At 37.3% G+C, this 72089-nt stretch overlaps 5 protein-coding genes across 6 annotated transcripts; 3 read left to right on the top strand and 2 right to left on the bottom strand.

The window, feature by feature from the left end:
- The first annotated feature begins 11355 nt into the window (after positions 1–11355).
- LOC103940700 (homeobox protein knotted-1-like 1) lies at positions 11356–15181 on the top strand. The gene is made up of 5 exons (XM_009350861.3): positions 11356–11932; positions 12135–12257; positions 12474–12624; positions 14310–14563; positions 14784–15181. Exons 1-5 carry the CDS (start codon positions 11465–11467, stop codon positions 14985–14987), a joined length of 1200 nt encoding a protein of 399 aa, XP_009349136.2. The 5' UTR covers positions 11356–11464; the 3' UTR covers positions 14988–15181.
- A 9940-nt stretch (positions 15182–25121) lies between these two features.
- On the bottom strand, positions 25122–27090 carry LOC103929635 (homeobox-leucine zipper protein HAT22-like). Its single transcript, XM_009338857.3, has 3 exons — positions 26262–27090; positions 26019–26098; positions 25122–25801 (listed from the first exon to the last, which is right to left on the bottom strand). The coding sequence occupies exons 1-3, from the start codon at positions 26769–26771 to the stop codon at positions 25480–25482; spliced, it is 912 nt and encodes a 303-aa protein (XP_009337132.1). The 5' UTR covers positions 26772–27090; the 3' UTR covers positions 25122–25479.
- A 7746-nt stretch (positions 27091–34836) lies between these two features.
- LOC103929663 lies at positions 34837–35892 on the bottom strand. Its single transcript, XM_048588605.1, has 2 exons — positions 35868–35892; positions 34837–35765 (listed from the first exon to the last, which is right to left on the bottom strand). The coding sequence occupies exons 1-2, from the start codon at positions 35890–35892 to the stop codon at positions 34837–34839; spliced, it is 954 nt and encodes a 317-aa protein (XP_048444562.1).
- Positions 35893–51426: 15534 nt separating this feature from the next.
- Positions 51427–58660, top strand: LOC103929662 (branched-chain-amino-acid aminotransferase 2, chloroplastic-like). Its single transcript, XM_018643099.2, is given in 8 exon segments — positions 51427–51549; positions 51675–51769; positions 51771–51834; positions 51960–52091; positions 52178–52276; positions 52372–52584; positions 52667–52779; positions 58102–58660. Coding segments are annotated over 8 exon segments (972 nt in total). The 5' UTR covers positions 51427–51441; the 3' UTR covers positions 58250–58660.
- Positions 58661–60406: 1746 nt separating this feature from the next.
- On the top strand, positions 60407–67033 carry LOC103929661. 2 transcript variants are annotated; one of them, XM_048588280.1, is made up of 6 exons: positions 60407–60587; positions 60671–60910; positions 61080–61289; positions 61621–64006; positions 64534–66696; positions 66824–67033. In XM_048588280.1, exons 4-5 carry the CDS (start codon positions 63996–63998, stop codon positions 66359–66361), a joined length of 1839 nt encoding a protein of 612 aa, XP_048444237.1. In that variant the 5' UTR covers positions 60407–60587; positions 60671–60910; positions 61080–61289; positions 61621–63995; the 3' UTR covers positions 66362–66696; positions 66824–67033. The 2 variants fall into 2 exon arrangements, with proteins under 2 accessions (XP_048444237.1, XP_048444236.1); XM_048588279.1 differs by having other exon boundaries at positions 66821–67033.
- Positions 67034–72089: the final 5056 nt, after the last annotated feature.

Genomic DNA, 72089 nt, shown 5'->3' with positions numbered 1-72089 from the left:
ATGGTTAATGAGACAAAGACCGAGGGAACTGTATAAGATATGTTGTCCATCACTCTCCCTTTTTGGCGCTTGTTGGACTTGAGAATGATTAATGACTGTAAGTGCAGGTTAATTATAATGGGGGTATGAATGAGACTTTAAGACAGAGTAATCTTCGGAAGATCAAATTTTTAAACTAAATTTATAAACTAAATGATATAATTGTAGATGATTAAATTATTAATTATAATGGGGGTATGAATGAGGCTTTAAGAAAGAGTAATCTTCGGAAGATCAAATTTTTTAAACTAAATGATGTAATTGTATATGATTAAATTATTAATTAAACATCTATTAACGCACTTATTTCTTATTGGTGATATTTCATTTGATTTGTAATTTGATTTAAAAAATTTGATATTCCCAGTATTACTCTTTAAGAAATATTGCATTCATTCCAAATGAAGTTGAATTTTGTCTATTTTTTCTATCGGTAGAGCACTTACCCTTTGTTCGGCCACTCAACTTTCACCTCATCTCACTAAATAAGAAAACTCATCTTCAGAAATGATTTAAAAAGAAGAAGAAGGAGAAGAAGAAATGATTGTTAGAGGTTTAAGTATCCAAAGTAAAACCATTGGTAAAGTGCGAATAGGCCTCGGTTACTATATTTTAAAACATTGTAAGGTAATATAAGTTACATTGGGAATGTCGGATATACTCGTAACAAGTTATAATACGCTTATAAAATAAAAAGGATGTCATCTCATTAGGAGTAGCATTCTCTTTTTCTTTTCAATTTTTCCTTTCTTTCAGTTTTTTCTATTCGAAAGGTCACGATTAAAATACGTCAACATTTAGGATTGACTTTGTGGATACAAATTTCTTTCTTATTGTTCTTGGACAAAAATGCACCTGCAAAAATAATTAACACCTTAGGTTAAGGCCAAAAGTTTCACGCACCCACGATGTATGGGGGGAGGGGGCTTTGGCTGAAGAACCCTTGATGCCAAAATTAGAATTTTGAGAGAAAAGTGTATGGAGAATTTAGAGAATTTTGCAAGAGGATTCAACTTAGGTGTTTTGAGAAATGAACTGGTATTTATAGGGGTGTGCCTGGCCACATTTGGTGGTTTTTTAGGTGTAATTGTAAGATATTATGTCACCATAATATCTTGCAATCAATTTGGAAATCAATTAATTAATTTAGATAATTAATCCTATTTTGAATGAATATTTGAAGGTTACCTTGTGGGGAGGATATGATGAAGATAGATGAAATGAGTTTTGAATAAATACCTATTTTGATCACTTTTGACCTTGATTGAGTTGTGATTTTCCGCTGCTTGCACGTAGGAGTTCCGGTGTGCCTTAAGGGTAATTTTGTATTTTTCACCCAAGAATCCACATGTTGCCTCCATATTTTTCTCGATTATTTTTGGCTCCACAAATGCCCCCACACCTATTGGGCTGCTCGCAGAAAATGGTAGTAGGTATAGAGATCATCTTGCTTTAGGAAATATACGATTGCTTCCTATTTTGATGTAGATTCCCTTTTTAATTAGAAATTAGGTCATTCTAGGAAAATGAAATAAATTTCTCCCAAAGTCTATTTAAGTCTACCTTAAGTAGATTATTAAATCAACTTTAGAGAGCAATTTATTCTACCCTACAAGAGAGAGAAAACTAGAGGATATTTGTTCCCCCTCCCTTAGCAATCTTCTACACTTGCTCGTGCAAAGGACCGTATTTCATTGCTTTCTTAGTCTTTTCTGCGCCGCACAGAGCTAAGAAAAAATTAATTTTCCTTGTCTTCTTCTTGGAAAGTGTTGCCGCGAGGCAGCTGTCGAGTGGTGTGGCATGTCGGTTTGCAGGGGCCAAGAGTTAGCTTGGCAAAAGCCGAGGAGGTGTTGTGGTAGGGACCACTGCTTGGGCTACTCGGCTTGGCTAAAGCCAAGGGCAGCTGTGTAGCTGAGGTACAGTGCTAGGTGAGTCGCATTGCTCATGTCTTTTGGGCTTTTGGACTTGACGTGGGACAGGTCGGCAATTGAAAGCAATAAGAAAGTCGCGGGCCTCATAAGCTGCTGGAATGTTGGGCATACATGCTTCCTACCTGTTGGTTTGAGAGAAAAAATGAGGGAAAAACCATCATGGGTTGAGCTCCTATACCGAGTATCGTGGATGGCGTTGGCTGCTTACTCCTCTTTGCCAAGAGAAATGTAGGCTGCTAAAAAAAAGCTGAAGATTTCCTTCGCTGCTCGTGAGGGTCCGCCTGCTGCTGATAAGCTTGTGATTGACTTGACTTCTTCCAATGGGAAGAAAAATGAGGCTGCTAGATCTGAGTCAATGATGGTTGCAATGCCAAAAATGGCTAGTATGATTGCTAAAAGGATTGCTCAGTGTAGAGGTTCTATGGTGCCCCCTAATGCCGAAATTAGTGCCAAGACATCTGTTAGGAGCTAAGTTTGATTCACCTTTAAAGAGGCTTCCTACTATGAAAAGTGATAAAGTAGACTCTGTTGCTAAAGTGGTGACAAGGCCTAGGCCTGGTTTGGTACTGAGGTGATTCTGAAAAAAGTTGGGAGCTATTTTTGTGTTTGGTAAATATTCAGCTTCAGTTTTTTTTCACAGTTTTTGGTGAAAAAAAGGCCAAAAACAAGAAACTGCAAAACCCAGCTTTGAAAAACCAGTTTTTTTTTCACATCTGTTTTACATAAAATTTTAATAAACACTATAATACAACTTTTTTTTTTTTTTTTCAAAAGCACTTTTATAAAAAAGTTTACCAAACACTCTACTGTTTTATTTCACAGTTGCTTATTCTCACAGTACAGCAGAATCAGCTTTTTTTCAAAGCACAGCAATACCAAACCAGCCCTTACTCCTCTTGCCTCTAAGACTGATTTGCCCGCTGAGAAGAATGAGGCTGCTCACTTGGGCAGTTGTGAGAAATCCACCATGCTCGTTTCTGGGGAAGCTGCTGAGATCTGTGCATTTTTGAAACCATATATGCTTGAAGACATAGACACTTATGCCAAGTTTGTCAATGACATTAGATGGGTTGTTTGACCAAAGCATACAACCGAGTAGAAGAAGACTGCTCTGCTTTTTATGATGCAGATGACGGCTATTCTGGTAGCCAAGTCTATGCTTCATGACCAAGAGGATACCAAAGTTGCCAAGGAGATGGCAAATGCTATGGCAGCCGAAGCTTATTTCTCTGTCGAGAATATCAAGAGGTTAGAGTTTAAGCTTGTCACTTTGAAGGGGTTTAATATCTTCGCCCCCACTTCTCTACAGTTTAAGGCCGCTTGTCAAGAGATCGTTGACTTGAAGACTAGGCTTGACACAATCCAAGTTAAGTATGAAAGTGCAGGGAAGGAGATCGGATGTTACATACCTCATATTCAAGATCTTAAGAATGCTGTTTCTGAGCTTCGTTCCGCTACTTACGCAAATGATGAAGAGTTGATTGCTGCTTATAACCAAGTGATTTACTTCAAGAAGGTTGTTAATAGACTTGAACCCCAAATGTTGGAACTCCAAGATGCGCTGAAGATTAACGAAAGTTTGAAGAAAAAAATGGATGAGCTGCAACGCATCCATGTTAGTCTGCTTGAGGAGAACGAGCAGCTGAAATATGAAAAGGCTAGGCTTGAGGTTTCGCTTGTTCAGAGTCAAGCTGATTTCTACAAGTTAGGTTATGTAGATCATTTATTTGGTAGGCCGTCTGACTTCGAGTTTGCTGGGAAAGACTTCAAAATTTTGTCTATTTATCCATAAGCCTTGCTTACCTTCACTTTTGAGGCCCTCATTGCTGAAGTAATTGGAGAGGTTGATGCTTAAGCTGGAGCAGACGGGGGTAAAGCGCCGGATGACGTCGTTGCTAAGAGTGTTGCGGCTGCTGAAGGTGTAGCGGTCGGGTAGTTGTGGGATGTCCAAGCTGCTGAAGGTTAGTCTTCTAGATAACCTTTAGAATTTTCTTTGTTCTCCTTGTTGCATTTGTTTTTCTTGTACTCCTTAGCCTTTGCTATTTGTTTATCAATTTTGCTAGAAAATTTAATAAACTTGCTTCTTTCACTTTTCTCTATCTTCATTTCTTTTGTTTATGCCCTAACCTTTAGGCTTTATAAACCAGTGGTAGACATGCTACTTTTCTACAAGCAGACATGCCTGCGTAGCCTACATCGTCGTAGATGTTAGTGTAGAACTTTGCAAAGTTGTTAGCCATAGGGTCGACACCCGAACGCCTTATTTACAGAAGCACACGAGTCCGCGTGACCTACTTGATTGTTAACTTTGGCTTTCTCCAATTCCGTAGGTTGCGTAGAAAGTATCACATCACTTTAGGATTTGGTGTAGTTTGTTTCGCATTTTGGCAAAAATGAAGCCCATCGACTATGTAGCATATCGGCAACGGATTAAGTTTCGTATGCACGCGCTAACTTGTTTAACCTTTTCACATAAACATGCAGTTGTATAAGTTAGTGCATCTTTACTGCTCGAATGGCAAGTCGTAGGCAGTCTTTCGAAAATCGTAGGCTACTTTAGTGCACTCGGTAGCAGCTTTAGGGTTCCAGGGCAGCCGTCCATAGCGCGTACTGCATTATGTGCCCCTCCGTCTCTAGGGCCCTGGTTTTCCACAGATTGAGCCAAGAGACCCAAAATCCTTCAGTTAGCTAAGCCTTGAAAAAGACTATTGTGGCTACTTCTAGGAATCCCAACGCAAACCATCGTGTACCCAGTTATACTAGGGCAACCCGACTCATCCACGTATGGATATTCGAAGTGTAAAGTTTATCATCACGCATTGGACAACAAACTTATGTGGGTGTCAAGGAATTGGTTTACCTTATCGCACTGGAGAGCCAGGTTGGTCCTCGGGGGACGCAATTTATACGATGAGTCTCTAAGAATGGTGTAGCCTTCTTTTGGAGTGCATGAGTGATCAGTTGTTGTAAGCATGCAACCGAGCCAAGTTGTAGATTACTTATAAATTCATCATTGAAAAATAAGTGAAATGAACGATAACTTAGCTGTAAGGTAGGAACTGCATAACAGCTGGACAGTCATCGACTTACGAAGTGGTGTCTATCAAGCTGCTTAAGTCTTCGGGCTTTGAACGAGAACTTAGTTGTAATTACCCTTGCTGTCTACTCTGCTGATCTTATACGGTTATTCTTAGATGGGATCCATCTTTTTGGAGCATTATCTGCAGGCAGTAATGAAGCTTTTCTTAGGACTAGATCTCAAGGTTGGAACTGCCGGATCTTGGCCCTTTTGTTGTAACTGGAAATGAGTTGCTACTGGTAAGTTGCGGTGTGGGTGATGGTTTGCTCGTGCTTCTCCTCTGCAAGATCTAAGCTTATGACCATCTCCTTACTGTTCTACTCAATTCTTGGCAGTAGAGTGTTGATACTTGGCATGAGGACATTGGGATGAATAATTGCTTCTGAACCAAATGCCAAAGAGAAAAAAGTTACACCGGTTGCCCATCTTTGGTGGTGCGATATGCCCATAGATATCTGGGGAGTTCGTTTGGCCATTTTCCCTTCTTGTCGGTGATGGATTTCTTGTGGTAGTCGAGGATCGTCTTGTTAGATGCTTAAGCCTGCCCATTGCCTTGAGGATATTTCGGCATTGGCATGTGATGCCTAATGCCATACTTTTGGAAGAGTTTCGCCAAATCTTTGCCCTTGAATTGCGTTGTGACAATGGATTGAGGGATGCCAAATTGGCAAATGATGTTCCTCCGTATGAAGTGCTCTATATCTGTCTAAGTCGTGGTTATCATGGGCTCTACTTCTAATTATTTGGTGAAGTAATCGGTTGCCACGATCATCATGCCCTTGCTTCCATTAGCGGGCGGCATTGGCCCTAACAGGTTGATTGCCCACTGCATGAATAGCTAAGGACTCGTCTTCGATGTAGTTCGCTGGCAGGCAGTGCTAGTACCGGCTTGTAGTGTTGGCAGCGGTCGCACTTTTAAACTAACTCATTAGTATCTTGGTGCATGGTAGGCTAGTAGTAGCCCACATTAAAAACCTATGGGCTAAGGATCGGTCTCCAGAGTGATTTCCACAAATGCCTTCATGGATTGAGCTTAGAACCTTTAAGTCGTTGGGATGTGTTAAGCAGTGGAGATGTGGTCCAATATAGGATATTTTGACGAGAATACCGTTCCACATGTAGTAGCGTGCTACCTTTATTTGGAGCTTTCTAGACTCCAACTTTTCTGTGGGGAGTGTGTCATTGATCAAGTAGTCTATAATTAAATTTTGCTAGTTGGGAGTTGTAGTGACACTTCGACTGCTGGCTTCGTTTTTATGCTTGGCTTGTCTAGCCTAGATACTCCATTGGAATAGAGTGTTTAAATTGATGGTCGAGGGCAGACCCTAGGCCAGCTAGTGCATCCGCATAAGCATTGTCTGCCCACGGTACTTGAGTGAGAGTATAAGTCTGAAATGCCTCAAGCTCTTTTCGTACATTCTCTAGGTATTGTGCCATTTTCGAATGTTTTGTCGTGTATTCCCCCAATAGTTTAGTTAGTGATTAGCTGTGAATTGTAATGGATTGTGAGCTTTTTCATCGCCAAGTTTTTTGCCATTCGGAGGCCTACTAGTAGGGCGTCATACTCCGTTTCATTGGTTGAATTTTTGAAGCCTAGAATGATCGTTTGCTCGACCATTGAATCGTCTGGGGTGACAAGGACCACGCCTGATCCTGAACCTTTGTAGTTGGATGCGTCGTCGGCATGTAAATGCCAAAAGTCTCTATCAGGTGAATCAGGCATGACTAAGGTGTGCTCAACTACCTCCGGGGCATTGTTGGGCCGTTATGTTGCGTTGCCTAGGCTTGGCGTGAAGGCGCAGTAGGGAGCCATGGAGCTAAGGCCATGTTACACGTAGCAGGAAATACTTAACTGCCGGTATTGGGCCACTCTAGAGCTGAATGGGTCGGTTAGGGCCGTGTGATGTGCAGCAGGAGGTGGTACTCAACTGCCGGTACATGTGGCTTCTATGTAGAATCTTTGGGGCAACGAGGATAAAACTTGCTTCTAAGAATGTCCTAATAGTGTTCGTCTGCCCTTGGCGTGCATTTTGAGCTGAGTTGTTGCGTTCGTCAAAAAACTTTGCACCGCCAATGTCCGCGCCTTTATCGTCGCACGTCTGGATTAGATGAAATAGTGCTTCATGAGGATGACTGCGTGCGTTTGAAGGTATAACTTGAGTTTCCGGGTTGTAACAATTGTCTCCAAAGTTAGCTTTTGATTTTCTGGTACCTGGTTTCTGCATCGAGGAGAGCTTTTGAACTGTGGAATACAGGTAGTTGGCCCCCCAGCTCTTTTCGTATGAGGGTAGAGCTTATTACTACTTCAGATGCGGTTGCTCGTCCAGTCAGACCTTGAATCTCCTTCAGAGTAATGGGGGACTTCATATTCAAGATCGCTCGGATTCGCCTTGAATGTGCATCGGCGAACCTTGTCCCAAAGTGCATGCTTATCTGTTAGAGCGAAAGAGTTTGCCAGAGTTAAATCTTCTTTCTTGATCAATTCTTCAAACAGCGGGTGGCCTGTTAGGAGTTTTTTTTGGAAGGCTACTCTAGCTATTGAGTCGTTGCATCCGACTATCTTTACCTTCTCTGCTTTGAACCTCTTCACATAGTCGCAAAACGACTTATTTGGGTTCTTCTTGATGTTGAACAAGTGGTAGAAATTTTTCTTGATCGAGCGATATGATGAATATACTTTGGTGAAAACCAAGGAAAATTCGTCGAAACTTCGGATGTATTGTGGCGGCAGGGTATCCAACCAATCTTGCGCCTTACCTTATAGAGTGGTGGTGAATATCTTGCACATGAGATCGTCATTGTTTCGACAAAGGATCATTGCGCTTCGATAATGCTTTATGTGTCTCTTCGGGTCTCCATCCCCTTTGAATGATGTGAAATATGGCATGTTGAACTTGCATGAAAGCTCTGTTTGCTCCATTTCGTCCGTGAAGGGTGACCTTATGTTAATCATGTCCCATCATAGTGCTTTGTTAGTGACCTTGTTACGTTGGAAATCGCGCAATCGCTAGGTCAAGAACCTTTATACTTCTTCCTGAATTTGCCTTTGTTGGGGATAACGGAGCTCTCGGCTGTCCCTGGTCGTGACCTACTAGTCTAAGCTGCTCTTCTACGGGCTCGATTTGTCTATGTCGCGGCTTGCGGTGCATATGGTTTATTCCTAGTAGGCGAGGGAATTCTTCGCAGGCTGATGGTTGAGCTTGAGCCTAACTGAGTGGCTGCTTCTCTCCATCCTTCGTGTTCCCTACTCTGATGTAAGGTTAATGATGCTTCTTATGGGCCTAGCCGCAAATAAACACTTCACTTAGAAGGTTGCTCATGTTAAGTATTGGAGTGTGGCCTCAACCGTGAATGTATGCTCGTTCATGGGCCTAGTCGAGAATGCACACTTCTTCGCGTGTTAAGATGGGAGTACACGCTATCTTGGGGTACACTGTGCAAACGCTTGGTTTGTGGCTGATCGAGTGGTTGCTTGCCAGGACGCTGCTGGAGAGTTTCCTCGTCTGCCTATGTCCTACTTCGGGACACCTCGTCTAGGGCACATTGGATCTTGGTGTGCTGCAAGAGCTTGGAAGAAATACATCTCCTTGAGCAGTGGAAGTGTGGTAGACTCTGGGCGCAAGATTCGAATTGGGGAATGTCAAATCCGCGGACAAGTGTGGTGAAAATGCTCCTGGTTTAATCATAGGCCCAAAAATTTGAAACCGGGACAGTTGAACTAATCTTGAACCGATTTGGGCTACTTCGAAAGCCACAGAAGTAGGCTGGGCCACAGAAGTAGGCTGGGCCACAAGAGTGGGTTGCTCGGCATGTAGCACACTTGGGTGAGAGGCTAGGGCTAGGCTTGGCAACGTGTTAGGTTCGTGTTGGGCTTGAGTGGCACGGGCCGTCTTACCTTGGGCTTGGGCCATGGTTGTGGCGTTGTGGGCCTTGCTGAGGGTGGATGCCGTGGTGGTTGCCACAGTGGTTCCCCATGGGGGTGGTGCCACTCCATTCATCGTTGTGTTGAGCCTCGTAGATCGCCGCGGTCGTAATCCTTGAATGTTGGAATTTTCGTTCGTCAAGGTTTCCAAATCTCTTACCATTGTACTTTTCTTTTACGTTTTATCGAAGAATTTTTAAAAATAAAAATTCCAAGAATAAGAACGTACGAAAAATCTACAAATGAACAAGAAAGCGAAAAACCTTGAATGCGAGAGTCTTCTACAAGCGTTTGATCAAGACTCTCAATGAAATCACCAATTTGTGGATGCAAATTTATTCCTTCTTGTTCTTGAATGAAAATGTGAGAGTCTCCTACGAGCATTTGATCAAGACTCTCGCATTCAACTGAGGTTTTTTGAGACATGAAGTGGTATTTATAGGGATGTGGCCGGCCCCCTTTAGAGAGGTAGGAACTGATCACATTTGATGGTTTTTTGGGTGTAATTGCAATATATTATGTCACCATAATATCTTGCAATCAATTAGAAAATTAATTAGAAAATCAATCAATTTAGGTAATTAATCCTATTTTGAATGAATATTTGAAGGTTACCTTGTGAGGAGGATTTGATGAGAATGTATGAAATAGGTTTTGAATAAATACCTATTTTGATCAATTTTTACCTTGATTGAGTCCTGATTGTCCGCTGCTTGCGCGTAGGAGTTCTGGTGTGCTCTGAGGGTAATTTTGTCTTTTTCACCCAAAAATCTATGTGTCGCCTCCATATTTTCTTTGATTATTTTTGGCTCCACAAACTTCTTTATAGCGAAAGAATGGAAAATAGGAAAGTGAGAGAGAAGGGGATTTGAAGTGGAGGGAATCCTACTTCATCTCCAAGGGCCATAATGTGGCTCTTCAAATGGAGAAAATTTTTGTGTAACCAGAGCACAAGCTAAGAAACGTTGAAAAATATATTAATTTTTCACTTATATATGTTAGGCATACAATATAGCAATTTGTGTTATGAGTAAATGGAAAAATTGTTCATTTAAATACAAGTTTGTTTACCTACATGACAACTTAAAGGCCAATTTCTCCTTTATTTCTGCCTTTTATTCCGATTACCCTTATGTAAAAGTTTCATTAGAGCAAAAGTTGTCGTAGGGAAGGAGAAAGAAGAAGCACATCTGCCTTTTCCTCCTCCCCTACGCTCAACTCCACTCCCTCTTTTTATTTTTCTACTTTATTGTGATCAATAATGATTCCCTTTGTGGTGATTAAGTATGTGTCTAAACTTGCTTCAATTCGAGTTCTCCATCACTTATTCTTTATCCTTTTTCAAACCAATCCTTCTCCCAAAATCCTCACACTTAGCTTTTTTTAGGTAGTGTGGGTTTGGCTGGAAATGGGAATGAACTTTTGTTATGTGGGTTCTCTCTAGATTATAATTAATGCGGCTTTTGTTCATGTTAGATTTGCCATTTTTGGACTTGTATCTTTTATTCATGTCTCTTGGTAAAGTTGGTGCGGTTTATCCTCATATAACTGGTAGTTTCGTTGGTAGTTTTATACGCAGAGTCCCTATTGTAGCGGTCACTGTTAGTTTTTTTTGCAGTTTTTCTTCAGAATCGACACTGCTTATATGCAAAGAATGTTCCCTCACCCATTTTCTTAGCGATTTTGTGCTAAAAGTTTACCAAGAGGATTATGAGACGATTTTGTGTCCTCATGCTTGTCCGTCCAAAGATCCATCAATACCGTGACTATTAAATTACCAATAAAATCGTAATTGTTTCTTTCCGATATAAATACGGAAATTATTTTCTTACGCGAAATAGGAGAAAAACAAATAAGAAAAGGAAAGGAACATATAAAATTGAATTAAATAAAAAAGTTAAAATAAATTAATGAAAAGAAAAAAGGAAAAATTTCCGTGAAACAAAGGTTAAAAATCGTCACTCGGGGAGGGGGGAGAGATATGGAAGAAAAATCTACAATCTAGTGACTAGTGAGTTGCCTGATCGCTAGGTCTCGTATACAGTCGTAGCTTTTGAGCATTTTCAAGTACTTCATTATTTTCTTTCAACAAAGCATTGTCAGTCTCTTTCACCCTCGCACAACACGGTGCCGCGAGTTGCCGGTTCCGGCCACGCCATCTCCTCCTCTCAGTACTTCAGAACAATCAATTATGACATGTATTATTCTGTAACGAAATTATAACATGCTTAATTCCTTGTTGGGCTTCACTTCCTCGCCTCCATAATCCCATGGATTGCCAATAAATATATTAGTTCCCATTTCTCTACTCAACTCCTTAACCTTTTGGCTTACAAAAACCTCTGGTCGTCGTGCTTTGTGTTCCCAGTACTCATAAAATTATTCCTTCCTGTGTTCACTAGCTAGGTTTCGGTCTCTTCCTCTGTAACCCTTTACTACTAGGGTTTTAGTGGATTTATAAATTAGAAACCTTTTTGTTGAGAGAGAAATAAAATGGAAGACTACAACAGTCAAATGGATCATGAGAGTTCAGGTGGTAGGGGAAACTTCCTCTACGCCTCACCAAACCTTGGAGGAAATTATGGGAGAGCTGCAAGTGATCATCAGATGGGAATCAACACCTTTCATCTTCAATCAAGCGGCGGTGGAGGCGGCGGCGGCAGTGGCGATCAGTGTAATTTTCAGTCTCCAGGAGCACACCCAATTAATGTGAAGACCGAAGCCACCACATCACAACATGGCCACCCAAAATTTCAGTACAACAATAACAATAATAATCATCATCATCTTGTTTCTTCATCAAGAGGGCACCAACCAGTTGTTCATCAGCTACAGCATAATTTGGATCTTCAAAACGATGATCATAGCCTGAGCTCCAACGAAGTTGAAGCCATCAAAGCCAAGATCATCGCCCACCCTCAGTACTCTAACCTCGTGGAAGCTTACATGGATTGCCAAAGGGTAATTATTTATTAATTAACATATTTTTCTCTTTTTAGACCACGAAGAATAAATCAATTATATAAACGAGATTTTGTACTAAATTCATCTAAACGATGAAAAGAAAGATTTAAATTCTGGTACAAAAAGAGAGTACAATGCTTTAACGAACTTGGCTAAGCACATCTGTTCGATTTGTGAATCTGTTGTGTTATGGATGTAGGTGGGAGCTCCATCTGATGTTGTACCTCGACTCTCAGTTGCCAGACAGGAGTTTGAGGCACGACAGCGATCTTCAGGAACTTCAAGAGAAACTTCAAAAGACCCAGAACTCGATCAGTTCATGGTATCCCTATCTTCCATTTCAATTTGTTTTCTTAGTTAGAAACTTCAAAAGACCCAGAACTCGATCAGTTCATGGTGATCCCTATCTTCCATTTCAATTTGTTTTCTTAGTTAGTAATTTTTTAATGGGGATTAATACATTTCATGCACATTTACTTGTTTTTTATTATGATAAACAATAAAATTTGGATGGATGAATTACGTACTATTTTAACAGGAAGCATACTACGATATGCTGGTGAAATATCGTGAAGAACTAACAAGGCCAATACAAGAAGCCATGGATTTCATGAGAAGGATTGAAACTCAGCTTAACATGCTTGGAAATAATAATAATGCTCCCCCTCTTCGGATCTTCTCACCCTCTGGTAAGTTTTTCTTATTTTCTCTACACACAAGGAATTTTTGGACTCATATATCCATGTGCTTATATTCTTTTATGTTATATTGGACGTTTTCGAACTCTACCTAATGTACATGTATCCATTACCACTAACCTAAATTCATATATACTTAATTTAACTATTATTATAACATAAGCAGCATGGGGAAGGAGCTTGGAGTTAAAATTCATAAAATGGGAGATGTGGGTTTTTTGGTCTTGAAATGCCTGCAAAAACTGCTAGTCCAACTGTTTTGTCTCACCTTGAGGAGAGTACCCACAACTTGTCAGTATCTCTTTAATTTTCTAGGCGTACGTCAAATCCAGTTATTTTTTTAGGGAGAAACTTTGACCCATCAAATAGTGCGTTCCAAGAACAAAGAGGAAGCTAGAGGAAGAAGAAGAAACAATAAACCACACCTGCCCTTTTTTTTATTCACGAGTGGCTTCAATAACTATTGATGTACATACACATTTAATCACGAGCTTAATAGTGCCATAACGACGTAATTTCTTTGCTTGTTGTATAGATGTGTTTAAAAATATATCCACATTTTATCTGATTAATGATTCTCCTTTTTCTGACAAATAATTCTCATTCCTTTTAGGGTTTCCCAAAATCAAGACCTCCCATTGTTTCATAAATCTAATTTTCCTTATGCAGGACCTATATGGGTTGGGGAATATATATATATATATATATATATATATATAACATGATTGTCTTCGTTCCCTAGTTCCTCATTAAATATGCTAAAATTGGTATTTTAACGATGCCTGAATAAACAAATCCGTATACAAAATAAGCCGGAATCAGAATAAGAACCTTATAAAAACAAGAGAAAGGACATAGGATGCTATTTTAATCAGCTAGCTACACCATGCAGACAGTCCGGACATGTCAGAATTCATATGAAATAGAATACCCCCATTTATTAAGTTCCATGCTAGCTATACCTATACGCCCCAAATTTGACTTATCTTCAGTTCATGCACATGATCCTTCTTTCTCTCTTCTTTTTTGTTTATGTTTTATGCGTGCATGAATCTATTATTTCCTTTCTAGTGGTAGAGTAGCGTAGCTAACCTTAACGGTCGATAAGATATTATCTCGTTACTAATTCATCACGTGATAAATATTTATTAGACGAGTGGTTTACTTTTTATATGTGATAAGCTTCTATTGATTGCAATAGAGTATCTCTTCAGTTTTCACACTCTATGGTGTTCATATATCTTTTAACATTGACAGTATCTTATATCGACTGGTTCTTTGATTTACTTTATTTAAATCTCCATAATATAAATTCAAGAAAAAGCCTTCCTGAACGTGTATAAATATATATAAATGTATGATTTGTGATAGTTAAATAAAGTTTACTTCTTACAATGTCTTCATAATGCACGATCGATCTGTAAGAAAATATATAATAAATCAATCACGAGTTCTTGTAGCCAAAGTCGGTGTCTCTTCCTTTCCTGTTTTGAAATATATAGCATAACACATGCACATGCACTTTCTGGGATGGATTTCCGGGATCATTCTTTCCTGTTTTGATATATAAATGATTTTCACACGCCGGTTTTCTCCTTTGGACACCCCTACTTATTTGTGTCCCTTGGTTTCTCTGGTATTATACCTAAGAATTGCATGCATGTTACTATATGCAGAGGACAAGTGTGAAGGAATTGGTTCATCTGAAGACGAGCAGGAGAATAGTGGTGGAGAAACTGAAGTGCCTGAGATTGATCCAAGAGCTGAAGACAGAGAGCTCAAGAATCACCTGCTGAGAAAGTATAGTGGTTACTTAAGTAGCCTGAAGCAAGAGCTTTCCAAGAAAAAGAAGAAAGGGAAATTGCCCAAAGAAGCCAGGCAGAAGCTCCTGAGTTGGTGGGAGCTACATTACAAGTGGCCATATCCTTCGGTATATGTTTTCAATTTATTGAGATTTTGAGATCCTATTAAGAATGGGTACATGTCATTTCGTTCTTGGATCATAGAGGAATTTTCTCGTGTCAAATACTATGTTGTGTTATGTTGTCAAACTATTAATTAATTGGATTTCGTATCACTAATTAGACGATTTGTTAATGACATATATGATCTGGTTTACAATCTAACAAAATGATCATGTTACTAAACAGGAATCGGAGAAGGTGGCATTGGCGGAGTCTACCGGTTTGGATCAGAAACAAATAAACAATTGGTTCATAAATCAAAGGAAGAGGCACTGGAAGCCTTCAGAGGACATGCAGTTCATGGTGATGGATGGCCTACACCCACAGAATGCAGCCCTCTATATGGATGGACACTACACAGGTGACGTTCACTACCGTCTCGGGCCATGACCTAAACAACTCCATCACATTGTTGCCTATTCTGCTCATGCAAGGCTCATAGTTAAAGTTGGGTTAATTAGTTTCATATATGTGTGATCTTAAGACGAGCATACTGCTTATATATCTTAGTTTGTAATATTTATCGCCAACTTTAATTGGGTAATGTTCTCTATTCCACAATCCAAGTTGATGATTTGTACACAGTATTGCGTGCTGTGTTGCTGCGATTTTATCTAGTGGACCCTACGTATATTTCAGTAATGTGATGCTGGCAGTAAGCTGGATTGTTGCCATTGTTTTTCATTATCTTCCGTGATATTAAGACGTTTTAGAATTGATGTTTGCCTCATTGTGCACCAAAAAGGAGTGAAATATCTATAGTTTGAGCATCGTTATTCTTTTTTATCAATGCACGCATACCATCGTTATTCTTTTTTTCCAATACACGCATACTGCCTGTAGAAACTGAAAATACGCAAGAAAGATGGTTGCTAATTGGCGGTAAATAAATTTTTTTGTATTTAAATTGAACCGCAAAAGCAAGAAAAATAAAATTGTCAAACACAAAAAAGGAAATCTCAAATTTATGATTATTAATAATAAAGAAATGCCACCATTGCAATGGACAGAAATGAATAAGTTCGTTGTTTAAGTGGTGTTTCATTCACTTTGAACAGTAATAATGATAGATTAGACCATTTGTCAATGGGTAATGATTATGTTCTCTCGCGGGTGAGCCTACTTGTTCACCATTTAAGATTTGACATCGGAGAAACATAATAATCATAACTATTCATTATTTTTGTCATCATGTAAAGATCATACATTACAAAAAATCATTTAATTTAGAGATCTTTTAACTATTCATATGGATCAAACAAATGAACATTTAATTATGAAGATATTACTTGTTTCCTAAACTGTTGATTGGTATGACATGTATATATGACAAACGATTTCTAAATTGAATGATTTTTTTGCATATATAATATCTAAATGATAATAAAGATACTAAACGATTTCAATTATTATATTTGTACAATGAAGATACATAAATGGCAAATGAAGAGATAAGTAGGTTCCGCCTTAGGAGGTACACAAGTTTATTATCCTTACCTAATGAAACACTCACACAAACTAAGCTGAATAATCAATTGCACTAGTACATGGTGGAACGGCGGTATAGTTTATGGATGGTGCTATCCATACACTTATGTTTACCTCTAACACACCTCTCTCAATTTTCGTTAGTCAGATCAAATGAATTGAAGAATACCAATGGACAAAAAATTAACAAAAATGGATGAAAAGTAAAAATGATGTGTGAATAGCACAACTCTAATTTATTTCTTATAAAATGATCATTCAGATAGCCCCCTAAAACTCATTAACAAAAAACCATTGAAGTTTGGTTTGGTTTAGTTCCAATCAAAGATCAAGTTCTACAATAATTCTCAAAGAAAATGATTTTTTTTTTTTTTTTGGATAATACTAAGAAGATCAAGTTTTTAAGTTAAATTTGTAAATCAAATGATGTGCCACCAATAAAAATAAACACGCTAATCAATACTTAAGTAATAATTCAATTATCAATGTTCAGATTATTTAGTTTACAAAATTTATTTTAAAATTTTAATCTCTCTAACATTACTTTTTTTTCATTTAGAAAAATTAATATGGGATAATTATAAATTAATAAAACACTCACACAAACTAAGCTGAATGATCAATTACACTAGTACATGGTGGAACGACGGTATAGTTTATGGATGGTGCTATCCATACACTTATGTTTACCTCTCACACACCTCTCTCAATTTTCGTTGGTCGGATCAAATGAATTGAAGAAAATCAATGGACAAAAAATTAACAAAAATGGATGAGAAGTAAAAATGATGTGTGAATAGCACTACTCTAATTTATTTCTTATAAAATGATCATTCAGATAGCCCCCTAAAACTCATTAACAAAAAACCATTGAAGTTTGGTTTGGTTTAGTTCCAATCAAAGATCAAGTTCTAAAAAAATTCTCAAAGAAAATGATTATTTTTTTGTTGGATAATGCTAAGAAGATCAAGTTTTTAAATTAAATTTGTAAATCAAATAATGTGCTACCAATAAGAAATAAACACGTTAATCAATACTTAAGTAATAATTTAATTATCAATGTTCAGATTATTTAGTTTACAAAATTTAGTTTAAAAATTTAATCTCTCTGACATTACTTTTTTTTCATTTAGAAAAATTAATATGGGTTATAAATTAAGGATCCGCACAAATCTTGGTATAATTGTTTTCAATGGCAGCAGGCATATTCAATTGATCCGAGTAAATCATTTGTTTAATTTCCGAAAAATAAAAATAAAATGATGGGTTTAATAGGTTACACTGTGTTGAGAGGCTATATATATATAGATAGTTAGGTAAAAACATATATTAAGCACTTTTAGAAGTCATCGGATTGGATGGTGCCGTGTTCTTGAAATCCAGCTACAGGCTGAGAAAAAGGAAAATCATGTCATGAATAATAGGGTTAGGCAAATCCCAATAGGAAACAGTTAAACGAATCTTATCTTTTCACTATTACTATCTAATACAGAGTTGCTTGATTTAACAACAACCTAACTAATTCACGTCTACATCAACTCCTACATAACATCTCAAACTTTGCTAACATGAGCTTGCCTTCTCCAATTTGGTATGGCATGATTTACCTCTGCCAACGACTCATGCTGGTTTGTTTTTTTTAACTATGTGGGCTTGTAGGTTTGGACATTTTAAGTTTGATTTTAAAGAAATTAGGTTCCACCGCCCCGCCTCCTCTTTTTTTCTCCCTTGAATATTTTTTGTTCTCGTTTCTAGAAGATAAAGTTTATGTTCCTCATCTTTTCAACGTACTACTTCTCCTCTTTTTTTTTTCTTCCTTATTTTATGAGGGTTGAGGTTTATATATCTCCTAAGTAGGCGTAACTTCTTTTTTCGTTGTCAATAAATTTATCTCGTATTACCGAAGTTTTATATAAAAATAATTATAATAATAATAAGATGCAGCATTTTCAACCTCAAGAAAATCTAATGAAAAATAAGTTAATTAATGATGTTGGAATGGAAATTGTAGGATATGTGACTCCGGATAAAACAAAAATTAAGAGATAAACTACAGGTGAACACTCCAAAATAAGGCTTACTAGTCACTACCCAATACATATATCATCACTTTATAACGTGTTTCTCACTGAACGTAGAGTTGAATAACTCATCATTCTAAAGAATCCACCTAAGATGGCAATAAAGGTGAGTCACATGGGTTAGTGCTGTGGGCTATAAACAATCCAACCTTCAATTCCATGTGTTTGGGCTCTTAGGTATAGTTACGAATTTCTGTAAAGTATATATGTGGATATAGGCTATAGCTGTAGTATTACAAAATTCAACAGGTTTGCAATGGTGACACAAAGTCTAACCCAACATGGAGTAGTGGTCTCACCATTCCTTAGATCACTTGGGTTCAAGCTTTAAATAGCTCAATTGCAACCCAAATTCAGCTCTACCAAATTAGTCAGCTGAAAACTGACAGGGTCTATAAAACGAAATGATAGATTAATTTTGAAGCAAGACTTGTGTTATACAAATTTTCTAAGCATGAAAGTACTTAAACTTCTTAAATAGCAATATCTTGTTTGCATACAACCCACTATTTTTACAAATGCTTACAAACATTTTTTTATTTTAATTTTTGGTGATTTCAATGCATTAATTTTACATGCGTGTTACACTGTATTTGTAAATAGAGAGCAAAGATAATAGACAACCTCGTTTTAAGTAGCCCAACATCAAACAAGAATCCTATGATGTTCTTACGTAAAAATAGAATTTAGTTTATTCACCGCCCATGACATCATTACATGAAGCAATGATTTAAAGATTAAAAGAAATATTGTTAAGCTAATAGTCATTTAACACGTTTGGATGCCTTAGACACTAAGCAGACACTTTTTGAGTCATTATCCAATAATAAGAGGTTATCACTCAGTGAAGTCGTGATGGCAAATGTGACAAAAATACAATAATGTTTATGTACTCTAGTCATAATTTGATTTCCCTCAATCTTCTTCTTCCTAAACATTTGATAGTTTCACTCACTATTTGATAAAATAAAATAAAAAAAGTTTGTGGATCCATGATATGCACCCATATTCTTTTATTTCTGTGGCTATGCAGAGGCAAGAAAAGAACAATATCTTTCTTCCGAGATTACGAATTAGATTTGTCTCCTTCACCCTCATGACCCAACCTAACACGGAACAAACAAAAGTACTCATAAAATAATGAACAATCATCATCTCGGACCACATTAGCTTATATATATGAAGCTACACCTAACCCTAAATCTAGTGGTATATTCCAATTTTTCCATTTTGTCCAAAAGTGAATTGATGATATAATTTAGTCATTATCTAAAGTTTGGATAGCATTGTTTCAATACATTGGTGAGAAGGCTACATACCTAATTATGTTTATTATCATCATCGTCATCAAGCACACAACCCTAAAGGTAGCCCTGTCAAGTTCTCCAGCAGATTTGGAGCAAATGCAGAACTAAGTATTATTATTCTTTAGTAAAATTAAAAAAGCATAAAAAGAAGGAGATTGATCATTGATCAAGCCAAGTACCTTATGGTATAAACAACATGATTATGATCCCAATGTTGATTAGCATTTTTATCATAATTGCATCAATGGACAACAAGTGAGTGAACTAGCTAGATATAATTATTTATATCTCACGTCTCTCATCTAAAACATATGAGATTCACAAAATTCAAATAAGTAGGTAAGATTCACAAAATTCGAATATATAACATCTCACGTCTCTCATTTATCAAATAAGTAGATTCTAATGAATACTAGAAATACAATAGATACAAACTATTTGGTAGTGGCTAAGCCAGAAATCGAGGCTAGGAGGGGCTTTAGCTAGGCCTTATTAAAGGAATTAAGCACAATATAACTAATGTGAGCAAATTTTACAGGTTTTGTTGTAATGACATGGATAAATATTTTGATATAACAATACTTTACAGTAAGAGTGAAAGATTGAGCTAAGTCACGCTATGAGTGAGCCACAATAATTTATCATCACACTCGCTATTAATTAGAGTTGAACATAAAATCACATACTCATAAGTGAAGAATAATACATGTAATGCTAATGATATTGTCATTAACAATAATAAACTAAAGAAAAATTATGAAGCTTTAGAGATTTCATGTGACAACTACTACTACAAAAATATAGCATAAACGCAGAACTAGTTGATGAAAACGAATCCTCTTTGTGAGGATCCTAGAGATCCTCAAATCGTGTCCATTCATAGTACATCGTAGGTAAAAAATTATTTTAAATATTTTTATTTAGAATTAAATATGAACATTATCTAACGAAAATTGATTTCATAATTTACGATAAACGGACATAATTTGAGGATTCTCAGAATCCTCACAAAGAGGATCTAAAGATGATTCTCATTCGATGAAAACGTCATGGCTTAAACCTACCATGGCAACAACACACGACAGTAGATCTTATTTTATAATAAATTTTCTTTCAGCACCTTCATCAATTAAAACGGTGGGTTTTAAAAGTTTTGTAAACCAACATGCTAATGCTATATGGTGGGAGCTGCAAACGGGGCCTGGGGCTATCCACGCTCTCATGTGGCTTCACACCACTTCCATTTGGCTAAGGTTAGCTCCGTAGTGAAAACGAGTATAAGTTTATAACAGCAGTTCCAGCGTAGTTCATTGTTCCTAAGGTAATTTCTTATGCTATTCAGTGAACAATAACTACTCTTAATGAACAGTAATCGTCTTTTGTATCTCCACCCTTGCACTCAATAGCCCTGACAATAGGTAATAAAATATTAATATTTTTTTTAATAAAATAATACAAAGTAATTTTATTTGTAATTCGGATAAGATTTTTAATCGTTCTCGTTGCGCCACATGTCATTATCCGAAAAGATAATAGCAATAAAATATTAGTATTTTTATTTATAAAATAATTTTATTCGTAATTTCGGATAAGATTTTTAATCGTTTTCGGTGCGCCACGTATCATTATCCGAAAAGACAATTATTGGTGATGGATTTCTGATAAGATTTTTAATTATTCTCACGTGTCATTATCCGAAAAGACAATTATTGGTGATGTATTTATAGAAAAGTAAATATATAAAAGTATGAAATTGAATTCAAACTTGACAATATATGTTGAATTTATAGAAAAGTAAATATATAAAACTATGAAATTGGATTCAAACTTGACAATATATGACATTGGATTGAAACTTTGAGAAGATATGAAATTGTGGTGTAAGATAGAAGATAATGAGAAGGTATTTATATAAAAGTAAAATCAATTTTTTTAAAAATTTTTCAAATTTTTTTTTCTGATGTTTAATAATTTTTTACATTTTTTAAAATTTTTATTCACCTAATTAATCTATACCGTTGGATTTAAACCAATTTGAATTCCAACACTCCAGATTGTGCCACGTGGCACAACGGTAACATTTCTGATTTTTTAACTGTTTTTTTTTAATTCTTAAAGTCTAATAACGTGGACCGTTGATCTCAGATCTAACGGCTGGTATTAAATGATTTTTTTTTTATTTTTTTTACCGTGGGAAATCCAACGGTCCAAAATTTATATCCGTTGTAATCCAACGGCCATGGGGAAGCCACATGGCTCCCCAACGGTAAGATTTTTGAGTGCGTCGCGGGCCCCAATTTCTGATTTTATGTCTGATTACGCGCGCCCACGTGCGCTTGAAGTCCACGCACCTGACAGAAAAAATAAAAAAAACGCGGCTGACGTCTCCCTGACGTCAGCCCATGTCAAATGGCCATTGGGCCTGCTCCGGCTCCATCGCCAGCTCCCGTTGGACTTCCTCCCTCGGGCAATAGCCCACTGTTCCTCAGCCCGTCCCTTCAGCAACTCCTCCCGCTGGAGCTGCTCTAAGTAGAAGTTTGTTGAGTTTAAAATTCAAAACCCTTCAATATATTTAATAATAAGACAGTTCACATAATTGTAAGTTAACAATGAAGGTGATACAAACAGTTTTAGTCAAAAGGTCTTATCGTGCAATTAGGCTTGTTTTAATTTTGTTTTGTCTTGTCATTCTTTGTGTTCAAGGAATTGTATCTTTCGTTAACAAATTAGGGCAGTGGGCACAGCAAACTTTAATATATCAAAATCATAAGCCAGTAAATAGTCCTGCAGTGCTTCCAAAAGTATCAATGTCAGATTTACGCAAAAATAAATGAGTAGTCGGTTGTAAGAGTTGGAAAGTATCACTTTTCCTTCTCTCTCTTGCTTTCTTCAACATTAAAGATTTGCTTTTCTTTTTCTTTATTTCCTCTTTTTTTTTTCTTTTTTTTTTTGAAAAACTTTCTTTATTTCCTCTGTAGATGGAAGATTACAACTTAAAGTTGCATACGTCAAGAGAACGTTTAAAAATTTTGCAGTGGAAAAGTTTCTCCTTACAACAGACGATAATTTCAACCATTACATCACCTCATTTCAACTAGGTTTCTTTGACATGTTAAATTGTCATAAAGAATTCCTAATTTCGAAACATCAAAGTTATTGACAATTAAGTCCTAAGTCAAAGATTCAATAACCAAATCTAAGGATCATAATCTAAAATGTTGGTCTGCATGATACACCTATAATAAAAATTTCGTATGAACTCATATGCTAGTAGAAAATTCGATTACTGCAACTTTTAACCGGTTTATGAGAACCATGCTAGACACTAAATTCTATTCTCTACATCTATACTATCTATTAACAAAATTATCTTGTCAATTAAATGATGATGAAAAGATAATTTAATCTTCTATGACAAAATAAAATCATGGACAGTAAAGTAATTTCGTACAAATCAAAATTTGTTTTTTTTTTTAATTTTTATTTAAGCCCCACCCACATGTAATCCTATAACGTATCTCTAATATTAACAAATAAAAGGGCCACTTAGTACCTTGGTCTAGTGGTATCCCTTTTCACTTGTAAGTGAGAGGTCTTATGTTTAATTCTCACCAAAGACGAATTTAAACCACGTTATTGCTAGCCCATTGTGAGACTAAGCTCACTCCCCTCCCCTTAGTGTAGATAATATCGTTTGTTAAAAAAAAAATTAAATAACAGGATAATGCTAGAGAGATTAAGGGGGTGTATTCAATTGAGATTTTGAAGGATTTATAAATCTATGGATTTTGATAGAGTTTAATTGATTTGTAGAGATTCCATGTAAAAATTTGAGTCAATTCCTCTGAAATCTTAGGGCAAGAGGTGAGATTTGTGAATGCTTAAAATACACTATGAAATCTCTTTAATTCCCTCAAAATCCTCAACTTTTTAAAATTTGTTGAAACAATTTTCGAACTGAATACACCTAGTGTCACATCCCGGCCCAGGCCCCCATCACAACCCAAGCACGCTCCACTACCGTAGCACGATATTGTCCGCTTTGGACTTACCATTCCCTCACGGTTTTGTTTTTGGAACTCATGAGCAACTTCCCAGTGGGTCACACATCCTGGGATTGCTCTAGCCCCCTTCTCATTTAACTTCGGTTCTTACGAAACTTGAAGCCAGTGAACTCCCAAAAGGCCTCGTGCTAGGTAGAGATGAGAATATATATTTAAGGATCACTCCCCTGGGCGATGTGGGATGTCACAATCCACCCCCCTTTAGGGCCCGACGTCCTCGTTGGCACACCACGGCCAGGGTTAGGCTCTGATACCAAATTGTCACATCCCGGCCCGGACCCCCATCACAACCCAGGCCCGCTCCACTACCGTAGCACGATATTGTTCGCTTTGGGCTTACCATTCCCTCACGGTTTTATTTTTGGGAACTCACGAGCGACTTCCCAGTGGGTCACCCATCCTGAGATTGCTCTAGCCCCCTTCTCGCTTAATTTCGGAGTTCCTACGGAACTTGAAGCCAGTGAACTCCCAAAAGGCCTCGTGCTAGGTAGAGATGAGAATATATATTTAAGGATCACTCCCCTGGGCGATGTGGGTTGTCACACCTAGAATGTTATAACTTCTAATTGAATAACCTAAATTTCTAAGGATTTTAATAAACTATTTTAAATTCGTAATTGAATAGAAGTTGAATATTAAACAATCACTTAAAATCCTAATTGAATACACCTAAATTCATTAAAAGAATTAAAATCTCTCACCCCCTAAATTTGTAGACTAAACTTTGTAAGCTAAGTGATATGGAAGTTGATAATTTGATTATCACCTAGGTATTGATTAACGTGTTTATTTCTTATTGGTGACCCATTATTTAGTTTGCAAATTTAATCTACCTAATATTACTCAAAATAAAAGTATTGATTAACGTGTTTATTTCTTATTGGTGACTCATTATGTAGTTTGCAAATTTAATCTACCTAATATTATTCAAAATAAAAACCTCTCTTCTCACTTCCACGTTCTCTCTCCTTCTCTCCTTCCCATTTAAAAAAAAAAAAAATTGTTCATAGACAAAATGTGTGGACTTATACAAGTAAATTACAAAAGAATCAATAAAATTTTAATTACAAGTTAAGCCAAAAGTTCTCAGCATGCACACAAATTCTTCATCGTTATTATTATTTTTTTACAAAAGAATCATGTTTGCTACACATCATCATGAACTAATTTAATTAATATATATCGACCAGAAGTGGTTTATACTCCTATGATCAAGAACTAATTAGGGAATGTTCATTATTGATTTTTTTAAGCAAACGATAATATATATTTACACTAAGGAAGTCTCACACTGGGTTAACAATAATATAGTTCAAATTTATGTTTGACGAGAATCAAATCTAAAACCTCTCACTTATAAATAAAGAAGAATATAACTAAACTGTAGTATTACATAGACTACATAGAATCATTATTATTAGTATTAGAAAAAGCAACAGATAGCGTGCTATGAAATACACCAAGAAATTCTTCGAATTTAATCATACACCTCTGTTCAAATCACATCCCACTCGCCCGGTCCACCAACTTTTCTGAAATTCATAGTGTGAACAATTATAGGCTGTACATATGTAAACATCATTCTCATATTAAACCATATTGTTAATTATGATCCACAAATTGCCCATGCCATAACAGTGACATTACGTACAAAGTAAACCTAGCTAGATTTGTCATTGGAAAAGACGCAATGGACAAGACGCAAGAAAACAAAAACATCCTTGACATGAGGAGAGACTAGCTAAAATCGCAAAATATAATAACATATACATGCACACAATAATATTCGTAAATAAGAGACAGAAATTACTTAACCTCTACGGTTAAACTTCATTCTGTACAAATTAAATCGAACTATGCATGCTGCATTCATATATATAAAAAAAAAAAAAAAAAAGGCTAGTGATAATCTGGCCTTAATTAATTTGGCAGCACACTATAGCTAGCAAGCTGTAGATGGATGAGTACTGTAGGGGTTGAAGATCAAGTGAGTCTTATTCGACCCGACTAAAAATGGACTTGTCGATGACTCGTTGTGATTATGATTATGATGATCGCCGACGTTGCAGATTTTCTCACAGGAGGGACACATGGTGAGAGTGGCAGTTGGAAACTGCATGTAAAAGGGTGCTGCTGCTGTTGCTGTTTGTTTCATTAATTTGAGCTCTTGCAGCTCCTTGTGTAGCCTTCTGTTCTCTTCCTTCAATGTTTCACAACATTGCTTCAACAACTCGCACTCTGCTTCCGTTTGCTTCAGCTTGGTCCTACAAAATTGTAATAAATTAAGAATATTAGAAAATTATATATTAGTGGAGACTCATATGAACAAGCATCAAACATGCACATCCTGAAAATTTTGAATACAAATAATAAGAATAATTAAGTATGAACTTGATATTCATGTTAACTGAACTCGAGACCTCCCACTCAGTGAGGATAAATACTTAGCACATCTTGGAAATTAAAGTAAATAAATTATACCTAGCCCTCCTGTTTTGGAACCAGACTTCAACTTGTCGTGGGCGTAAGTTTAGCTTTCTTGCCAGTTCTTGTTTTTGTTTCTGAAAAAATAAAAAAGCTTATAACATGAGACAAATAACTAGAAAAATTAATACGATAAGATAATTATTGATAAACAATGATAATCTAAACACAAGCTTATAATAAAATGAAGACAAATAAATACATAAATAAAGATGGTTTATGGAAAAATATAATATTTACTGGATTGAGAGTAGTGTGCTCTCTGAAGGTGTCCTCTAAAGTGGCGGATTGTTCTTTTGTAAGTCTGAGTTTCTTTCTAGGACTGCCTTCGTGATCTTGATCTTGATCATATAATTCGTCGCTTACTCTTGATGAAGTAGTGATATTCACTACTCTCTCTTCTTCTACCTCTCCCTCTATCTCTTCAACACCCAAACCTCTGTCCCTCTTGAAACTAGATGAGTTGGAGAACGAAGAAACGGCGCCGCTGCAGGGAGAAGAGGCCTGTTCTTGTGCTTGCACATATACTACTTGGTGCAAATGATCATCCGATTTGGCGGCCTCGATCTTAGCCCCGGACGATGGACCTAGGGTTAGAGCCGGCAATAGGTGATCATATTTCAACTGTATTTTCTTCTTCTTTTGGTGATCGAGATCGAAGGCCTGCAAATTTGTACGATGATCTGGATTACCTTGACAACCTAGGCTGAGTCCAAGGCCAGTGTTACAAGCTTCATGATCAAAACCCATCGATCTCTCTAATAATATTATTGTTGTTGTAGCAACAAATTAATTACAAAATATTTATATAAAAAAAAAAGTCTGAGCGTGGAGGCAAAAGAATATGGTATTTTTTTTAGGAGGGAGAGTTGGAGTAGTAGGGCTGTGGGGATCGGATTATTTAAGCAAAGGAAGGAAAGTGAGTGACGAATATGGTTTTGTGGAATTATAACAATTAGATCGACCCCATGTCTCTTTGTCCTCATAGGTTGACCAATATCACAAACAAATTATCTACTACTCTAATGTCTATATACGTCTCGATACAGTTGATGTGTATAGAAGGTATATGAAGCTAATTAAGCGAGTTTGTATATGTGTTTGTGTGTGTGTGTGTGTGTGTGTGTTAAGCATGCGTGGAGCCACATGGAATGTGGGTGTACACAAGAACGCACATTAAAGAGTGAGGGGAATAATGATTCGGCACTTTTCACCTTTTTCATTCCACTTTTTGATCTACTGAATTCTCACTTTATATTATACGATCGAACAACTATTTTATTCTACAGAGAGAGAGAGAGATTCTTTAGGTAGGAACGTATATACTTTCGACCACTTTCACACCAATACAGTGTGAAAATTTGATCAAAAAAATAATTTAGTGTGAAATTAACGGTTATCCTCATGTGTATTTAATGAACACATGCAATATTCATGGTACATCGATATACACATATATATCTTATTAGAAGAATTTCATACATTTACTCTTAAAATATGGAAAATACATTTATTTTCAAGTTTCAAATTTATTGAAACAATCTAAGGAAGGCAACATTGATAAGAGTCTGAAGATCAATCCTTCGTGTTCCTGCATGTAGACCTAGTTTGCAGACCACCCAAATGACTCTTTGAGTACCACAATCTGTGTTCCTGCATGACTTTTCTAACTAGAGTTTTTTTCTGAACTCCTTTTTAGCTAGGAAAAATCGATTATTACATGTTCATTATCATCACCTATCTATCTGACTTTTAAGATTAGAAATTCTAAGAGCATATCTTTTTTGAAGATAAGTGATGGGAATTAAATGATAGCCATTTGTAGGATTAATCCACCGACTAATCTATAAATTCATTGCACCTTTTGTGCGAGCTATGATTAAAAATCTCATATTTTCTTTGATGAGACATATAACCGTATCGATGCACTTTTTTTTCCTTGTTTCTCTTTTCTTTGGTTTAGCATAATTAACAGGGATTTTGTTCACAAAAATAGTTCTCCATGACATGGACATAACATAAAGAACGCAAGTTAGTTAGATGGCATAAAGACTAGAGATAGGATTTTCGTTATCTTGGCTAGGTTTTCTTCATTTACAAGTTTCTAGTGCGGTTGAGCAGATAGAGATACATTGACCTTGAAACAGTGGTGCCAATCAAAATGTAATTTAGTTGGTTTAAAAGATGAATGGGAATAATTGGGTTAGTTAAGATTAAACAAATTATTCCTCAATGCATCATCATTAACCTACACTTTAAGGCTTAAATTTAAAGTAAAGGGAAAAGAGCAGGGTTACAAACGACAAAGAATCCTAGCTTAGCTAATATCACACTAATTTAATTGTAAAACGAATCGTATAATGGTATCATGCATAACTTTATCATCGTCATCTTTAATTGTGTTGTATTGTTATTGTCATGTCCAATTCAGACCGTGTTATCTAAAGATTAAGTACATAAGCAAGGAAGAGGGTCCTCTCTGGATCTACTTTGTGGGGATCCTAGGAATCTCCACATCTTAGCCAGTTTTCGTCAGATACTATTTGAGTTTAATTTTAAATAAAAAAATCAAATAATTTCTGACCATATGATACATGATAAATGGTTAAGATGTAGAGATCCTTAGGATTCCCACAAAGTGAATCCAGATGGGATCCAATTCCCATAAACAATGCGTAACTAACCATACTAAATAGATAATAATATTCGTTATAATTAAAGATTGTGAACAAAAACGTTCCTATTTAGCAAGTGTAACTGCGTGGAAAGCCGGCAATGGATAGACAAGTAGACCCCACCAATGATTTTGGATGATGGGGCATTTGAATTGATTCTATAGAAAATAGTTGTAGTTTAATTTGGTGATGGAGGCAGAAGACCTAAAAAGGACTGTAGAGTTAGAAACTAAAAAGAAGTTGGCAATGCAATGATGGAATGGATGTGATTGAGAGAGCAAGAGCAATGTGTAAGGGTGGGGGTGGTGTTGGAGGGAATTGGATCCTCTCTTGAGCAGGATATCAGGATCCTCCTGACCCATTAACATGGATCGTTGGATTTTGATTCAACGGTTACAATTATCATAACTTTTAGAAGGGCTTCCTGTTTGTAGCTGTTGGATCAAAATCCAACGGTCCGTGTTAGTGGGCCAGAAGGATCCTGATCTCTGGCTGAGGAGAGGATCCAATTCCGTGTTGGAGATAAGGTTTCAGATGTGTTCCGGGCTTTAAGGCCAGCCGACCAGTGAGTGTGTATGATTGTGCTCGGTGTTTGGCTTTTCCACATCCTTCTTCTTTCTTTCCCATACCCAATCGTTCATGTCAAATAACAAGAAGCCACCATAATTTCCAAAAAAAAAAAAAAGGACAAGAAGCCACCACTTTTGTCTACATATTTCTCAACCACGTAAAATCACAAGCCAGACCTACACTTTCAAGCATATTAACTAGTAATATTGTTGTGTCAAAAATTAGTATTGTTGTTAATCATTTTATTTATTATTAGAGGACAAGAATATAAGATCTGCTAGGGTAACCAACTAGGCTTTCGGCTAGTGGTATTGACTATTTGTCATAATTTAGTTGGAGATCTAGTTTGAATCTTACAAATAATGAACATGATATATTTGTAATAAGTTCAATTTATAATTGTAAAATGATCATTCTTTTTTGTAGCGCTAATGTCAAAACATAAAATTTAGCCACGGTTTAAATGTCAATTTAAAATGCGTTAGTATTCATGCATGTAAAATCTGTTTGAGATAATTGGGCAGTAAATTCAAAATGGGATGGGACAACAAGAGTCTAGTCATAGCAACATAAGCTTCATTGACTTTCGTGGAAAATGAGGGTAGGAGAGCATCGTCAAGGCACCGGCCTTTCCGAAAGCAAAGCTTTTGCTTACCCCACTGGGATTGTCTTTCAGTTTGTGATATATACTGCTTTCTATTTGTGTGGGACTAATTAAGATTTGGGGTTAGAGCATCTATCATTCGATGCATTCGGCTCCAGATTACCAAAAATATTATTTTGCCGACAAATTCTAAGCCGAGAAAGAAAAATTTTATCGGTACAAAAGCCCTCTTCCGATGAATGTTTTAATTTATCGGCTGAATACTCATACTATAACCAATTTATAGTGTCAATCTTAGCCGATGAAAATTCAGACCTTACCTAATAAAATAAAGGAATTGTTATTGACACTTCAAAAATCTCATTCTACACTCCAAACTTACTATATTTGGAAAGAAAAATACACTTGTCAGGAGTGTAGAATGAGATTCCAAATTGATTCAATTTCTGTTCTCTAGTTACTTGCTCTTCAGTCGCTCGCACTACGATTAGTGTGCCTTTTGTTTCTCTCTCTGAGCTACGACCAACTCTCTCTCTTTCTAAGCTCTGACTGCTAACAAGGACCCTCATGCCAGATTTTCTTTCGCACAATACCTCTATTGGATTTTGGGTTTGGGTTTCTTTTCAATCTCTTTCAACCGACTCTTAAATTTTGTGTTGGTGTTAGGTTTTGTTATATTGAGTTTCTGGTGAAGCAATTTTCAGGTATGTTATTTTTCTCGAGAATTAGTGTTGGATGAGTCGAATTGGGTGATGCTTGGTTAACAAAAAAGAAGAGACAGTGGCTTGCACTTGTTAGTTGAATGTTGGATATGGCCTATTTAACCCAATATTAATTGACATTTGGAACTAATTGAATATATTTGTGGAGTTTGTCATTTGGATCCATCTTACTGCGGTACTCTGGCTTTAAATGAGATCATGTTCATTTGAATCTAATCAGTTTTTACAAGCAATAATGTAAAATTTACAGGCCTTTCTAGTTCATGATCTTCATTTAACACTCAACATCCTAAGTAGTTTAACAATTTTACGGCTTCATTTGATCAGCAGCGGAAGTATGCTTATTTTACTTAAACTAATTCTGATTAACAATCCATGCTTACAGATTGAGAACTTGGAATGTGATATCCATGAAAAGAGAAGGAAAATGAGGGTTTTCGAACAGCGGATTAAAGAAAGTGGTGAGGCTTCAATTACTAATGCATCTATATATGGTTGAGATGCAGCAAGTAGTTTTGCGTTCTCATCATCTTAATTATTCTGGTTCATAAGTAGTAGTACAATTTTGTTTCACCATTTGCAACAAGTAGCTGAAACTTTGTTTTAATTACTTATAATTTCTGCAAAATGTTTGAAATGGTACCAGGCATCCTGATATATTTAATAGTCTTAGTAAAGATTGAAACTTTTTCTACAGATTGCTTTTATGAATCTGTGAATTTTTGAGAGAGAATCAGAAGGAGAGGAAGAGTCTGTATATTTTAATCAATTGGTAAATGAAAATTACAAAGGCTATATGCCCCTCAACTTGGTCAAAAACCTAACCCTACATTTTAGGTATCTAGTACTCTTCTCCGGCCACTAAGGGCTCTGGAGGATATCATCCATCCATCTGGACGGGAATGAGAGTGCATAGTACGATTGGATAAAATAAAAATACCAGCTGTGAACTTTCTAACAAAAGAAATAGAACTAGCCGTTGCAATTCAAACTCAACGGCTCCTTTCTAAAAATAGCAAGTTGTTCATCACTTGTTTTCTCAGCTTCCTCTCGATTGGAACTGCAGGATTAACATCTGCAGATTGATCTTAATGCTAGTAGGCAGCTTAATTCTCAACAGCCTCTCCTAAGCTGCTTACTGGCTTCACTCCTAACTTCATCCTCAGATAATTGAATCGATCTTTGGGCAAAGCTTTAGTAAATATGTCTGCCAACTGCTCTTCACTTCTGCAATACTTCACATCAATGGATCCTTGCTGCAATGCTTCTCGAATAAAGTGATACTTCCTGTTTATGTGTCTGGTTCTCTGATGAAAGACTGGATTTTTGACCATTGATATTGCAGACATGTTATCACAAAACAATGGTGTTGCATCAGCTTGCAATTCACCAAAGTCATCCAACACAAATCTTAGCCAGATGGCTTGAGCTGTTGCTCCAGCTGCTGAGACATATTCAGCTTCTGCAGTTGACAATGCAACTGTGTTTTGCTTGACTGAGGCCCATGAAAAAACACCACTTCCAAAGCTAAATGCATATCCAGATGTGCTTCTACTGTCATCTTCACTTCCAGCCCAATCTGAGTCACAAAATCCAATCAAAACAGCCTCCTTGTCCCTTGTGAATTCAATACCATAGCTGAGAGTGCCTTGAATGTATCTGAGAACCCTTTTAGCTATTCCCATATGTTTTTTCGTGGGACCATGCATGAATCTTGATAACAAACTGGCAGCATACATTATATCAGGCCTGGTTGCAGTTAAATATAACAAACTGCCAACAATCTGCCTAAATAAACCTTCATCAGTCAGCTCACTTCCATCAATTTTCTTCAGTTTCTCACCAGTGGAAAGAGGAATTGTCACAGACTTACAATCCTCCAATCCAAACTTTGCAAGTAAGGACTTTGCATACTTACTTTGATGAATAAAGACCCCTCTTTCAGTTTGTAGAACTCCCATTCCCAAGAAATGGTGTAAGAGTCCTAAGTCAGTCATCTCATATTTCTGCATCATGTCTCTTTTAAACTCACTGAGCAGTGTATTGCTACCTCCAGTGTATACTATATCATCAACATATATAGAGACTATGATCATATTTCCTTCATCATCAGTTCTAGTATATAAGGTAGCCTCACTGATGCTTCTTTTAAAGTTGCAGCTTGTGAGATAAGTGTCAATCTCACTGTACCAGGCTCTAGGAGCCTGCTTCAAACCATAGAGTGCCTTCTTTAGCTTACAGACCTTGTGGCTTGCATTTTTGACTTCAAAACCCTCTGGTTGCTCAGTGTAAACCTCCTCCTCAAGTACTCCATTCAAGAAGGCTGATTTAACATCTAATTGGAACAACTTCCAACCCTTCTGTGCTGCAAGTGCAATTAAGGTTCGAATTGTATCTAACCTTGCCACTGGAGCAAAGGTTTCATTATAGTCCACACCAGGTTTCTGAGCATACCCTTTTGCCACAAGCCTTGCTTTGTGTTTTTGAACTAATCCATCTAGATTCAGTTTGGTTTTGAACACCCATCTGACTCCTATAACAGGCTTGTCTGCAGGTCTTTCCACCAGCTCCCAAGTTCCATTTTTCTCAATGGTTTCAATCTCAGCATTCATTGCTTCCTTCCATGCACTGTCTTTAATAGCTTCATGATAGGTTTGAGGCTCAATGATAGTCATATGACATCTTGCATAAATGTCTTCCAAGCTTCTCAGCTTTACAGGTGTGTTACTTGGTGTTGAACTCTGACTGGTACTGCCATTGTTGCTTCCAGTGACATGTTCATCACCAGACACTAATTAAGTGAGATTTGGGGAGTCACAGCTTTGAGTTTCATGAATGAGCCATTCTGGTTCAGTTATCTCTGGATTTTCATTTTCAAAACTGAGTGGCATGAAAACAGTTTCTTCTTGCTTGCTTTCCTAATTCCATGATTTGCTCTCATCAAACACAACACTTCTTGAGAGTATGATCTTCTTAGTTTGAAGATTATAGATCCTGTAACCTTTCTCACAGCTGCCATATCCCATAAATATTCCCTTGTTTGCTTTATCATCAAATTTCTGTCTCAGATTTGATGGAATGTGGCTGTAACAAATACTTCCAAACACTCTCAAATGTTTTACACCTAGTTTCCTTCCTGTGAAAGCTTCAAATGGTGTTTTACCCTTCACTGAGATTGTAGGACATCTATTCTGCAAGTACACTGCAGTTCCAACTGCTTCAGCCCAAAAATCCACAGGAATGTTCTTCTCAGCCATCATTGATCTGGCCATTTCACAAATAGTTCTATTTCTTCTCTCAGCAACTCCATTTTGCTGAGGTGAGTATGCCACTGTCAATTGTCTCTCCATTCCAATGTTAGAACAGAAATTCAAGAATTCATGGGAGGTATATTCACCTCCTCTGTCACTTCTCAGCTTCTTAAGCTTGAAACCACTTTGTAGCTCAACAAAGGCTTTAAACTTCTTAAACACATTGAACACATCAGATTTGTTCCTTAGAAAATACACCCAACACATTCTTGAGAAGTCATCTATGAATGTTATGAAATATCTGTTGCCACCAACAGATTCATTCTGCATTGGTCCACAAACATCAGTGTATACCAGTTCTAATGGTTGACTAGCTCTCCAAACTTTCTCTTTATCGAATGGTTCTATATGCATCTTCCCAGAAACACAACTCTCATAAACTTCCTTCATCTTAGATAATGCAGGCAATCCAAGCACCAATCCTTCTCTCTGCATCCTTTTCAGACTGTTAAAGTTCAAGTGACCAAGCCTTTTATGCCAGATCCTTGACTCTTCTTCAATTGAAGCTTTTCTAGCTACTGCATTTATAGATTCAAAGGACAATGGAAAGCATCTGTTCCCTGTCATAACAACCTTTGCTACCACATTTTCAAGGTTGCTATCATCAAATATCACGGCCATGTTACCACCAAATAGAACATAATAACCGTGTTCCATTATTTGACCAACACTTAACAAATTTTCATCTAATCCTGGAACCAGCAGCACTTCATTTATGTATCTTTTCCCTCTTCTTGTCTCAACTACCAGTGTTCCTTTTCCTGTGGCTTGAACAAGATCACCAGTACCCATTTTCACTTTGCAGGTCACTGACTTATCAAGATTGATCAATAAGGACTCTTGAGAAGTCATGTGATTACTGCAAGCACTGTCCACAAACCACACAGACTTACTTGATGCAATTAAACTAGCATGACAAACATAGAACATTGTTCATGTGACCAGATCTTCTTCCTTTGCACAATTTGCAACTTGTTTACCATTATCACAGTCCTTAGTTAGATGACCAAATCGACTGCACCTGCCACACTTGGGTTTTCCTCTATATCTGCATATACCAAAGTGATATTTGTCACATACTTGGCATAGTGGTTTCACATTTCCTTGACTGCCACTGTTTTGTTTGTTGTGTGCAGCAAACTTGTTGTTCGAGCCACCACCAGTGCCATTATTCCAGCTGCTATTCTGACCCCAGTTCTTTCCCTTCTTATACTGACCAAACTTTGGGTTTGATTTATACTGAGACCCTTTAAAATTTCCAGTGCCATTTCCTCCAACTTTAAGACTACTGAAAGCCCTCTCAGTACCTGTGTATTTGTCTCTTTCATCATGCAAGTCTTCCCTCTTATCATAAACTTTCACAGAGGCTAGGACTTCTTCAATCCTAATAGTATCTAGATCTCTGGTTTCTTCAATAATCGACACTATGGACTTGTACCTTCTACTTAGACTCATCAACAGCTTTTGAACAATCCTTTTTTCTGTTACATCTTCTCCTAGAGATTTCAAGTTGTTTACTATCTCAAAAAACCGAGCCAAGTAATCATCCAGAGATTCAGCATCATTCATTCTCAAATATTCAAAATCAGCTCTAATGGCTTGTAATTTCACAGCTCTTACCTTTTTATCTCCTCTGAATTCTCTCCTCAGAATTTCCCAGGCACCCTTTGCCGTCTTCTCATTTCGGATTCTGGGAAAGAGTTCATCAGTAATGGCTCCTTGAATGAGACTTAGAGCCTTGGCATTCTTGATCTTCACCTCCTTTGAGACAGCCGGTCCTTCAACTGGGAGGTGCTCAGACTCGCTTCCTCCATCTTCCTCAGAGACATCCTCTGCAGGGGCTTGTTGTTCAGCAAGACCAGCTTCAACCACATCTCATAGATCGTAAGCTATGAGAATGGTTTCCATTTTAATGGCCCAAAAATCATAGTTTGACCCATTAAATTGTGGTGTTCGTAAATCACCACCGGAGGAGCTTGATCCGGCCATCTTCTCAGGTAGCGCAGCACAAATGGTTATAAAGGTACCACCTTTAACCCTTTCTGGATTTGTATCTTCACAGAAGCACGTCCCTTCTTCGAAATCAGACCTAGAGCTCTGATACCATGTTTGAAATGGTAACAGGCATCCTGATATATTTAATAGTCTTAGTAAAGATTGAAACTTTTTCTACAGATTGCTTTTATGAATCTGTGAATTTTTGAGAGAGAATCAGAAGGAGAGGAAGAGTCTGTATATTTTAATCAATTGGTAAATGAAAATTACAAAGGCTATATGCCCCTCAACCTGGTAAAAAACCTAACCCTACATTTTAGGTATCTAGTACTCTTCTCCGGCCACTAAGGGCTCTGGAGGATATCATCCATCCATCTGGACGGGGATGAGAATGCATAGTACGATTGGATAAAATAAAAATACCAGCTGTGAACTTTCTAACAAAAGAAATAGAACTAGCCGTTGCAATTCAAACTCAACGGCTCCTTTCTAAAAATAGCAAGTTGTTCATCACTTGTTTTCTCAGCTTCCTCTAGATTGGAACTGCAGGATTAACATCTGCAGATTGATCTTAATGCTAGTAGGCAGCTTAATTCTCAACACAAAAGACTATTAAGTCTGATGACCTAGTGCAATGAGAAGCGATTTGAGTTGAAGTGAGTGCATTCTTTATATATCGGTTTTTTGAGTGACTGTATGCTTTATATATCAGTTTTTTTATCGACACAAAATGGGCAATGTTTCATTCCTAAACTTCTCCTATCACTTTAGCTGTCATCTGTGTTTGGGGCTATAACATTTGCTCAGTACATCCCAATTGTCGTGGAACTCATCCTTTAGCTATACCTTTCATGCAGATAAAATCAGCAGATAATCGTATTCTCCAAGAGCAATTGCAAACTAGGGTTAGAATGCCTTCCTTAATTCCTTTCGAGCATTATACATTTTTTTTCCGTTCAACTGATTCATTTTAAGCTCTGTCTTGTATCAGTGCAGGCTTTCATCCTTTAGTATATTGCTCAGCTTTCTGTGTATTTGCAGGTGCAGATGTGGTGTGATGCTACATGGCAATCAATTTTGAGGAATGACAGTCAATTTAGAGGAATGACGGATAATTTTATTGTGTGACAGTTGCTTTTGTATAAGCACTATAGATGTACATTTGAAATTTATCAATCAATAAAATACTATTTCTCACAATTTTGTGTATTGTATTTTGATATGTATATGTAGTTTCTGAGTATTTGTTTGGGCCCAAAATATTATTTTGGGCCAAGCTTAGGTTCGGTCCAAAGCTTTTCCAAATATATTATGGGTTGCCTGGTGGCCCCGGGCTGGTCAGTAAAGGTGGTCGAGTCCTATTGCAAGAAGGAGTAGTTCAGATGAACGAATGGGTCGAAGAAGTCCCAATACGATAAGGAAGCCTAGTGCAATACGGATTCTCGACCGGCAATGAATACGGCCTTAAAAGGGGGGTGAGTTCAAAGTCCTAATAGGAATATGATTAGTCGAGATAAAGTTGGAACAAGAAGTCTTAGTCCGAATATGGTTTCAACTTGATCTTAAGGAGGTTTTGTTGCTATAAATAGAGAGCAGAGTGCATCATTGAAGCCCCTCCAATTCAACACACAACTATCCTGCGCAAACTTCTCAAACATCTTGAGTTTGGATAAACAGCACTGTGAAGACAATCGACGAACATCTTCAGTTTGGATAAACAGCAATGTTATGTATAATCAGCCGACCGATGAGCACCTTCAGTTTGGATAAACAGCACTACGTCAAGGCCGACTGGTTATCTATCCAAGTCTTGGTCGAGAAGGGTCTCCGAATCCTTATTGGCAGATGTCATCTTATTAGCCCTTCCGATGAAGTAATGTGTTACGAGTTACGACATTAGGCACATTTAACACCGAGTGATTTTATGATTGGATACTCACAAGTGAGTTTTAGAGTTCAGCATTCTGACGGCCGAACCACATTTACCATCAAGACATACATCTCATTTGAATACTTATGTCTATATAGTATGGTGTCGATTCGACGTGCTTATACTCTCACGAATATAATCACTGTGACTGAATCCGGCGCCGACGATTCGTGAACTTCATAGAACTAGCAACCTTATCTTTAGGCTCGAGAATCCAAATGCCAAGATTTGTTCCTTCTTCGACCGCAGTCGTAAGATCAAGAAATCAGCAATACGCTCAACGCAACATCAACAAATTGTACTCCTCGGCCAAGCTCGGCCGACGAGTTGGCACGCCTCGTATCAACTTAAGGACGTAGTTATCTCATTAGTTACTCGGCTTGCGCGCCACGTAGGTTTTGTAATTTTTAGGGTCAACAGTATTATAGCATTTTTTTTATAAATTAAAATTTTCCCGGCAAAGCCAATTTTGTTAAGAGAGAAGACTATGCTGAGGAAATATCCATGGTGACGAACACATTTAGTTGGCTAAAAAGTTTTATTTGTCGGCTTAAAAGCACTGTACCGACAAAAGTATTTGTCGGGAAAGATGGAAATGCTGACAAAAAAGAGTTTGTCAGGAAAAGTTGAACTTAGCTGACGAAATACCACAATTCGTCGGGAAAACTCTTAGGCGACATGCTTTAGGTGACAAAATGGCCGACGAATTTTCGTCAAGAAAGACTCTTTGCCAACAAATTAAGTTTGTCGGTAAAGTTGAAATTTCTAGTAGTAAGAAATAGAGACAGAGACCATGTCATGAGCAGCTCCGACCTCACCTTCCATGAATGCGACTATACATCTCAATCATGCTTCAAAAAACTTTGTACCAAAATCTCTAGCAAAAAATTATTATATGAATAGTATTTGCGTCCGGCTAGTGAATGTGCACCTTACTCATTCATCTAGTTGTAACGTAGTTTAATTGAACAAATGTCAACGAAGAATTCTTTGCGGGTTAACAATGAAATTGATTTTACAAAATTTTCATTGAAGAATGGATGATTACCTTCTTTATAGGCACACGGTTGTGAATTATGGATTCTTTCTGAATGGGTGCATACTAGGGTTTCGGTGTCGAGAATGGCTTGACTTTGGATTTCTTGCAGTATGATGAACCCCGCATAGACCCGCACTACATAGCAAGTAAGTACATAACCCATATCATATATGTGCAATTTTGTTCCAAATTGCAAGACTTGTCGTGTTCAAATTGAAGATACTAGCCTTCATGCATGTGCTTATGTGCGCATGAAGACATTTTTTGAATCATGACATGTTACACGTCACTTACACGTTTTAAATGTATTATTATGCACTTGCCAAAGACCTTTTTTTATAACCAGTGAGCGCGTGCAGAAGGCATTTTTTTAAGGGGCTTTTAGATCCAGGTCCAAAAAATAGTGTTTTTAGGAGTGAGTCCAGTTATCTAATTTTATATTTTTATTTCTTTTATACTCATTTAATATTTCCTAAAAATATTAAAAATCAATTAAAATCTTTTAATATTATGCATTTTCCAACTCCAAAATATCTAATTAATATCTTATAACAAAAAAAAAACTAATATACTAACATAAATCTATCTGCAAAACATTCTACCCTAACTCAAGTAGCAAATATATGAATGTATATTATACCTATAAGTGAGATATGAAACCTAACTAAAAGGTAGAAAAAAACATGATATACCTACAAGTAAGACACATTAATCTATGACAGGTTGATTATGAAAAAAAAATTGTCATATAGGTAGATAAATACAATTAACCTATGATATAGGTTGATTATAAAAATTAAAATAAAATCTATAAATGGGTTAAAGAAGGAGGAAGAACAAGAAATAACAAAAATAAAAAAAATAAAAAGAAATAATCAAAGAGATAATTAGGAAGAAATTTGATTTTTACAATAAATTTATTCATTGAAGAGATAATTATTGATAATAGAATAATTAAATTTAAGGAATTGGACTCATTTTAATAAACTGGACTATTCCTACTATTGACTCAAAAAATTGGACTTATATCAAGTTTCCTCTTTTTTTAATCACACCGTGCTACATGCAACTTACACGTTTTAAATGTATTATTATGCAAGTGTGAAAAATCTTTTTATATAACTGGTGAGCGCATGCAGAAGGCATTTTTTGAATCACGGTGTGCTATGAGCGACTTACATATTTTAAATGTATTATTATGCGTGTGCGAAAAACTTTTTTTATAACCGACACTACATGTCTCTTAAGATATTTTGAATGTGTTTAAAAATAGAGAAAATAATATTTAATAAACAACGTATTGAATCACATTATTACTCGCCTATTGTGAGGTACTAATTAAAAAATATATATATTATGCTTGTGCGAAAGACCTTTTTTATAATCAGTACTACACGCTTGTTAAGATATTTTGAATGTGTTTAAAAATAGAGAAAAAAATATTTAATAAACAACTGACTGAATCATATTATTACTAGTCTATTGTAAAGTACTAATTAAAAAAATTATACAAAAAGTATTTTAAAACACTATTTATATGACAAAAATTCCCTTGCATTATTTTGGATTGCTTTTGAACCTTTTTGTTTGGGGGGCATTTTTGTCCTAAAATCTTTGGTGAAGCTGGTGACCCCAAAAGGACCTCTTGGCTTTATATATAAAGATATATAGTTATAGATGATTCGATGAACATCTCTTTGCAAAAATGGCCAAAATTAGGTTAAATTTGACTCCTAATAATACAAAAGTTTTTATAAGTAAGTAGCTACTTAATTTCATAATGCTACCCCAATAAGGGCTCTCTAGTACTAGCCTCACAATGAGCTAGTAATAATTTGGTTTAAATTCGTTTTTTTGGCTAGAATTGAACCTAAGACCTCTCACTTATAAGTGAAAATGAATATACTTATATTGTAATACTAAGTGACATCTAGTATTAAGTATTAACTAATATAGTATCATATTACTTATTCCATGCAATCAAAATCATTTAAGGGAGAGCGAGAAAGCGAACCAAAATTCAACTTATTTCTCTCCCTCGACTAGCTAAGAGTGACTAACAACTGTTCAGAAAGACAAAATGAGTTGCCATATAGCTAGTATCATGGGCGGAGCCACATACATGGGGACGAATTCAGTGTTAGCTGGTTTGGGAGGCTATAACCCAACAGAGATTTTCCTTCTCACCACCTTCATCACTGTAACTTCTCTAGCCTTATTATATTAGAAGTTTTAACGAAACATTCTTAATATTGTTCATTTTTAATGAAAATGACATTTTTATCCTAAAATGTCACTCATGGTACTATTCACGTACAACACATTTTTGTCATCTTGATTAAAATTCAAAGTTTTCAAACTCTTTTAATTAATTTTCCTTTTTATATTCCATTGGCGCCCTAAGCTTTGGCCCACTCAATTTTAAAATCTCGACAAATGATTTAGCTAGTCTGTTAGAGATGCCATCCATATGCTTATAAGGCATGTCATGTGAAATAATGTTGATATGCCTCTTCATATATCATCATGACCAGATAGTCTAGAATTTACAACTATGAAATGACATAATAGATGGATGATGGATCCACACAGTTGGGGACTTTGGGCTTCAATGCCAAATACAATTAACACAAAAAGAAAACATTCAAGGACTCAAACCCAAACATATCAACCCGGTCATTGGGTTTTAATCAGCTGAAGTGCGTGTCTGGCAGGTATTCGGTATGAGTCGGAGCATTTTTCCTCACCATGTTGTATGCGCATCATAAATCATAAACATATTGATGTAGTTCATGGTGGTGAGCAAAAATGCGGCTGCAGCCGGGCATCCCACACCATGACAGCAAAGGTGTCGACTGTATATCGATCCAAGCGGTGTGATCGGAGTGTTTGTCCCGAAAAGCCAAAAGCGATTTCCGATCAAAACTTTCAGAAAAAGCTCCGCAATATGCATGCCTAGGTGAGAAGAAGAAGAGAGATCAGAGATGGCAATTTCCAGTTCTACCCTCTCAGTTGCTTCCCCATTCCCCAACAGCTCCCAGTTCACGTTCCTCGCCTCAGTCCCTCTAGGCATGCAATTGCAGCAATCGCACTAGTGCACTACTTGTTTGTGTAACATTTTGTCTTCCTTTTTGCCGCCTTTTTTCCCGGATTATATATACCCATTAATTAATTTGATGAATAATTACTTAAGTAATTAATTAATAGCTTTGATCACCGCCTCCGCCACAAGCCTCATAGCCATCACTCAATCTGGTGTCGCTCATGGGTACGTACGGACCACCTTTGATTCATTACGAAAACTTACACTTTAACTGTTTTGATTTCATAAGTTGCCCGATTTTGTTTCTAAAAGAACAGCCAAACCACTGAATTGCTTGATACAACTTGGAACAGCCTCAGATTCGACGAACCCATGTCGACAGATTACATGTTTGTTATGAAAAGTTCCAAAGATGGAAACTTTTCGGATGCATGGCGGGTTACAGTGTTTTGAAAAAATATTTAACCCGGCTGCCTGTGTTTTGAACTATGGATAGGTTAGTCCTCTGCCCCTGATTATGTAATGCTACTTATTTTATTAGACCTTTTCGATTTCTATAAGTTTTATAACAAATGGAATTTCATTTTTGAAGTATCGAGTTCGAGTGTTTTTCGCTAACGTGTAATGTTATCGAAGGACTTATATGTGAAAAGCCCAAATTTGGCATCATTAGCATCTCGATGTTTATGTGTTTTACATTGTGCATTGTATTAGGGTTTTGTTTTTTCACTGACCATGCATTTATCTTCAAAATCAAAACTTTCAAAGAGAATTTCTCTTTCTTTTAAGTCAAGGGAATAATTGAAGGCGTACAAGAAGCATGAGCGCCTGTGTATGTTTGCAGCAACTGTTGAGCAGTTTGTTGAAGCTGTAAAAGCTACTGTCTTGGCGAATCACCGTTGGGTAATGTTACACCATGTTTGTTCCTAAGAGAAGTCCTTTTTCTGTAGTATGTTCTACTTATGGTGCTTAGTGCATCACTACAGGTTCAAAGTAAAGGCTTTCTTCATATTCGATCGCTACTTATTGGGAGTGGACCTGACCTGTTCCTAAGAGAAGTCCTTTTTGCGCTTAATGACCGTTCAAGACACTTGTCTTTATTCGGGTTCATATTATTTTCTAAAGTCATGGTCTCGTAGATGCACTTCAACTTGTCAAAGACTGATATGAAACCTGCGATTTCTTTGAATATATTTTGACACAGGCGGACGCTCAAGCAAATGGTATATCTGATGTTTTATACCTTGATTCTTTACACAACAGATACATCGAAGAGACTCGACTGCTAACATTTTTCTAGTGAAGGTGTTGTTGAAGCTCTAGCTTTTGGTGGTTATCAAGAAATAAATGGTTGTGTGATTGTGAGGCTATGGAAATGTAACTTACAGGATAATGTAATCTCTACTCCGGCACTGCACGAAGGGACAATTTTGCCTGGCATTACCCGTAACTCCAATTGAAACTGCTCGCATCAAAGGGTACCAGGTATGTGTTTGGGGTGACAATCTGTGTTGGTGATTAATTTACTTGTCATATTGCTTGCTTTCTCCTGCAATCTTTAATTATCATTTGAATAAATTTTCTCCATTCCCAACTGAGAAATGTTCAATTGCAATATATGAAAGAAGAACTTTTATCTGTATAAATAGAATATATAGCGCTAAATAATCGTTGGCATCCTCCCGTTGCAAACTGGTTTTTATACTTGGCAGTAAACCCTTGTAAATCAGATTACTCGTTGAGATCCTAACATTGATTATATGACAGGTTGAGGAACGCCTTGTGTCGGTTGAGGAATTGTTTAAAGCCGATGACGTCTTTTCTACTGGAAATGCTGTCGTATTACCTGTGCGCAGCATAACTTACCTCTGTGAAAGGTGACTTGCTTCTTTTGTCTTACGATCAGTGTAATGTGCTCATACTTTACATATCTTTGACATGCTACTAGATTAGAGTTAATACTTTTTTTTTTTTTTAGGGTGTCTTACCTTGAAACTGGACCCGGTGGCGTCGTGTCTCAGAAGATGCACCGGGCGCTTTCAAATATACAGATGGGTCTTAGAATTCGGCGGGATAGTAACCTTTAAGTAGGAAGGATCCATCATCGCCGCAGAAACTTGACAGATTTGTAGAACAAATAGACGACGTAGTTTGTTCACCAAATGTATATGTCCAACATAATACCTCGTCAATTTGAACTCCGGACCTCTTCTAACATAATAAACAAAGATATTACCAGACCAATAGCTACTCGGTAATGCCTTTCAAGTTTGATAATTTTTGTAAAATAAGTTACATACATGTGTGACACATATGAGGTGCAATCTTTCATGTTTTGATTTTCTGTGCGGCTTCACTCCTCATCTATCCTCTCCCAAGATGAAATCTTCATCTTTCATCTTACGTGGTGGGCATTTTTGGCCGTGGACCATGATTGACGAGTTCAAATCTTATGCATCTATACTATTTGTGGCCTCTCTACATATCACGGATTGATTTCTATTTACTCTAAATAAATTAGGTCTACTTTTTTCTCATGGTCTGACCTGGCATCCTCAACGTTTCAAACTTTTTTGTCATACATGGTAATTTTAAGGTTTATCAAACTTGACATGTCCATTTCATTATGCGTGATAAGCTAGTGAGTCATATATTTAGGAGAGTTCAAACGCTAAAAGATTAGTAAAAGATATTTATCATATTTTTGTTTAAATGCACGTGATTAAATATCATAATGAATATGATGTAGGGTTCCACTTACGAATTCCGATCCAAAACTTTTAATTATCTATATTATTATAATAGTTTGAACTAGGGATGGGCAAATGGGTATAGGAACCACGGGTCGGGGCGGGTAATTAAGGTTCGGGGTGGGTACGAGCCGTTTCCTATTTTGTAAAAACAGAAACTGGGATGGGCGGGGCGGGCCTTTGAAATTTTCAGTTCGGCCCGGTTCCTGAAGTATAGGAACCGCAGGTACCTGGACCGGTCCATTTGTAGTTAGAATGGACGGATGAGATTGAAGAGATCATCTCTCCATCCAATCTGAATCGTTGGTTTTAGGTTTGCTCGTCCTCAAACCTATCGAATTCAACTGTCACTCTCATTCTGTCGATTGAGTCTCTCTTGCCGTCTCGAGTGCATCGTCCCCTTCCCTCCACCACCCCGACAGCACAACAGCCCAGGCAACCACCATCTTCTCGATTTGTCACCTCTTTCTCGTCGTCTCGATTTGACATCCAGGGACCCAGACTTACAAAACCCAACCACCCCACCACCATCTTCTTGATTTGTCACCTCTCCTTCGCCATCTTGAGTACGTCGTCCATTCCCCTCATTGAGGAGGACGAGATTCAGATCTTGCAGGTTTACTCCAAGGAGATCAACAAGCGCATGCTCGACATCATCAAGTCCAGGAACGTCGTCGCTTCCATTGCTCAAAACGGCGCCACGGAGTCCGAGATTGCGAGCTTTGCTGTGGAATCTACCGCTGCTGCTGCTAATGAGGATGCTAAGGCCAAAGAGTACTGATCTCTCCATGTGTGTTAGGTCACTCTTAGCTTCGTATTAAGGCTTTCATTTCGAGATCTGTTCGTATTTATCATGGATTTCTTGTGATGCCTATATACTTAATGACCTTCTAAATATTTAAACTTTGTTAATTTTGCTATGCGCTTCAATTTTCTGTGGATTATATTATCTAGGTTTCTGTTGTGAGTATTGGTCTACTTTGTTCGGAGATGTTTACGCTCAAGATTTTATAAGGAAGTGGGTGCATTTGGAATTGGAAATTTTTCAAAACCTTTCCTCTTGCAATATCTGGGTTTCCTATTGCATAATCTGCTCATTAGTGAATCTGTGCAATATGTGCAAATTCCATTTTTTTTTTTTTTTTTCAAAAAAAAAAAAAAACAAGGACCCGTGGACCTAGCCCAAACCACCCCGTTTCAACCGGGCCAGGTAAGGTCCGGTTCCTATATAAGAAAATGTAATCCCCAACTCGGCCCGATCCATCTCCTTTGCATCTTGGTCTGGTCCGGTCCCTTCAAATTTGAGCCTGGCCCGGCCCGTGCCCATTCTTAGTTTGAACCATTCAAAAGTTTACCAAATAAAAAAACTGAATACAGTATGCCTTCTCCACATAGGGTGATGCTAGGGAGTTCCTTACAAAAGTTTTTTCTATTTGAAAACACCAGAGACAACTTTTCTTATTAAAAACATTTTAAATATTGTAAGCAAAAAAAACAAAAATAAAACCACACTTAAATTCAAACAAAAAATTTAATAATAAAAAATTGTCCTTAATAGTGACAAAAGTTGCTAATTTTTTAATTAAAAAAATTTAAATAATAAAAAAATGTAGACAAAATAATGATGAAGAAAAATATAGTGTTATCCACACCCTTATTTTACATCCCACATATCTCTTGTTAATTTTTGTCATTTAAAAAAAAAAAAATTATATTTCATGCATTTTATTTTTATTAAGGAGAGGAGACAGTTCGAACTACAATAATATAAAAGAGGGAAGTTTCGAATCTAAGATACATAAATGAAAACCTAAATTCATTCGATCGGCTGTCAAAAATTAAATAAGATAATAGATATGAGCAATAAACAAGAATGTGGAGATAGGGTATAATAGTTTGTTTGTGCGAGTGTTTTTTTATTAACTTCTTAGTATAATAAGTACGTCAACGTGCTCTATGCTGGGATCCCTCCTCCGTCCTTAGCAATTTGGCGTTATATAAATGTCAACCCATCACCCGTCCTTCTCTGGGCTTTTGGTACTCTCTCTCTTCGAGTTCAGGGTTGTCCGAGATTTCGAGGCAGGCAGACAGACAACATCAACCATGATTCAGAAGACAATACGCTTTCATAAGTTGGATCGGTCTCTTGGAGTCGGTTCTTCTTTATCTCCATCATCCAAGGTTAATCTTTCGTTAAATTCCTCTGTTTTTTATTTCCTCTGTTTTCGGTTTCCCTTGTTTTAGATTCTATGTTTTATTACATTGTCGCATAATTTTACTATTCTACTCATTTTATAACGTGTGTATCTATTAATTAATCCTATAAATTTATTAGAAATATAAATTATGTCGTTCTCCAATCGAATGGTAAACATAGTCCAATCCATAATTATAGCCTTATAAAAAATTATTTTTTAGTAACAATATCAAACTATATTTATATATCATCTTTAACTGAAGAGGCATACTTAGCCTCTTTAGCCTCTTTAGTATTTTATTAATTTATTAATTAATTTAGTTAAACTATCTACTACTTATAAAGTGTGTAGGCAAATGTGTTCATACATATAAAATGTGTAGACAAATGCTAGTACTATATTAAAATGGGAGCAATTTTGCTACCCGAATCTAATTTTGATATATGCTACCCACATCCTTATAACATGACACATGTCCTATTAGTTAACCATGGTCATATTTTGTCTATTTTAGTATTTTGCATTATTTTAATATCAATTATATATCTTATTAATATTTAATTCAAAAAAATTCGTCTCTTCTCTTTCCAATCTTTACGCTTTCTCTCATCCCTTTGCCCCATCCCACCCAACTGTTTGAGAGCATCCCAGGCTCCCAGCAGTCACCCATTGCAAGCGCAATTGGGTTGATTTGCCTTTTGCTTAGGAAAAACAGCTCCAGCAGTAAAAATAGGAAAAGGCAATTGCAGGGCTTTGGCAGCTGCCCTGCCAGTTCTTGCGAGGGCATGCGCCTGCTTGGAGTAGCATCGGACAAGGCGGAGGCCCACCCCACATCAAGGACCAGAGCCAAAAAATTCCTGTTATTTTTTTATTTTTATTTTTTAAACAAACAATATTATTTATATTAACTGAAAATATCGTGGATTTAGTTTCATAATGAGTTGACAATAATATGGTTCAAATTCGCTTTTGACGAGAATCAAACCTAAGAATTCTCACTTACAAGTGAAGAAGAATATCACTAAACCGTAGTACTAAATAGTCTATTATGTTTTTTAGTTGGACTTGCAAACGTTAATTTGGTGGACAAAAGGTTATAAATATATTATTAAATCAAATATTTTAATCTGCCACTTGCATCTTTATCAACGGCCAGAATTATTCTAAAAGTAGAAAATTAAAAAAAGTTACTAAAAAATAGCTAAAAATTCTAAAGAAATACCAATATTTTTTTTTCTACAAATACCCAATCATATATTAAAAACATAAATAAATAATTTAATAAAATAAAATTTTAAAAATATATTTGTAAATAATAATTGCGCTTGTCTTTGCCTTTCTTCATTCCAAACTGCTAGACATGCACAAAGTCAATTACTGTTTAGAGTGATAGGTAGCGCAATTTTATTACCCTTACCCTTCAATTACCATTGCCCTCTACCAACTCATGGAGATGCTCTGAGAAGCACATCATAAAGATTTGCAATTCCTGAAAATCTCCAACAGCATCAGACAAAAGTTACAAGCGCGTATGAACAAGCTTGAAGCTTTCACGCAAAAACCCATAAATCATGCACATGAAGGCGTTTTTCTCCAAAACCCCTGTGGATTTTCTATACACAGAAGCATCAATGTGACACAGAGGTTGAAATTGCAAAGATTTTCAATGCCCAAAACAGACTGCAGCTGCTAATGCTAGCCCTAGCAAATAGGATGGATATCAGGCCAAGCTTGGCCAGCACGATGGCCCTTGGCCATGTTTTGCCTTTGTGTGCTCCAATGATTATTAGCCCACCTTTCAGCTGAAGAGGAGTTTTGTCTAAATCAGGCCATATTTTGGCACTTTAATCTTTTGGCTCTCTTTACTGGAGATGGTCTTAGTAACACCCCGTGACTTAAGAAACAAATTTTTCTTATGGGAGAATCACGATTGTGATAACATAACTTCGAGTGTTTCGTTGGTTTAACTTCCAAGCATGCATTTTGGTTTCATTAAAAAAATGCTAAAGAGACCACGTACAATGTTATATTACATTTAATTGTATTAGTGGATCCTAATTTTGTTAGACAAGTGGTATACAATGTGGTAGTAAGAGAATGTCCAAAGGAGTTGACAAATTTTTCTTTAAAAATGTATCACTCTTCAACAAACTCTTTAAATTTTATGTTTCAACTTAAAATATTAATTTTCTAACTTTATTTAATCTTGTGGGGCTGAAATTTTATTTCCAAACTCTTTACCCAAAAACCTTTATAACTTTTTAATGGCAGTCCCAAAACAGTTTAAGATGCATTTTTCCTACGTGGCATAACAAATTCAACTTTACTATCTAAATGCTATTTCTCTTAAAGATGCTATAATACAATCTCCTTAGGATCACTTTTTATTCATGATTGCCGACACAAGTGTATTTTATTTAGAGTAATACTAAAGAAATTAAATTTGTAAATAAAACTTTACAAACCAAATAATGTGTCACCACCAATAACAAACGAGCACGTTTATTAACCCTTAAGTGATAATTTAATTATTAACTTTCATATCATGTAATTTATAAGTTTTATTTAAAAATTTAGTTTTCCGAATTATTCATTTGATTAGTCAGAATCACATCGAGTCGTTTTCTTTGGTTAAAACACACTTGGTCAGCCGTCCTTTCTGTCTCATTAGCTGTCAAAGATGATTATTTTTCTACTTTTAATCCTTTTTTATTCTAATTATTTGTCTTGTCTATAATTAGAAGTCATGCTTCTTATCAAGAATAAAATAAAGCAGAAGCCATTGCATTCCTGCTGTGCTTTTTTTTTTTATAGGATTCTCTTGAACAAGAAAAAACAAGAAAAAAACTACTGTTTTCCAAACGTAAACTCATGTATCTTTAAGCATACAAATAAAAACAAAAATTTAAATTATTGGCCTATAATTCTAAATTATTTACAACTTATGCCACAATATCCTAATTATGTTAATCAATCATATTATTACCTACAATAATAGTGAATCTCGTTGAATTTTAATAGGCTTGATTTTAGGTTTTTTTATTCTCAGAAAATTCTTATTTCCGTCTAGCTTTATACTTTTTTAAGCAATCTAACGTTAAAATTCAAATGGTAGGTTCACTATTTGTGGGAGTGAAAATTCTTATTACGAATATTTTTAATTAATTTACCTATATAATTTTTTACGATTACCTAATATGCCTAATATGTCACATCCCGGTTCGGGAGGGATCATTTTTCGGGCCCGCTCCACCACTGTAGCACGATATTGTCCGATTTGGGCCCAGACCACGCCCTCACGGTTTTGTTTCTGGGAACTCACACGAGAACTTCCTGATGGATCACCCATCCTGGGAATGCTTTCGCGCGCTACTTGCTTAACTTCGGAGTTCGCATGGAACCCGAAGCCAATGAGCTCCCAAAAGGCCTCGTGCTAGGTAGGGATGGGAATATACATATAAGGATCACTCCTCTGAGCGATGTGGGATGTCACATAATATATATACATTTTTTTTTTAATAAAAAATGAAACATGCCTAATATATTTAATGATACATGCTAAATAACAAAATGAATGAACGTTAAGGAAACATGCCTCTAAATAATATAAGCAGATTATGAAAATTATATGTTACATATAAATGCAAGTAAATTATTTTAAACACACACATATATATATATATTGATTAAAAAATAAAACATGCCTAATATATGTAAAAACTTATGCAAAATAAAGAAATGTTATTTGACTTAAAATTAATTTAATTATATTTTACATAAAAATCTAAGTCAACTATTTGCACATAAATTAATAATACATGCTAAACATGCTTAATATGCCTAATAAAGTTATCAGGCATATTAGGCTAAGTCAATTGTTAGGCATATTGAGCATCTCCAAAGGAGATGTCAAAATGTTCACATAAGGAATAATGATAAAAAAAGACATCACTAGTATTTTCCAACCGAAATGTCAATTTCTATGTGGAATAACACGGAAAGGTAGCAAAGGAAGTTGTTGTCAAATTTGATGCTCACATTGTAACATAGTATCAAAACAGTCTTATCTACAATTGCATGTATCACATGTTTAATGTTTTCTTGATATCTATTTTCTCGTGTTAATTAGAATCTTGAAGTTTACCGTTGCTTCGGATCTGTACCTAAATCGAATGCAGAACAAGCATGTGATCCATTTGAATACAGGTACGATTAGTAATGCCTCAAAATTTGGTCGATTTAAAATTTCTTGCATACTAGGTTATCATTCATATATGAATGCTTGAAGTAATTCTGCGATATTATAAAAAGCAACTAGCTACTGGTTACCTTGGTAGGTCGACCCAACATTATATGAACACAAATATGGTTGACGAAAACAATGAACTAGAGAATTGAAGATTACATGCTCGAACACATGGTGGCTTTCGTGTTTTTCTTCAGAACATTTGGTTGTCTATGCAAACTAATTTGTATGTTTTTTGATTTCTCTGCATTATTTGTGCAGCTATGATCTTGATAAGCATGAGTATGCTGATGTAGATTGGGACAATCTCGGATTTGGTTTAGTGCAAACTGATTACATGTACATTATGAAATCTTCCAACGACGGGAAATTTGAACAAGGCCAACTTAGTCGTTATGGAAATATCGAACTTAACCCTGCTGCAGCAGTTTTAAATTATGGACAGGTAAGATTTTCAATCGAAATTGGTTAAAACACGCTTGAGATATAGGCTTATAAGATGGATTTTTGTTTTGGGGAAAACATAATTAGATTTCGATAAGTTGAAAATGGCTGACTTAATGTAAACAGGCAATATATGAAGGCACAAAAGCATACAGGAAGAGAGATGGGAAACTCCTCCTCTTTCGTCTAGACCAGAACGCGATTCGGATGAAGATTAACGCCTTCACTGTCAGTTGATCAATTCATTGAAGCTGTAAAGCAAACAGCTCAAGCAAACAAGTGTTGGGTAATTTCCATTTTCATTTTGCATCGGAAACTTTACTTGTTTTCGAGTTAAATCTCTTCCTGGAGTATGGAAATTGTGTATAAATTATTTACAAGTTTACAAATCTGTTCGGTGACTGAAAACAGGTTCCTCCTCCAGGCAAAGGGTCTTTGTATATTAGGCCTCTACTTATAGGAAGTGGCCCCATATTAGGCTTGGCACCATCACCTGAGTACACATTCCTTGTATATGCTTCCCCGGTCAGAAATTATTTCAAGGTTAGCAATACGCTACTTTCACGCAAAAGCGAGCGTTATATTTGTCAATTATAGTAAGATTTATATGCTTGCTATTGTTTTAATAGGAGGGCTCTGCACCCTTGAACATATTTGTCGAGGAGGAGTATGATCGTGCCTCTCGTGGCGGAGCTGGAGGTGTCAAAGGCAGTACCAATTATGCCCCGGCAAGCAGAATAATTACGACCGTTTTGAATTAGGGTTTTCATGTGTTACTAGTTACTACCTGTTGTAACTTGTAACCTGTACTGGATATATGTAGGTTTTGAAGGCACTAACCAGAGCAAAAAGCAGGGGATTTTCGGATGTTCTATATCTTGATTCGGTACACAACAAAAATCTGGAGGAGGTCTCTTCTTGCAACATTTTCATTGTGAAAGGCATTGTAATTTCAACTCCTGCCACGTCGGGGACTATTCTTTCGGGAGTTACTCGACAAAACGTTATTGAAATAGCTCGTGATCATGGTTACCAGGTGACTTTCCGTGCCAGTTGATTACACCATTGCTCATCTTCCTTATGGACTGATTCTAACAATGCCCTCCAAATGCGTTTAGGCCGAGGAACGCGTTATTCCGGTGGACGAATTGAGTGAAGCCGATGAAGTGTTCTGCACTGGAACTGCTGTTGGTGTTGCTCCCGTGGGCAGCATTACTTACAAAGGCCAAATGTGCTATTAGACCTACCCTCTGCACCTATTTTTAAATTCTCGTCTCTGTATTTTGTAGAAAAAGGTATGTAGGCTAAAAATATATTTGTTATTGATACGTGAATGTGGAAAAAATGGAAGAGAATGCAAATGGAAGAGAATGCTTTTTTTCTCATTATCTTTCTCTACAAGATTACAAGGATATATATACATGATACAAGTGTGTAGGTAGGACAAGGTAGCCGTCCTAGTGTGTAGGTAGGACAAGGTAGGACGACTGTAGGACGACTTGACGGCTGTAGGACGGCTAGTGTGTAGGTAGGACAAGGTAGGACGGCTGTAGGACGGCTTGACGGCTGTAGGACGGCTAGTGAATAATATTATATACAATTACACAAGGACTCCAACCATATTCCTTATTTGTCTAACACTCCCCCTCAAGTTGGAGAGTGGATGTCAAGAACTCCCAACTTGCGTAACATACCCGAAAACTTTTCTTTCCCAAGAGGTTTGGTAAACAAGTCTGCCAACTGTTGTGCCGTACCCACATGCTTGGTCTCTATTGTGCCATCTACAATCTTATCTCATATAAAGTGACAATCCATCTCAATGTGACGAGTTCGTTCATGAAAAACAGGATTGGCAGCTATATGTAACGCTGCTTGATTATCACAAAATAAAATGGAAGGACCATCCAAAGGAATGTTCAAATCCTTCAACAAAAAACGAAGCCAAACTATCTCGCAACAAGCACCTGCCATGGCCCTATATTCCGCCTCTGCTGAAGAGAGCGAAACGGTTTTCTGTCGTTTCGTCCGCCAAGAAATCAAAGAACCGCCCAAGAATACACAATACCCAGTAGTCGAACGGCGAGTGATAGGGCAACCTGCCCAATCAGAATCACAAAACGCAGTTAACTTGGTCTGGTTGTCAGAACGAAATAATAAACCTTGACCTGGAGTAGCCTTCAAATAACGAACAATACGAAGCGCAGCATCCATATGAGATATCCTTGGCTCGTGCATAAAACGGCTTAGAACATGCACAGAATAGATGATATCCGGCCGAGTGATAGTGAGATATATTAACCGACCTACAAATCGTCGATACTTTTCAGGATCCTTGAGAAGTTCTCCTTTATCAGATAATTTTGTGTCATCCATAGGAAAAGCAATGGGTCGTGCTCCCAAAAAACCATAGTCCTTGAGAATCTCTAATGCATACTTGCGTTGAGAAATATAAATCCCTTGTTTGGAACGAGAAACCTCAATACCCAAAAAATATTTTAAATCACCAAGGTCTTTTATCAGAAAATGATCACGGAGAAAAGACTTCAGATAATTAATGGCACTAGCATCATTGCCTGTAATCACAATATCATCCACATAAATGAGCAAAGCTGTGAAAGAAATACCAGACTTTTTAGTGAACAATGAATAGTCAGCTTTGGATTGTTGAAAACCGGCAGAAATGATGGCACTAGTGAATTTGGCAAACCATTGGCGAGAAGCCTGCTTAAGACCATAAAGTGACTTGTGAAGGCGACACACAAGATTCTCCCCCTGTCGCCGAAGACCAAGAGGAGGAGACATATAGATTTCTTCATGTAAGTCACCATGTAAGAAAGCATTATTAACATCAAGCTGATGAAGAGACCAAGACTGACTAGCAGCAAGAGCAAGAAGACAACGCACCGTAATCATCTTAGCAGTAGGAGAAAAAGTGTCATGATAATCAATACCTTCAGCCTGAGTGAAGCATTTAGCAACCAAACGAGCTTTGTAGCGGTCAATAGAGCCGTCGAAATTGTGCTTGAGTTTGTACACCCACTTACAACCAATGGGAATTTTGCCAGGGGGCAAGGAAGTTAAAGTCCAAGTACCATTAGCATGTAAAGCTTGAAGCTCCTCAGTCATAGCACGTTGCCAATTGGGGTCAGTGGTAGCCTAGGCAAAGGAGGAAGGCTCCACAGTCCGACTGACAGAGTTAATGTAAGAAAAATGCCTGGGAGAGTAACGGTGATAAGAGAGAAAATTACAAAGTGGATATCGCGTACCTTGTGTAGAACCGGGTTGCGAAGTCGAAGATGGGTGGGATGGCAGAATCACCTGCGAGCAAACGTAGTCTTTTAAATAGGATGGAGGTTTATGGGCACGGGAAGAAGTGCGGGGAAGGGGAGGATTGGTAGGTAGTGGGGGGGTAGGGATGTCCGTGGGTAAAGGGGCATGGGGAGGAACGGGTAATGGGGCAGCAAGGGAATCTGTGGGAGGCGTGGAAGGGGAGGAAGGTGGAGGAGGGTGAGGCGTCGAGGCAGGAAGGGGTGGGTTATATGTAAAGTTCAGAGGGGGTGGGATGGGTAGGGTAGGCGAAGAGGATGGGATAGGAGGGTGAGAAACGGCATAAGGGAAAGTAGTTTCGTGAAAGATGACGTCTCGACTAGTGAAAATGCGGTGATTGTCGAGATCGTAAAGGGTATAGGCCTTTTTTCCATGAGGATAACCGAGAAAAATGCAACGATGAGCCCGAGGGGAAAATTTGGTGGTGGGAGTGACAGAGGTGGTATATGCCAGACAACCAAAGACGCGGAAGTGGTCATAAGATGGGGTTTTCGAAAGGAGAACCTCAAATGGGGATTTATGATGGAGAAGACGGGTAGGGAGACGATTGATGAGATAAGTAGCGGTAAGAACACATTCCCCCCAAAACTTGATAGGAAGATGGGATTGAAAACGAAGGGCGCGAGCGGTTTCAAGAAGATGACGATGTTTTCTTTCAACAACGCCATTTTGTTGGGGGGTATAAACACAAGAAGTTTGTAAAAGCACCCCATGATCAGAGAAAAAACTACGAAGAGATAAAAATTCACCACCATTGTCAGTACGAATGCATTGGATGGTAGTGCGGAATTGGGTAGTGACATAAGCAAAAAAATCCTTAATTAATTGTTGAGTGTCGGATTTATGTTTCATGAGGAAGACCCACGTAAAGCGAGAAAAATCATCCACAATGGTTAAGAAATAATGAGCACCAGAAAGAGAAGATTGACGATTCGGGCCCTAAATATCACAATGAATTAAAGCAAAAGGGAAAGTTGATGAAATTGAACTCAAAAGAAAAGGTTGACGAGTTTGTTTTGCCAACGGACAAACATCACAAATATTACTAGAATCAAAAGTACAATTAAGAGAACTAGATGCTAAACCTTGCAAACGAGTGGAGGAGGGGTGACCAAGACGCCTATGCCAGAGGGAGGAGGGGATGGTAATGATGTTGCAGAGAGGTTGACGGGTGGGGAGAGAAGAGGTAAGGGCCACAAGGTAATACAGATCGCCACGTCGCTTACCCACACTAATCATCGCCTTCGAAACCAAGTCCTGCAAAACACACCAAGAAGGAAAGAAGGTTATGGAACACAATAATCCATCTGTAAGTTTACCAACCGATAAAAGGTCCACTCGGAAATTAGGGACACATAAAACATCCTTCAAAGTAACTGATGAATTTAAAGGAAGAGTGCCGGTAAAAGTAATGGGAGCGGAAGCACCACTAGGCAAAGAAACAGGCGGCAAATATGAAGGAGAACGATTAACCAAACATGAGGCTGAAGAAGTAATATGATCCGTAGCACCACTGTCAAGAATCCATTGACCATGACGAGAGGTGACAGGTAACAAACCTTGGGCAAAATCAGTAGTGAGCACGGCATTGGCCTGAGGAGGGATGGTGGTGTCACGTAGAGCAGCTAGAACACGGGAGTGCTGCTCGGCAGAGAGGTCAGGCATGGCAAGCTGCAAGTCATGCAAAGTGGGCTGGGCCCCGTGCATTTGGTGGGTCGCTGGAGTAGAAGAGGAGGCGGGGGCCTGGGTGCCTTGCACGTGATGGGCCTGGGTGAAATTATGGGGCCGGGAAGCAGAAAACCGTGGCTGCCGGGGAGGACTGGAAGGTGCATGGTTGCGGGAAGAACTGGAAGCAGTGGCACGGCGCGGTGGTCGCCACGGTTGGCCATGGAGGGGATGGCCAACGGGATAACCATGAAGTTTATGGCAGGTGTCTCGGGTATGATAATCAAAATTGCAGTAGGTGCAGTGGAGGGGAGGACGAGCAGAGGAGGGACGGGACGGGCCACGAACAGCCATGGCAGCAGGTTGATCGACAGAGCGGAAGACGCCCAGGGAGCGTTGTTTTTCAGCTTGAAACACCGAGGAACAGGCCTGACGAACAGTGGGGAGGGGATTCATTAAAAGAATCTGGTCACGAACAGCAGCAAAGGATTCGTTGAGGCCCATTAAAAATTGCATGAGTTGTTGACGGTCATGCTTGGCGTTGCAAGAGCACGTGCAGCCATCATTATAAGAAGCAAGCTCATCCCAGAGAGCTTTCAGGCGAGTAAAATAGGCCGAGATAGAAGAAAAACTTTGAGAAATTGTAGCAAGTTCCCGGTTGAGTTGGAAGATGCGTGGAGCATTACTTTGAGAAAAGCGTTCGTGAAGATCATCCCATACAGCTTGGACAGAGGTGGAAAAAAACACAGATTCTTGAAGGTCAGGTTCCAAGGAATGCAGAAGCCAAGAGAGAATCATGTCATTGCAACGACGCCAAGCCGCGTAAGCATCAGGGTCGTCGGAGGAAGAAGGTTCTTGGATATCGCCAGTGATGAAACCAAGTTTATTCTTGGCACTCAAGGAAAGCTGCATGCCACGAGCCCAGGATGTGTAGTTATCACCATTCAACTTCTTGGATACAAGGACAAGATTCGGGTGGTCGGAATGATGAAGGGAAAAAACACCATCGGAAGAAGAAGAGTCAGCCATGGGAACGGCAGAGAAAACTGCCGAAAAAAAAAAAAATTAAGGCTAGGGTTATAAACCTGCTCTGTATACCATGTAGAAAAAGGTATGTAGGCTAAAAAATATATTTGTTATTGATACGTGAATGTGGAAAAAATGGAAGAGAATGCTTTTTTTCTCATTATCTTTCTCTACAAGATTACAAGGATATATATACATGATACAAGTGTGTAGGTAGGACAAGGTAGCCGTCCTAGTGTGTAGGTAGGACAAGGTAGGACGGCTGTAGACGACTTGATGGCTGTAGGACGGCTAGTGTGTAGGTATGACAAGGTAGGACGGCTGTAGGACGACTTGACGGCTGTAGGACGGCTAGTGTGTAGGTAGGACAAGGTAGGACAGCTGTAGGACGGCTTGACGGCTGTAGGACGGCTAGTGAATAATATTATATACAATTACACAAGGACTCCAACCATATTCCTTATTTGTCTAACATATTTGGATTAGATTAGAATACCACTTGAAGAAAAATATACTTACTTATGCTCATGTGCAGGATGGAGTACAAAACTGGTGTTGAGAGTGTATGTCCACAACTTTACTCAACCCTAGTAGGAATTCAAACGGGACAGATTGAGGATAAGAAGGGCTGGATTATGGAAATTGACCGAGCTTTTTTTACCCACAACAACATTTCAGATTAAAATTTAAAAGAAAAAATTGCTGTCATGATCCACACTTTGCCAATTGTACAGACTGCAGAATACTACTTTTTTTTTTTTTTTTTTTTTTGGGGGTTATCCAGTTTATCAGTTTTTTGTGTTCAATTTATCTTTTGATTATCATTCAAAAAAAGAAAAAAAAAAGAAAGAGAAATTATCTTTGATTATTCATTAAACAAAACCCCATTTGAATTATCTAATTAGGCTTTTTTTTCTTTCTATATTGTATTATTGATAGACTCATATTATAATGCTGCCACATAGTATTATAACTCGCAAATTTATAAATTAATACTATCAGATCTAGGTTGAGGGATTTGATTGGAACTTATCTCAAACCAATCACACGATACCATATGAGAAACTTAAAACACATGAGTAGTGTTGTTAGTTCAAAATGGCAGAATAACGTCTCAAAAGGTGTGTGTAAGTCATTCTCTAAAAGCAATTCCACCCCTAAAGACTTTGCACCAGCACCCAGCTTATTTATCCACTCAAGTGAACAGTAATAGACTCTAATGTACAGTAATAGGCCAAAACATCTCCATCCCTAAAAATCTGTTGGCACCCAGTCCATCTAATATTATATTATTTTAATCATATCAATTAATATTTTATCATTTTATTTATTTGTTCTTTTTTCTTCCTTTCTCTCGAAAGGTCTAGCATTTTTGTTTCCTTCCCACTGCTTCCATTCCTTCTCCGATCCTTTCTCCCCTTATTTCTACGACCAACCGTCTCTCTCCCCACTCTTTTTTTCTCCCCTTTTTCTCCATGTTTTCTTCTTCAAATGAGGAAGTTGATTATGCACCTTATTTCATTTGGATCGATGCTGGTCTTTCTTCTTGTTCCTTGAATCAGAGAGAGCTATCTCTACCCGGTCTTTGCACGAAGCAACCGGAGCCCCAGGATTGGCGGAGTGGAAATCGGGAAGAGGAAGGAGGGATTTAAGATGGGGTGTAGATGAAGAAGGCGTACAAGTGTATCAGATGGGGTTCCAGGGATCGGGAGGCGTTGGAGGCACGACAGAGAGTGATGGAGGTGGAGATTGCGGTGAGGGTGCAAGTGGAGATTATAGAAAATAAAATTAAAAAAGGCCCATGACGTCACGCTAGCGACAACATGGCGTCATAAGGCCCGGCTCATGCCTCTATCGATTTTGGGCTGGCTTGGAGACCAGCTTGGGCTGGGTGCCGGTCAAAATTCTGGGCTGGAGTGGTTTCACTGGGTGCCGGACTGGCTTTTTGGCTGGGTGCTGACCTTTCTCACCCTCGATGGAACTGCTCTAAGTCTGACCTTGTTGTTCACTCATATTGTAACAAGTCAATTATTTGCCTCACGTGATGGTGTTGTCATCAATCACATTGAAAAACTTAAAACACAAAATGTCTGGACTCTCAAAAAAACGTGTAACCAAATTGTGTGTTAGTCATATCATATTGAGGTCATCATCTCCATATTCATATCATATTAAATGTATTGTTCACATGTATTATAACAAGTGGCATGGATTGAGACGAATCACTCTTAAAAGTCAAATGCTAGGTAAATCATTTTTTGTAAAAAAATGAATTCAATCATCAAATACCATCGTCTGATCTACAAAACATAATCTAAAAAAAAATACTATATAATCTAAAAAGATACTATCTCTGGCATAACTATTTGAGAAAAATTATAAAAATGGTTCTTCAACTTTAATCTAATTGGAGTAATAGTCCCTCAACTAAAAATACATGATCATTGGTTTCTTAATTCATCAAAACGTGCAAATATGGTCATTTTCGTCAAATCTGTTAGAATTCCGTCAAAATGAGTCATGTTTGAAGGATCATTGCTACAATTAGGTTAGAGTTGAAGAATTATTTCTCCAATTAGGTTTAAGTTGAGTGACACTGCTAAAAAAATTTCATTTGGTTTTCCATATTTCCTCCTTGACTCATCCTCACGTGCGTGACACGTGACTCATTTTGAAGAAAGTTTTAACAGAGTTGGAGAAAAGGATCATAACTACACGTTTTGATGAGTTAAATGATCAATGATCATAAATTTTTAATTAGGAGACCATTGCTGCAATTAAATTAAAATTGAGGAACTGCTACAATTTTCTCCTAACTATTTCTTATAAACTTGCTTGCAGAGCGCACAATGGGTAGCCTCTAACCCTAGGTAAAAAAACCTGTGATTTTTACAAGGATCAAGACGCCGTTTCGTTTCGAATTTTTACCGTGAGAGTCCAAATAAAACTGTGATTCTTAAAGTTTTACATACATCTTCTTCTTCCTTCTCTCAAATTTTGCCGCCACTTTCTCTCATAAAGGTACCTCCTTGTCTCATCACACAACTCTCTTCCGCTTTGTAAATTGCTAAAAGCCTTTTCCTTTTTCTCAACTTTTTTTTCAGGCGTTCTCTCTCTCCTCCCTGCAGTGTTGAGCGCGCCATTGCAGAGAAGCCATGAAACCCTCCGCTGCAGAAAAAGCCTTGCACTCTGCCAAACCTCACATAGAAGAAATTAGAACCAAAAAGTTCTCCATCGGAAAAACAAGGCCAAACCCCTTAACTCTCGACCTCCACCACGCCGTCACTAGCCTCTCTGCTGAGCTCTACCAGAAAGACATCCACTTTCTAATGGAGCTCATACAGGTATATTGCTTAGTTTCTCAGAAAAAAAAAAAAAAGTGAAAAAGTTTCGATCTTTACGATACTAGCATCGATGAAACTTGAAAACAAATTGTGGGTTTCTATTTTTGTGGATTTTAATTTGTGGGTTTGTCTTCTGGTGGATTTTTATTTGTGGGTTTTCGATTTTCAGAATGCGGAAGATAATGAATACAAAAAAGGGTTGAACCGACGCTGGAATTTGTCCTGACAAAGAAGGACATAACTGGCAGTGGAGCTCCGGCTACTCTGCTTGTTTTTAACAATGAGGTCGGATTTTCCCGGAGCAACATTGATTCCATATGCAGCGTAGGCCGTTCTCCTAAGAAGGGGAAAAGACATCTCGGGTTTATTGGAGAAAAAGGTAAATTTATTAGCAAACTAAATGTGGAGATTCTTGATGATGAGATTATAGGGTAGTGATTTTTTCACTTCCCGTGTTCTCTTTCTACGCTCCTCCCTTGTTTCTGTCCTTGATTCTCGTTTGATTGAGGGAGGAGTGCAGGGGGAGAAAAGGGGAATGCGAAAATCACTTCCCAAATTCTTAGGGAGGATGGATTTTCTGCAGATATTTTCTACGTTAGAAAATAACTTTATGAATTTCATTCATGTTTTTATAAGAGCATAGTCTTCGATACCTTTGTGAACTGTTGATTATCATATTAGAGTTGTAATGTCGTGGTTGCTTGCTGCAGGAATTGGGTTTAAAAGTGTGTTTCTTGTAAGTTCACAACCTCACATATTCAGCAATGGATATTAGCAATGGATATTGAGTCAAATTCAGGGAAGAACCGAACAAAGATTGCAGTATTGGATACATTGTTCCTGAATGGGTTAGTGGGGAGCCTGCTCTTTCGAGCATACTTGATGTATATGGTGTCACCAAGGTCGTGCCGGCAACTACAATTGTCCTTCCTCTAAAGCCTGAGAAGGTTGAAACAGTGAGGGCACAACTATTGCGTTTGCATCCTGAGCTTCTTCTTTTCTTATCCAAGGTAAACCGGGTATATGTACGTGGGTGTGATCCCAAAGCAGCCAATGGTGTCACAACAATTTCTATATGCACCGGGACTGATCTTATGAATGTCTGTGATAAAACCGCCAATGCACGTGTTATTGAACTTTTGGTTAAAGAAAAAATGGGTGCCAGTGAGGAGAAGTGCAAGTATTACTTACGGAGACAGGCATTTCCAGTAAAACCTGCTAATAGAGTTAATACTAGGATGAATGTGGAGGAATGGGTGATCACTCTTGCTTTCCCATTTGGAAACAGACTGAGAAGAGGTACTTCTTTTGTCGGTGTATTTGCTTTCCAGCCTACAGCCATGGTCACAAGCTTTCCCTTTGTAATTCAAGCTGACTTCATCCTTGCTTCTTCAAGTGGATGATGTATGGAATCTGGGAATTCTTGAATGTGTTCCATCGGCGTTTGTTAATGCTTTTGAGTCTTGTGTGAAAGAGCTCTCCCTGTTTCCTTCAGTGGGTCAGGCATTTCAGTTCATACCAACTCAAGCATCACCAATTCCGGTGTTTAATAAATTAACAGAGTCCATCAAAACTAGACTGCAAGGTCTCGAGATAGTACCCTGTGAAATATTTTCTGGCGAGAGGTTGTTTTTCCAGCCTAAAGAAGTAGTTAGAATCATACATAAATTCAGGGACCTCTTAGTTCGAATTAGAAGGGAAGGGGTTGTTTTAAGTGGTTTATCTTCATTGATGAAAGTCTCACATTCATCTCTGAACTTTCAAGAAACAAGAGGAGTTATGGACTATCTAGGTGTAGTATATGCTTCTTATAATTGGTATGCACAATGCATTAAATCCTGCAATATTGTGTTGCAAGTATCTGATGATGTCTACATTCAACTGCTTGGTTTTATTGCTGATACTTATAAGGATTCATCGTCCATACAATCATTAAGTACCATGCCTCTTCTTAAATACATCAATTGTGACGGGAATATGGAATTGCGTACAATTCCTAATACAACACCCAAGATTGTATATAGTGTGGAGCTGGAGATTCACACATGGCTGAGTAAGTGCAATATGGAGTTTGGATGTCTTGGTAATTTTTATTTCTTGCCCAATAGCACTCGGGAAGCACTTTTAACTCACAAAAGAAGTTCATTTCTAATCGAATGGCTTTCCAGAAATGCAGGTTTAAGTCCTTGTTCGGCAACAGAATTTGTTTCCTGGCTTTATCCTTACTTATCATATAAGGAACCACTTCTTCCAGTCGCCTTGGTCCATTTCCTTTATCATGCCCACATGAAAAACATCATTGATGATTCTCAATTGTATTCCCTTCTCACGGTGATCCCAATTATTGATGGGACTAACCAAGTCAGAATGCAAAGAATTGCAACTCTTGTCTCGGCATCAAGGAGCAAATGGGTGAAGTTGTTGGGACCTCTAAATCCATTCGTGGGACAATATTACATTGATATAGGAGATGTTTATTCTAAAAGTAGTATGCTTCTTGGAGAATCTGTGCCTCAGGATGAACTTCTTCACTTTGTTGTTAAGTTCAGTAAAGCTGTGGACATTCCCGAGTTATGTCCTCCAGACGTGGTGTTACAGATAGCATCTCATGAACTATCAAGTGAGAAGGCCTTTTTGTTGCTCGACTGGATCAGATTACTTCGAACCAAGGGTTCTTTACCTACAAGATTCCTTGAAAGCATTCGAAATGGAAAATGGATGAAGACATACTTGGGTTATTGTACCCCAAGACAGGCCATTCTTACAAACGAAACAGGGGAAGGTATTTTTGATATGATGAAGCATATTCTGGAGGATATCTCGATTTTGGACATGGAATTTTACATTGATCGAATCATGCTTTATCAAGATGAATTGGAATTCCTTGGTGTGGGGATTAGATCAGTAGATGTGCAGAGATTGGTTACCGATCGCTTTAGATCTCTTGCTTCTCCTGGAATGAGCAAAGAGTATGCATTTTCTTTGCTGACTTTCATTACTTTCTCTAAAGCGAGGGGTATGCTTGATATGAATTGGTTGGCTGTTATGAAGGAGAAGAAGTGGCTGAAGACTCATAAGGGCTATAATGCTCCCAAGGTATCTATCATCTTGCCTTCTGAGATAGACACTCAATCCTGCTTGAAAGTTACAGATCTTCCTATTGTTGACGATGCTTTTTATGGGACAAAATTAAGCTGTCTGTTATCTGAATTAAGGCTACTTGGGGTAATAGATGATATGAAAAAGGTGCTAATATTGATTGCAGAGAATCTGACTTTACCTGCAGATCAATAAATGATATGAAAAGGTGCTAATATTGATTGCAGAGAATCTGACTTTACCTGCAGATCCATCTTCCAGGACGAGTAATTGCTTTTTCTTGATTCTTAAATGTATCAGATCTTTAGGCTCTGAAGCTGATGGATTGATTGAGAGAATTTTGGTTTTAGATGCCCTGCAGAGACTGTTCTTGATTCTTAAATGTATCAAATTTTGTTAAATGTATCAGGACGAGTAATTGCTTTTTCTTGATTCTGAAATTTTGCTTTTTCTTGATTCTTAAATGTATCAGGATGAGTAATTGCTTTTTCTTGATTCTTAAATGTATCAAATTTTGGTTTTAGATGCCCTGCAGAGACTGTTCTTCTCCCTGACGCTATATGGGGTTCTTTGTTGAGTACTCTTGAGGTTCCTGCGATAGATGAATTGTATTACAGGAATGAAATTAAGCATTTTGTTGATGAATTGAACGCAATGGGAGTGGGAGTTGATACTGCCAGAGCAACTGACTTGGTAGCTACTCAGTTTGATTCTCTCTTGCATTCTTCTAGCGGCTTGGCTCCTGAGACAGTGATGGCACTGCTAGGTTGCATTCGAGAACTGAGTCAAACAATGCCTTTACCATGTCCTGAACTGACTTGGTTGTCGTCTGAGCAGTGGTTGAAGACACGACATGGTTATAGAAGTCCTAGCGAATCAATTATTTTCAGCTCAAAATGGGGGTCAATCTCGTGGTTTGTTGATCTTCCTATCATCGATGATACAAACAATGGCATCGGAATATATAAGTTCAGGGATGAACTTCAGAAGTTAGGTGTCATCACAGATTTTGAAGGGGGAGCTCTGTTTGTAGCTAAAGGTCTCCGTATCCCCTTCGAAGCTGAACTAGTTGGTGCAGATGGTATGGTATCATTGCTAGAATGCATCAAGTCTCTGATGTCAAGGCCTCCTGATGAGCTTTTACTGACTGACTTTCTCAACAACATTGCAAAAAGCAGGTGTTTGAAGACTGGGGCTGGTTACAAAACGCCGGAAGAGTGCATTCTGTTTGATCCAGCTTGGGAGAGTATTTTGAAGAGGTCCGATGCACCAAAAATTACAATTGATGAAAAGTTTTACAGAACTGATATTTTGGCATACAAGGATCAGTTAAGAGGTATTGGTGCGAATGTGGATCCCTTAGGTGTTTGTTCTCTCATTTTGGGGCTTCTATTTTCACTCACAGATACATCTTCAATTACAAGAATTTATAGCTTTCTCAGTAAGTTCCACTGGCACCCAGAAGCAGTGAGCAATTTGCAGGTGTGGATACCTAATCCAAATGGTACAGGTGTATGGGTTAATTCTCAGGATTGCGTACTTTATGATAGGAAAGACCGGTTTGGCTCCTGCTTGTTTTGTCTTGAAAACTTTTACACCAAAGAGATCCTACCCATTTTTTCTTCAGCCTTTGGAGTGGCTGAAGATCCATCAACCAAAGATTACTTGCAGCTATGGAACAGCTGGGCCTTGAGGGGTAATGGGCAAGTGACTTTGGAAGAATGCAGCTTCTTTTGGGAATATGTTTTCGATAACTGGAATCCTGAATTGGAGGATACTCTAAAGGGGAGCTTGACCAAATTACCTGCTACAATGTCCGTGGCCGAGGATATATTTCTGATCAGCACAGGTGAAGTTTTCATTGGAGATGACTTGCAACTCAAGAAAAATTTCTCTGGTTTTGATAAGGCTCCTCTGTTTGTGTGGTTTCCACATAGCAACTGCTTGCCATCAGTTCCTCCGATAAGACTTTATGAGTTTTACAAGTCACTCGGAGTTAGAAAGCTTTCTGAATCTGTTGAGTGCAACGTGAGTCATACACTATCATTGGAGCACTGGGAAAAGGTTGATCCAAGCGAAGGGTTAATAAGGAGGGGTTTAATGAAGATTATTCTGGGTTTTCTTGCTCGTCCTCATGTAAACATGCCCTTGAAGAGGAGACACAAGGCTGCAAAATCTATACTTGAACTGTCAGTGTACAAAGGTGACAAGCCGAATCAAGTCTGCTATCGGCTAATGCAATCTGCAGGTACAGTAGTGGAAGTAGAGAAACTAAAGCTGGTTCTTTGGGAGAAAATTCGCAGTGCTTGCTCATTAAAAAATCAGCCTACGAAAGCGGAAAAACTGATATAGAATTTGCCACTTGTTTTGCCGATGAATTGGCGCAAGGGATGTTAGCGCAGACAACACACACTGCTGCAGATACCTTGAGCAGGATTATCCAAATGGGATTCATGTTTGATTTCAATGAGAATGACGTGGACTTTTTGCTGTTGGAAGAAAATTTAGAGTTATTTGTTGAAGATGCACTGTTTCTTGATGCTGCATTCCTCCCGTCAGGAGGAGGTACTGGTCGTGTTTATCTAAAGCGTTCGTGTAAGAAGTCGGAGCTATTAGAACCTCTCACGCCAATGGAGCCATGCAAGAAGCAGCGTCAGGGATGAAGGGGCAATGATCCTAATCACCAGGTGAGTTTAACTTGGACAGTAAGCCAGAGCAATTGTGTGCTTGTGCAAGAGTTTAATCTGGACATGCCTCTACTTTGTTATTTCTGTTTGTCACTTTGAAAACTTGTTAATTTTCATGTTGCAGCAGAGATGTATCAAGGAGGAGTGTCAAAAAACTGCACTGGATTCTCAGGAGCTGCAAGATGCATATATGGGAGTTGTTCAATATATGCTCTCTTTTTTTTGGAACTTTTGGTCCAATTATTAAGTAGTTATTTATTTATTTATTTTGTAAAGGTATTATTGAATGCCTAAAAACTTGTCTTATCAATGGTAAACTGGAATTCGAACTCCCTTTAATCCTTTTTTTTCTTTCGAATTTTGAATTGAATGAATCAATTGAGAATAAAGAAGAGGCGTGGAGAAAGAAAAAAAACGAGAGTGTGAAAATTGCGTACATTTTTGTCCGGACCAGAATTAGTCTTCGATTGTGAGGCACAAAATGCTTTTGTCTGTACCAAACAAGTTCATCATCTCCGGCTAAAAAACAAGAAAATAACCAACCAATTCAAGTATGTTATCGACGGTGTTTCTCGCTGGGAAACATCACGGAAAAAATAAGGCTCAAAATGTACCGACGATGTTTCTTGCCGGAAAGCGTTCGAGTGTACGCAAGCAAGCAACCAATTCAAGTATGTTATCGACTAGTGCCATCTGCGAGTACGAAGTAGAAAAGTTAAAGCGTGTTCTTGGGGAGAAGAATTTGTCACTTCTTTCGCTGACGAACTCGTACAGGGAAAACCTACTGCAGTAGATACATTGAGTAATATTATCCAAGTTGGATTTTTTGCAGATGAAGCACAACTTGGAGCTGTTAGTGGCGGATGTGCAGTTTCTTGATAACGCATTCCATGCGACCGGAACACCTGCTGTTGGTATTTGATACAAAAGGCGTGCAGATGAGAAGTCGGAGCAGTTAGGCCCTTCCACACCAATGCCTTCAAGCAAGAAACCCACGGCAGTGAAACGGAGCGGACGTCCTTGCTCTTTTTGTTCAGACCTTGAAGCGTCAGGATTCAGGGTCTTGAAGTTTTATTTTGATGCATTTAGGTATTGTATATATGACGGTCTACATGAGACTACATTTGAAGTCCTAGCGAGAAATTTCATCCCAATGAGCCGGAAAATGGAACTAAATCCGCCACTTAGTCTGACAACTTCCTTCCTCAAGTAATAAAAAATTAGGCTACATCCAGCTCAAAAAAAACTATGGGTCTCACGAGAAAAGTAGCAATCCATGTGAGCCATATTCTGCCACTCTCCCTCACTTGCGAATACACTTATACTCTCATTTTATTTATTATTTTAATTATTTTTGTTTTTATGTATTTTTATTCCAAAGGTCCTCCATTTTGTTTGTATGTTTAATGCTTAAGACATAAAATGACATAATATGATGTATTAAGGGGGCTTACTTTTATTAACTTCAAAATAAAAACACACTACATATTGAAATGACATTGGTAGTTTAGAGACCTAAACTAAAAGCATAAACCAACAACGTATCAAATTATAGGGGCATTACAATTTAGTTATTTGAAAGCATAAACAAGCAAACAGACCTAAATTGTAAAGTCATTACAAAAGAGTTATTTAAAGAGAGGTTTAATGAAAATGGTTTGGATTAAGTTCATTTTAATGAAAAATCATCCACTAACTTTATTTAATAAAAAGAGCCTAAAATTTAATGAAAAATGACAACATACAATATAATAAGAACAAAAACTAAAACTCATAAGTAGAAAACAAGCTGTGTGCAAAACAATTTTTTCTTTCTTTCCAGCCTATGCCCATGACGGAAGCTCAATTCTGTCCGTCAGTCCAATTCCTCTAATTTGTTCGTCAACCAACAAAAAGTCTTCTCAATTCATGATATTTTGAGAGCGAGAAAGGTAGATGAAGAGAGAGAGAAAATATTATTTTATGTTAAATTTTATTTTTTAATTATTTTAATGGTGAAATCTAATGGGAATTGATGGAGGACGTAGAAATACACGTGGCTCGTCGAGGCAGTAGAAAGTCTACATTTTTTTTATTTGAATGTGTGTGATGTGACATGTGAGAAGTCCTTCTTTCCTTCCCATCTTATATGATATATTGTACTAATTAAATTGGACTATGGAACCAGTCAAGCTCAGTTACATATTCTTCCTTTGTCTCCATAGCCATATACTTTTTTACTTGATGAACATTATTCATATATAATTAAATTTAAATTGATTTTTTTTTTTTAAGTATATCGATATTTTTACATTAAAAGGAGGAAGAGTTCGGCTAAGCCACACAATAGATAGCCTAATTTGGTATCGAATTCGCCATCCACAAGATTCGAACCTAAGACCTCATACTTCGAAGTGAATAAGAAAACCACCAGACCGTAATAGTGAGTGACAATTGATTATGTCTTTTAATTGGCCCAGGTTATGTCTTTTAATTTTGGGGTGATGGGGCTTGAAAGTAGCTTCAACTACATTTATGGCGTGCATAAAAACTTGTAAATGAAATTAGAGAAACTAAAATGAGATGTAAGAATTGCTTATTTACTAATTTATAAACTAGTAAGCAAAATGAGAGGAATTAAATTGAGAAGGGTCTCCTGACCAGTGGCTAGTTGTTTGATTTAGGAAGAAATTATATTACTGGACCAAGAATATGTGCAATTTTGGCTAAACAAATATTTTTTTTGTTCGATTGGTGCACTCAATATATGAATATATATATATATATATATATATGTAAAGCTTATGTGGGGGCCTTATTATACAAAATATTCAATTAGAGTAAATGTGACAATCAAATGAAAACATTAGCAAGCATTCACTACTTCTAGAACTGAATACGGTATTATCATTATTTCTTAAACTAAACACTGATATTATTACTATTTTTATTACTATTTTTTAATTGAACACAAATATTACACAATTTCTAAAACTAAATACGGGTACCATCACTATTTCTTAAACTGAACACGAACTATTTTTGAAACTGAGTATGGGTACTACACTATTTATGAAACATATTATTTTTGAAACTAAACACTGGTATTATACTATTTATGAAACTGAATACAATACTACACTATTTATGAAACTTACCATTTCTAAAACTAAACATGGATACTATACTATTTCTAAAACTAAACACGGATACTACATTATTTTTGAAACTAAATATGAGTACTACACTATTTCTGAAATTAAACACGATTATTGCACTATTTCTAAAACTAAACACAAGTAGTGCACTATTTCTGAAACTGAATATTTTTTAAACTAAACGCGGGTAGTGCACTATTTTTGAAAATAAACATAGCTACTACATTATTTCTGAAATTGAACATTGATATTATCACTATTTATTAAACTCGACATTGATGCAATTTTCCCTTGATAATATGATTCTTTTGAATTATAATTAACTGTTTTTTCAATTACGAACACAACGCGCTCATATGCTAGACAAATAAGTAAATAATTTTTACTCTAATGTTAAAGTATAGGATGTGTATCTTTTACTAATTTGTTTGAATACTCCATTAATTTACGGTTTTTATGTAAGGGCTTTCAATTTTACAAATTGCAAAGACACATAATTTGCATAGCTAGGGACATATTTGATTCTAAATATGACAAGTTGTAAAGCAATTCTTATAGGATGAGTCGGCCCAAGTTACGTTGCAGTGAGGGGCATGCAATCTCCTTCGGGTTGCTACCAATTTGCTAAACTAATATAGCTTACACCAAATGAAGACATTTTAATTCCTTCAAACTGCTTTTAAAAAAATAAATTAAATTAGAGGATCCTTACCAATAGAACAACAGAAAAACAAAGAGGAAGACACTTCGTATTCCGAAGAAAATTGAGGACTAATTTATTGATCAAGTTGCAATCAGCATATATATTGAGATTCAAAAATCAAATCACAGCCACAACATAGAAATTGCAAAGAAAATAATATAAAATAAATTGATGGTGGGTTTTACAAATTTCAAGACAAATGGTTTTAGAACTTTAAAAAAATTAGAAAAGAAAAAAAAAAAAAAACCTTCAAATTGATGATCTTGATTCTAAATGTGCCATAAACAAATAAGGGGTTTGTCGGAAAATTTACACACCTCTGGCTCTTCTACTTTGCTCAAATCGAGCTCGGCGACGACAAGCCATGGCTCAATCTCACATACTCGCTCATCAGCATCTTCTCCACGATGCTGGGGCAAGCTCTCATTTCCCAGGTCTCGTTTCTCTCTCCATCTCCTTCTATAAAATCTGTTAATTCCACACAAAATGTATAATTTGATTACACCTATTACTTGGTATTGGCCATCAATTGCATTTTTAGTAATTGGAATGGCATTTGGTGTAGATGAAGGATGATGGCGATGTTGCCGATTGATTTCGAGCAATTTCGAAAAATTTGTGATGTTGAAGAGTTTTATGAAGCTTTAGAGGAGAAACCCAAGATAACATTTATCGAGCCACCCTACATTCAACATCTCCATCAAACATAAGATCAAGCAAAAAAAAAAAAAAAAAAAAGGAAAAGATATAAGAAAAAACCATGGACTTGAAAAGCAAGGTTTTCGTGGTTTTCTTGTTGTGAGTTGAAAACCACGGAGCTGAAGCAAACACCAGCTAGGTCTGAGGAGAGGTAGAGCCAACAGTGAGGGTTTGACGTTAGGGGCCAAAACTGACGTTAAGGGTAAAATCGGAAGTTTGATAAATTATTTTGTTTGGGCCAGTTTTATTAGACTGATTTGATATTGGGTTTTGTAATAACTATTAAATAAAGTTAGTATATGGTTTTTTTTGTTAAAATTCAAAAGTATTGAAACTTTTTTCATTAGTTTTCTTTTATTTAAATGCTACAAACACAAGACTTGGCCTATATGTGCATGTTCATTCCACCATGTGCAATTAAATTACTTCAGAGGTTGAAGTGAGAATTTGTACCTTTCAACGGATGAGATTGAGATGAGAGAATCTAATCGGTTTATAGATATTGAAATCTAATTTTTGTCAGAATTTTTTTAGGTTGAAAAGCTCATAATTTTTTTAAGATAACATGTTAAAAAATCAACTTAAAAAAAGTTAACACACACAAAAAAAAAATTATTACCTAATTAAATTACTACATAAATAAATATAGGGGGCGTTTGTTGCGCCGGACTATCTCGGACTGGATTAGTTTCAAGGACTAAGCTGGACTGGCTTAGATTAGACTAAACTGGATTAACTTAGTGAAGCGTTTGGTGCAGTATTGGACTAAGAAGCTGGATAATAACAAATTCTAATATTATATTATTTAATATATAAATTATTAATATTTTATTATGATCTTATCTTTTTCTCCA

Source organism: the organism of the source record quoted next, unplaced genomic scaffold (genome assembly GCF_019419815.1).
Source record: "Pyrus x bretschneideri cultivar Hongxiangsu unplaced genomic scaffold, Pyrus_bretschneideri_v1 Contig28, whole genome shotgun sequence".
In the NCBI taxonomy this organism is placed as follows: domain Eukaryota; kingdom Viridiplantae; phylum Streptophyta; class Magnoliopsida; order Rosales; family Rosaceae; genus Pyrus; species Pyrus x bretschneideri.
This window is presented reverse-complemented; position numbering and strand designations above follow the sequence as displayed.

Bases quoted from the DNA above. Each gene is read 5' to 3' on its own strand.
- LOC103940700 (XM_009350861.3), top strand. From the start codon at position 11,465: ATGGAAGACTACAACAGTCAAATGGATCATGAGAGTTCAGGTGGTAGG. The intron at 12,258-12,473 runs GTATCCCTATCT...CTATTTTAACAG, and splicing joins CAGAACTCGATCAGTTCATG to GAAGCATACTACGATATGCT. The intron at 14,564-14,783 runs GTATATGTTTTC...GTTACTAAACAG, and splicing joins ACAAGTGGCCATATCCTTCG to GAATCGGAGAAGGTGGCATT.
- LOC103929635 (XM_009338857.3), bottom strand. From the start codon at position 26,771: ATGGGTTTTGATCATGAAGCTTGTAACACTGGCCTTGGACTCAGCCTA. The intron at 26,099-26,261 runs GTAAATATTATA...TTATTTTTTCAG, and splicing joins AGCACACTACTCTCAATCCA to AAACAAAAACAAGAACTGGC. The intron at 25,802-26,018 runs GTATAATTTATT...ACAATTTTGTAG, and splicing joins TTCCAAAACAGGAGGGCTAG to GACCAAGCTGAAGCAAACGG.
- LOC103929663 (XM_048588605.1), bottom strand. From the start codon at position 35,892: ATGGCCGGATCAAGCTCCTCCGGTG. The intron at 35,766-35,867 runs GTGATTTACGAA...ATGTGGTTGAAG, and splicing joins CGGATCAAGCTCCTCCGGTG to CTGGTCTTGCTGAACAACAA.